Source organism: Mustela erminea, chromosome X (assembly GCF_009829155.1).
Source record: "Mustela erminea isolate mMusErm1 chromosome X, mMusErm1.Pri, whole genome shotgun sequence".
NCBI classification, from domain to species: Eukaryota; Metazoa; Chordata; class Mammalia; order Carnivora; family Mustelidae; genus Mustela; species Mustela erminea.
The window spans coordinates 1,018,308-1,090,396 of NC_045635.1; the positions used below are offsets into that span (position 1 = coordinate 1,018,308).

The following is a 72,089-nucleotide window of genomic DNA, read 5'->3' on the forward strand; positions in this document are numbered from 1 at the left end:
ATGTTGCTACAAAAGTTGGGTATTCGTCCTTTCTGATGGAGGCATCATACTCCATAGTGTATATGGACCACATCTTCCTTATCCATTCGTCCGTTGAAGGGCATCGTGGTTCTTTCCACAGTTTGGTGACTGTGGACATTGCTGCTATGAACATTGGGGTGCAGATGGCCCTTCTTTTCACGACATCTGTATTGATCCTCCTTCCTTAATGGAGCAATGCCCACAAGGCAGACTTTACACTACACATTGTCACCTTGAATGCACATTGCCAGCAGGATCTAAGCAATGTTCGGGTCAGTGCTTCCACGCAGGGTCGTCTTACGGGGGTTCAGACACTTGTGGGGGCCAAAGGGGCTTTGACCTAATGTGTCCCAGATAACGGGAAAGCTTGATAACAGACTCCAGCACGTATGCAAATGAGTCAAAATTATTTATTTACAGCTGGTGGGGTGGTAGACGGGTCGCAGGAATTTCCCGCATGTCTGCACAGCTTTTCCTAAACGTGTTTCTGTTTTCTGTGCCTCGATTCCTTACTGAAAACAGAAATGCAGTGGGGAGGGATTATAACAAAGAGAAAGTCAAATGAGGCCCCCCTCCCCCCCACCAGAACACCTGTTTTCATGAGATAAAGACTCTCTTCTTGTTCTGGAAACCTCCTAGTTGGCAGGATCCTCGTTTAAATAAAAACAGCCAGCTAGGCAGCTCATTCTCATTGAAATTCTTGAGATCTTCATTCTTTCTGGGTATTTGGTTGAAAACAAAGTTTATCTCCTGCTATTCTCCGGGGATGGGCCAGGATTAAGTGCCTAGATCTGTAGCGTGCATACATGATGAGAGCCCTTCGGTCCTGGTGGGACTGTCTGTCAGTGTGACTTGATGTCATTATTGCCTCCACCTGCAACGCAGAAGCTTGGTTCCTCCCAGGGGGAGCAGGAGCTGCAGGTCTCTCTCAGCTTGGAAACTCGGCAAACACTTGGACGCACCCAGCCGTCCTCCTGTAAAGCTTGTTTTGTCTTCAAGTTGCCCAGAGTGCCACTCTTTAAAAAATAAATAAATAAATAAAACAAAACACTGTTGCTCCAGTCCTGTTGCAAAGACAAGGGAGACCTCATTTTATAAAGCTGGGTGCTTGGTGCATAGTCTTCATAGAGGTAGTGAACTGAATGTGGTATATGCCTGCCGTTAGGCTCTCCTGCCACTGAGAGGCGACCTGTGTCCTTTAGGGTTTGCTTGCTGGCAACAGATTTAGGACTGGGAACTGAGCACGGTTTTTGTAATGGCAGCTTTCTGGAAACTGCTAAGATACCGCACGTGCTCTTCTTAAATGGGATGCACAGTTAACGCCAAAATAGCATCTGGAATGATCCACGGAAAGCCCCCTGTGTATGGTAAACCCTGTCCTTGTGCTCAGCGGCTCTCGGGTACACTGAGTCCAGGGGCCAGAGTTTTGCTTATTTTTAAGTTTTAGTAAAATATGCATCACACAAAATGTAGCATCAGTGATACTTGGAACATTCACACTGCTGTGCAACCATCCCCACTAGCTAGTTCCAAAACATTCTCATCAGATGGAAACCTCATCTCCATGAGAGGATCCTTTCCAATTTTCTGCTCTCACAGCCCCTGGCAGTCGTAGTCTGCTCTCTGTCTCTACAACTTTTTGTGTTTTGGAGACTTTTATGTAAACGCAGTCCCACAATATGTGAGCTTTTCTGATTGTCTAATTGTCCTCTCTTACTGGGCACAATGAATTTCTTGGGTGTTCAGTGCCTCGTTCCTTTTTACGGTCGAGGCGTGTTCCACTGTATGGACGAACCACCTTCTCTGTGGTCCATTCATGCAAAATGTCAGGAGTGACCACTCCCAGGAGGATGTGTCCATATGATGCATAGTCCAAGAGTCCATATGCGTAGTCCATAGTATAATGTAAAGTCCAAGGGGCCACCATGCCTTTGCTAAGCATTGTTTCTGTAGAACTGGGGAAGTTTGGGTGCAGAGGGTTTGGAGACCTCCCCAAATCACACCTGGTGCTTTCCCCTGAGCTCACCTACACATTAAGGCAGATCCCTCGTGCTGACCGGACTCCCGGCAGGAAGGTGTAGAAGTCTGGACCTATGTTTTGAGTCCGTTTGATGGAGTACAGAGTCTGGGTACAGCATGATGATACATAAGGCAGAGCGTGGTCTATGGGACCCTCGGGAGACTTGGGGGCAGAGCTCAGATCCAGGGGCTGGGAAGTAGACCCAGCCTGACATGGGACTGAGGAGGGCTTCTGCACCCCAGAGCATCAACAGCCTCAAGTTCCCAGGCTGCAAGGACTTGTGTGCCTTTGTCATCTCTAGAGTGACTTTGGGGCAAAAATTACTTGCATTGGAAGCAGGTGCATGAGGCTCTGGGGCTTTGAAGCCATCGCCAGGCCTGGGCAGCGATTTGCTTCATTGCTGACCAGGGCTGTCCCAGCTGTGTAAGTGAATTGGTGGGCACCTGCTCCCCAGTCTGCTGCTCTTTATGGAGGGTCTAAACCTCCTTGGCCCGACCTGAGGCTGGGGCTCCCTCCCCCGGCATCCGCATTGCTCAGACACATGCTGGCCGTGGTCTGTAATCCAGGACGTGTTGTTGAAACACAGTTTCTGGGTGTCTTCTGCCTTCAGGGGTAAGTACAGCTTTTCTTCCCATGTGTGTTCTAAGGTTAATGTGAGCTCTGACCGAGGGATGTGTGTGTGTGCATGTGTGTGTGTGTTTGCGTAGAGAGAGAGATGATAGAGATAGAGACATGAATTAGATTACGTAGATGATCGATAATAGGTAGGAAGATAGATTAGATGGATGGAGGATAGATATCATCTCTTTATATCTACCATCCATCCATCCATCCATCCGTCCGTCCATCCATCTATCCATGCATCCGTCCATCCATCCATCCCCTATATCTGTCTATATATCTACATATCTGTCCATCCATCCATCCATCCAACCATCCATCCATCCATCCATCCATCCATCCATCCATCCAACCATCCATCTATCCATGCATCCGTCCATCCATCCATCCCCTATATCTGTCTATATATCTACATATCTGTCCATCCATCCATCCATCCATCTATCCGTCCATCCATCCATCCATCCATCCATCCCCTATATCTGTCTATATATCTACATATCTGTCCATCCATCCATCCGTCCGTCCGTCCATCCACCTATCCATCCATCCATCCCCTATATCTGTCTATATATCTAAATATCTGTCCATCCATCCATCCATCCATCCATCCATCTGTCCATCTCTCCATCCATCCAACCATCCATCCAACCATCCATTCATCCGTCCATCCATCCATCCCAATATCTATGTATCTAACTATCCAACCATCCATCACCTATCTACCTATGTACCTACCTACCTACTTCTCATATGTATCATCTATCGATCTATCCATCTGTCTGTCCATCCATTCATCCATTCATCATCTATCAATATATCATCTATTGAACTATCACTTAGTGGATACAGCTCTCTCTGTTTATAGGCGGTATAGGCAGATAAGCATGTGTGTGTGTTGTGTTCAGCATTTTAAATATATATGACATAAATACACAGTAGTTCAGAATTATAAATATATATAATATAAATATATGGGTTCAGAATGTTTAATATGAATATACCTCAATATATGTACAGGTTCAGAATTTTAAGTGGAATGGATGTGAAGGTTTGTTGGAAATTCCAAGGGAATCTTCCCTGGGGCCAGTTTCAGAACTTGAAAGCAATTTCAGAAGAGCTGGGACCTCACACAGCAGATCAAACAGCCCGCAGAAGGGCTTGTGCATGCACGGCCCCAGCAGCTGGCCCAGCACGGTGCAGGTGTAATGGTGACTTGGGCACAAAATATCTATAACCATTTCATTGAGACCTTTTCATGGTCTTAAACACCTGACTTATTCATAAGGGGGCATAATTTCCGTTATTTTCCATTTATGAAGGTTTTCGCTTGAAGCCGCTGATATGTCTCTCTCTCTCCTGTTATCATGCAAAGCCAGTTTTCAAAACCCTTTCATCCGCAGATTACCAGAGACACTTACTTTCCTTCCCCTTGTGTGATTCCAACGGTGCTCAGAAGACTCGTGGGTACATGTTGATCCTTTTAATCATCGTTTAAGGGTGAATCATCAAGTCCCCCGCTTCCTTTGGGTTTTCAACCCCTTGGGACTCTGTCTGCTGACCTTTATGGTAGCTCTCTATCATTCTGCAAAGCCAGGCAGAGTTCGGGGAGACCCGCTCCTTCCGTGTCTACGTCCAGCTCCTCCTTCTAAACTCCAGCCAGCTAAACTCCCAGGAACGTGGGCTTGTCAAAAATGTTCAATTCGACCTCTGGGGTTCTACTGTTTCTCAAGCCGGGTTTATGGGAAGACGGTAAACTGTCATTTTTTAAGCATATATTTGTGTGGATTTTGGTAATAAATGTATCGGGCTATGTGGCCGCCATGATGGAAAGACAGACTATTTCTTCTTTAATTTTCTCTGCTAATTGTGTTGCCTGCACAAATAGGAATGAGAGTGTGGGCCTCCTTGCCCAACTCCTGACCCTATAAGGGAAGAGTCCAGTTTTCCCTGCTCCTCCCATAAATACACTAGCTGCCAGTTTTTACAGACACTCTCTGTAAGGTGATGGAAGATTTCTCTATTCTAGTTCTAGAAAACCATTCATTTATGTATATAAACATAAATGAATGGTGATACTTCTCAGACATCTTTTTTTTTTGCATCTATTGAGAATCTATGCTTTATAAAAAAATCTTTATTTAAATTCACTTGAGTCAACATATAGTGTATTATTAGTTTCAGAGGCAGAATTTAGTGACTCATTAGTGGCATAATTTACCCAAGGCCCATTCCATTACATGCCCTCCTCAATGTCCATCACCCAGATTCTATGCTCCTGAATTTTTTTGTTCTGTCCTGGTGTGTTACTTTGATTGACTTCAAAAACTCAACCTACACCCCATTTCTGGAGGATAATACTTCCTCCTTATGCTCCTGGTTATGAATATGATTCCGTTGGTGCTGATGGCTTTGTTTGCCCGCCATATTAGGAAGCCATACCCAGATTTAAGAAACACCCTGAGACATACCTGGAAATGGAAAACTCTTGGCAGAAGTTACTGATCCTCAAATATGCCAAAATTCTTTGCACAAAGAATTGAGAATGCTTCCTCCACTTCTGAGTTGTCAAAGTGTTCGCCATATATATAGGGTAGAATTTGCCTGTGAAGTCCTTTGAGTTGGTCGTTTTCTTTGCCTAAAGCATTTAGCTACAAATTCAATTATGCTAATCAATATCTGACAATTACATTTACTTATTTCTTCTCGAGTGAACTTTGGCAATTTGTGTCTTTTGAAGAATTTGGCCCTATAACCTAAATAGTCATGTTAGTTGGCATGAACGCATTTATAATATCCCCTTGTTAATCTTTCAACACAATCAATAGGGGCTGAGCGATGTCTCGCCTTCTTCATTCCCAATACGGTTAAATTATTTATTCTTTTATTTTGTTCATTACTTTGGGGTAGAGGTTTGTAAATTTTATGGAGAAGTCAGAGAACGAACTTTCAGCTTGATTGATTATCTATGGCTTCTGTGTTTTCAATTACACTGATTTACGCTCTTCCATAGTTCTCCTTCTGCCTGCTGTTGAGTACGCTCTCCTTCATGTAGTTTCTTAAGAAGGCGAGAGCATAAAATACCGATTCAAAGCCCTTCTTCTTTCCTTGTAAGGACTGGCGGCAGCTTGGAAGTCCTTTAACCACTGCTTATGGTGCTTCCACAAATTCTGTCGTGTTGTATTTCCATATTCATCTAGTTCATAACATTTCCCGATTTGCTTTGTCATTTCTCCTCGTCCACAGATTATTTTCAAGTGTGCCGTTGAACTGACCAATATCGGGCTTTTTAGATAACTTCCGGTGATTGATTTCCACTTTGGTCCTGCCTTGGTCTGAGAACATACCTTGCAAAATTCCAGTTCTTGAAGATTCATTGGATTTTTGCTTCATGGCTCAGAATGGGGCCGACTTCGGTGAACTGAAGTTTCAGGGGGCACTTGGAAAGAATGTTAGTCTGTGCTTGTTGGGCGCCATGATTTGTATGCATCAGTTGGGTCAAGTTGGTTACTGTGGTTGTCACAGAAGTTGGGGAGTCATCACAGCCATAGCAACATGGTAGGTCTAAGAATGAGGGGCTTAGTGAATGGGGAAAGAAAGAGAAACAGATTGAGATGAAGGACATAATCCCCTTCCAGAGCCCTAAAACCCATTCCTGAACCCTAAAACCCATATGCCTATTAACCAGCACAGTTCAGTTTCAAAGGATAAAAAAAATGCCTCGTGGACCCATTCCAATGGCAACCCATTGGGGAAGGGTGGAAAATCGGCTCAGATAGGGAGATTAGCTTGAAAGCATGAAGCAAGAAGGTGGCCTTCCGCAAATCAGGGATGCCGGTGTGTTCCACTGACGTACACGCTCAGCTTGATCTAACTGAAATTCCCACACATGCGTGATGACATCTCTCATGTGTGGAATTCATGGGGCGAGTCTTGGGAGGTTGATACAGAACACGGGTCTCCCCAGACACTTTTGTCTTCGGAAATTCCTCTTCCCCTTCTTTAACCGTCAGTAGGACGCAGATGTCATTCAGTAAGTGCCAATGGGAACACCCGGCAGGTATGGGAAGGCAAAGTTCTTTCAGTCCATGGGACCCTCACGAGAACCTGTCATATCTGATTGGAGATACAGAGAAATGAACCACCCATGGTCCAGGGGGGACCAATGTTGGTGGCATCTGGGTGGTTAAGCATGAGGCTGTGTTGTGTGGCCATCTGTGTTCTTGTTGAGCATTTTGTCCTTGTGCTGGTAAAGTAAGATGGCGGACGTTCGTCACCATTTCAAGACTAGATGACACTTTTTTTTTTTTTTTTGGACTAAACTACTTATTTCATCAGATTGACATTTCCTACTTCCCCAAAAATGACATGTCCACAGATTTTCATCCCAAGAGCCTATGGTGTGTGCTACGCACGGAGGTCCCTCCTACCTCCAAATTCATAATCTCAATCCTTCGTGCAACTGTATGGGGAGAGAGGACTTTTAGGTAGTAATTGGATTTCCATGACGTCATAAGGCTGAGGCCCTCTTCCCATAGGACAGGTGTCCTTAAAAGAAGAAGAAAAAGCAGAAAGAGGAGGAGAAGAAAAAGGAGGAGGAGGAGGAGGAGGAGGAGGAGGGGAAAGAGAAGAGATTCCCCTTCTCCCTCTGCACAGGAAAATCCATGTAAGGAATGCAAGTCAGGAAGGCAGTTTTCATGCCTGGATCCCAGACCTCCAGCCCCCAGGACTGTGAAGAAAAGTGTCTGTTGTTTAAGCCGCCCCTACAGCCCGTGGCATTTCATTATGGACACCCCCAGCTGGCGAAGAAGCTGTCTGAAGGAGGCATGTAGGGGGAGAATGTGCTTATCCCGATTCGGAGGGAAATGTTTCTGCGATTTTGTCAAAAACTAGTTGGGGACGGCATGTCCCTGTTCGAAACCCTGAACCCCAAGGGACCCCAAGATGGAGCCCCAGCCAGAGATGCTGGCTCAGGGTCACCAGAACCTTAAGAACAGTCTTCAAAGTGACGACGCACCCCTTGCCCTCTGTGTGAACAGTGGGACATTTCTACATTTTCATTTCCCCGTTCTGTGTGTTTATAACCATGAGCCAGAAGGATGCCTACAAATTCCGGGGGAAGCGCAGGATCCAGAAGTTTAAGGCGAGAGAGGGAAGCTTTTGCTTTCCCTTGTCCTCTTGGAAGATAAAGGCATTTTCCACGGTCTTTCCATCAAACGTATCTTCCCCGATACATATTGCCGCAGTGGTTTTCCAGGGCCTGTGCTCATGACTCAGATGCTTTGCCCAGTACCTAACACTTGGTTAATATTTTCAAGTGCCTCGTGTGCTGTGAGCCAGCTGCGCGGCACAACCCTTTGTGCAGGTGTCCGGACCCACGTGAAATGCATCGCCCTCGTTTGGGGACTCTTTGAGGTTTCTGGGACATGTTTCCAGCGTTCGGAGAGCCTTCTCATTTCTGACCAGCCCCAAAGCCTGAAACGTGGTGCTTCACTGGGCAAAGAAATCCATTTCTGCTGCTCAGATTTTGTCTTTTTTTTTTTTTTTTTTTTGAGAGATAGCAATCGTGAGGCTTTTCTTGGTGAAGCTCCTAGAGAAAGGAGCATAGTTTTGGAGCTGGTCTTGGGTTGTCCCTCCCAGGGATTGTTGATTCCCCGCGGGATGAGGGGAATCTGAATGGGGAGGGAAAACGTGACATGCGTGTCGGGCATCAGAGTCTTGCGCCTCCAGACTCACGTTCCTCGCCTACTTAGGTGTGTGTCAGGTAATGGGGGCAAGTCTGATGCCAGGAGCTAAGTCCAGACTTCGTAGGGTTGCCCGCACTTTTGCACCACGTTGTGAAGGTGCTATCGTTTTAGAGCCTGGGGACCTTCTGATATATCTACTAAGTCTTTTGTTCTCCACAGTTCACATATCCACCTCCAGCACCTTCCCACCCTGGCTTATCCCTACCAAAGAGGTGGGGATGATCCAAATAGGGGCCAATGAAATCCCTGATAAAAAAAGAGTGGTCCAGGCCACTAGTTCTCCATCTGGGGCAGTTCTGCACCCCAGAGGACCCCTGGGCGTGTGTGGTTGTCACAACTCAGGGTGGAAAGTGGTACTAGCATCGACCAGCTTGGGACCAGGGACGATCCTCAATGCCTTATAGTGCACCAGATAGCCCCGTAGGGCATAGAATGAGAATATCAGTTGTGCCGAGGATGAGAAAATGGAGACGCTATGGACTGATTACTCAGGCTGGCCAGTAGACCTGCTTAGAATTCCTCTTTCGGGAATTTCTATCAGTCTGGGTTCTATCAGAGACACAGACCTATACATACATATACGGCTGTATATAGAGTTATACATATAATTATGTGGTTATATATGTGGTTACATATATGTTATATGTAGTTATATACATGGTTGTGTATGGTTACCTATAGTTATATAAGTATATACTTATAGCTATATATAGTTACATATATGATATATTGTTACATACATGCTTATATATGGTTATATATATTATCATTTAATAGTTATAGCTATGTAGTTATATAGTTACAATTACATAGTTATATAGTTATATATGGCTGTGTAGTTATATATATTGTTACATATATGTGATACATAGTTATATATAGTAATACACATGGTTATATATGGCTATATCTAATCATATGTTTAAAGTTATATATAGTTACATGGTTATGGTTTTATCGTGATGTAGTTATGTATATAGTTATGTAGTTATATATCGTTACATGTATGTTAGATACATGGTTTTAATAGTTATGGTTATATATATAGTTACATATGTAGCTACTGAAGATAGTTATTATGGTTATATATAGTGATATGTAATACAGTTATATATAACATTGTATATATTATAAAATACATCATGTATTCATATATATTTTATGTGTAACTATATATACAGTGATTTATGTATTTTTAATTGAAATATAAGTAGCATAATGAGAACGTGCTTGTGTCAATTAAATGATGTACTGTGTGCATTTAAGATGAACCACATATGGGTGTGAGCCATTGCTATACTGTGAGAGGATTGCCATTGCAGCAATAACGCCTCTGTCACGTGGCAGGATTAGCCTTTCTTTTTTGCGGTGGGGATAATGAAGATCTAGTCTCTTAGCAAGCTGGAGGATTATAATACAATATTGCTGTCTGTGTTCACTCGACTGTGCATTACGTCTGCAGAATTTGTCTATGAGTTGCAGTAAGAGATGTCTGAATACATTAATTTACCTTACACAGTTGCAGGGCCTGGCAAATCTGAAAGCTTCAGGGCAGGTGGGAAGGCTGGAAGCTCAAACAGTGGTCGGTGCTGCAGAAGGGATGCAAACTCCTTTGGCCCCGAGGGAAAACCTCAGGGAAATCTTTGCTTTGAGCATCTTCAACTGATTAGATGAGGCCCACCCCCACCACGGAGGCTGATCTCCTTTACTTGAAGTCAGCTGCTTGTGGATATCAGTCACATTTACAAAATACCTCACAGCAACACCTAGACCTGTGTTTGATGAATCTCCTGGGGACCAAGGTCAAGATAAGTAAAGACACGGCGAGACCGGAACTTTTCTCCCTGGTGGCAGAACATGAAACATGAGCCTGCAGCTGAGGGTGAGGCAACTGTATGCCCTTGATGGATAGGATGCAATTGCTTCAGTGGATGACCGAATCTGTAGGAAGTTCATCCTACTACAAGCTTGTAGGAAGAAGCACAAATGAGGGAAACACAAATTAGCCACCGTAAGAACCCTCCCTTCTCTGCCCTGTAGCCAATACATGACTTTCTGCCATCACAACCTCGGATGGGGTCTTATTTGGAAAAGGGGATCTTGCAGATGTGATGAAGTGCAGGATCTGAGATGAACTCGTCCTGGGTCACGGTGGTCCTAAATTCAATGACGGGTGTCCTTATAAGGCACAGAAAAGGAGAGACACAGGCCCAGAGAAGAAGTCATGTGAAGACACAGGCGGAGATGGGACGGATGTAGACATGAGTCCAGGAATGCTTGGAGCCCCAGAAGCTGGAAGAGGCAGGAAGAACCCTCCCCTGGAGCCTCCAAAGGGAACATAGCCCCTCCCCACCTGGATCTCAGTGGTCCTGCCCCACCTGGATCTCAGCAGCCCTGCCCCGCCTGGATCTCAGACTGCTGGTCTCCAGAGCTGGGGGGGATAATCTCTGTGGCTATAAACCATCAAGTCAGAGTAGTTGCTATGGCAGGTCCAGGAAACTCATAAAAGTTTCAAGTCCTCCCCTGAGTAGAATCCACAGTGACAATGAGTTCCAGAGTCAGGCCCCTGCTGGAACGGGTGGGAGGCAGTCCTGGGCACCATCTTCTGAGGTCACCAGCAATCTTCCTCGTCCTAATGACCGCAGGTGAGAATAAACTTTTATGTTGTATTTGCCATTTCCTGAAGCTTGAGGAGGAACTTCTTATCCCTCAGGCCACACTCTACGTTGCTGTTTGAATTGGTGTATTGCTCTGTAATTTGCAATTATCCGCTTGTCCTCTCAGGGGTCACAATTTAATTCTGAGTTTTCAGGGTCATGCTCCATATCATGACCCTGGTGGACCATTTCTTACCAACCTAGAGATTGCAATTTTGGGCCATACATTTCCATAGCCCGCCCAGAGTCTGAGGATGAAAATCTTGGAGCTAATTTTGGGAGTTGGTTGAGCTGTTTTAAATGGAAAAATTTTATGTATTGGGGTGTCTCAGCCTCTGCACTGTGGGCATTCTGGGCTGGACGACTTTCAGACATGGGGCATCCTTTGATGTCCAAAATAATTTCTGGAGGCCACCAGCATCTTTCAGAACCAACTTCCAACCCCTGCTATGGAGTTGGTCTGACGCAAAAGCCATCAACTGTCCAAAGGCACTTTGTTAAGTCTTCACTCAGGAGGTCTTATAAGGACTAAAATTCCCCAAAGTCCTTGCCTCATGGTACCCTTTCTGATGGATTATGTTTTCACGGCTCCTAGAGCCCAAGGGAAACACTTCACATTTCTGTCGACATGGCTGATGAGGCATCTTTACATGAAGGCAGAATTGTTTCCATCTGAAAACTCAGAATTCTGCCCCAAGATTGTGGAGCAGTTCTTCTGGCCAAGAAGGCCATCTGGGTATGCAGCTGGGGAGGTTTCCAGGACAAGAGGGACCCCAAGCTTTCCTACATGCACTGATGTGTGTTGTTTGCCACTAGGAAAATAAAATAGTGCAGTAAAAATGACAAAGGAGTAGATTCCAGAGTCTACGCAAGACAGCATTTTGCATACAAACTGTCTACCTTTTCCCCACCTGGTCCAGACATTACTAATCAACCACAGAGCTGTCTTCCTCTGGCGCGCAGAGGACACTTCTGAATCTTTTCCACTTACTAATGCGGGTGGAATTTGTCTTGGGCAAAACACTGATCCTGGCCACTCTCTCCTAGATCCTGATATGTCAGATTTTGAAGGTCCATACTCAGGGCCTCTGGGGAGAGCTTCCTGGATGGGACAACCTCACCAACAGCAATGGGACTGTCCAGGATCTCGTCCTCTTACTTGCTGGGTTTGGAGATTGACCATTTCACATGGAAACTCCGGCTGCCGCCACCTCCCCATGACTGCCTGTTTGCAACAAGCAGGGGGACAGATGGATAGCGTCACTATGGGGCAGCACTTGGAGCCCCTCATGCAGCTTAGAGCTGCACAGACAAGGGGGAGACAGAGCCTTCTTACAACACGGGTGAATTCCTGAGGTTCCTGAGCCTCATATTTGTGGTCAGGCTCATCTGCATTTTTTCAATTATGGGGAAACCCATCAGGGGAACCCGAAGGGATTTAAATAATTAACAAACCAAGACACAGGCAGAGCCAGGCCTGGCAGGAATCATAATGCTTGGATGAACTGTGCAATTAATACATTTCTCATCAGGCTGCGGTGTGCCAGGGAAACACAATGTCACTTGTCTGTCATGGGCTTGGCTGAAATGGGTTATTTGCATATCAGATGGTATTGTAGGGAAATTAAATTGAGGGAAGTTTGCCCTGACTTTGGATTATTAAACAGCACTTGTGGATGGCCGCACACTGATGAAAACAGGTATTTTAAAAAAAGGTAAGATGGAAATAATTGAAAGTAGGGACTTGAACAGATAATTGCACAGCCGTGTTCACAGCAGACAAGAGGTGGAAGAAACCCAAGTGTCTGTAGATGGATGGACAGATGAACGAGTGGATGGACGGATGGATGGATGATCAGATGGTTGGGTGGCTGGTTGGCTGGCTGACTGGTTGGATAGATAGGTGAGTGGATGGATGGGTGGATTAACAATGGCTGGACAGGTAGGTGGGTGGACAGGTCGATGGGTAGATGGGTGGTTGGATAGACGGGCTCAAGGATGGACAGATGCATGGATAGATGGGTGGATAGACAGAGCATGATCCATATGCACGGTAGAATGTCACTCAGCCTTAAGAAGGAAGGATGTTCTGCACATGCTATGACATGGATGAACCTTGAGAACATAAGCCAGACACAGAAGGACAAATCCCATGTGAGTCCATGTATATGGGTCCCTAGAAGACTCCCATTGATAGAGACAGAGCGTCGATTGTGGGGTCAAGTCTAGGGATGGAGATGGGGAGCTAGTGTTTCATGGGGACAGAGCTTCAGTTTGGGATGATGGAAGTTCTAGAGATGGTGGTGGAGATGCCTGCAAAGTAACACAGATGTTCCCCTGGGAAGATATAACTCGTCATCTGAATAAAACTTCTATGGGCCAGCAGGCATAAGCAGGCACCATGACCCTTCCCTATGATTAAGAGGTTATTCAGCTATGGGACCTTAGCTACAAGAGCAGAATAGGGACAACTTGAGGTTCGAGGTAATGGAGACCTCTGGATATTTCCAGGTGTCAGGAAGTATGTGATATTGGGTCTTAATTTTGTGTCCCCTTCCAACATCATAGATGGGGAGGATGAGTTTCAGGGAGGCAGTGGGTCATGTGAACTGTGGGAGGGTGTCCTTGTGGGAGACCTCTTGAGCACCAGATACATGCGATTTGATGAGCCGTGGGTGCCGTGGATGGTGCAGGAAGTAGAAACCCTATGAGCGATGAGAGGCCTATCACTCGTAGCCTGGGGCAGAGAGAGACCCGAGTGCATCATCTGTTAGTGGTGAGAGATGCATGCCAGGAACAATGTCCCCGTGCATAATAGAGCAGGGCACAGCACGGTGGAAGGGAGGATTCTCCAAGGCATAAGGAGGTTGACATGATGTACAGAAGCAGATTATTTGGTGACACTGCTGGTGTTGGGTTGGCACTACAGGCAGGTGCATCAAACTGGATTCATTCTCAATTGAATGGCCTTCAGATGTGAGGGCTGGACCCAGCTGGTCGGCTGGCAGCTGGCACATTTGCCGAGACCCATTGTCCCTGATTCATGAGACAAGGTTTCAGTCTGCCCTGGTGGCTCCTTGTCACATGGCACAGAATAATCCACATTTTTCCAGATTTGTGCAAACTGTCTGTGCTCACCTAGAAAGCTAATCGTTTGGAAAATGGGAGAGAGAAAGGGCAGGGAAGGTGATGGGGTGGGGGGGAATCTGTCCAGGAGCTTTCATTTTTGGGTTGGAAGACTCTCAGATATTTATGGGACATGGGACCTGGAAATCCATAGGGCAGCCCATTGGGACACTGGATTGAAGAGTAGTTGGTAAACGGAGGGTAGTGTGCGAGGTGGGCAATAGGACGTCCCCCAAGCCATGTACAAAGTGAGAAACCTTTTAATGGGAAAAACAAATCCTTAAAATGGAAAACAAAATAAACAGTGATTGGGCCAAGGGGGAGGAAGACAAAGTTTAATATTTTTGGTATTGTCTATGTGCAGGGTCATTTCTGGATCCTCTGTGCATCCTCACGTCATCCCCCCCGAGCAGAAGGAGGTTCAGTGTTGACCCCCACCCCAAGTCTGTCAGTTTGGGGCAGTCCTGGTAGATCTGTGTCCGAGTTGTGTGGCTGGCTTTGCGCCAGGAGAAAACAGGACGAAGCCCTCAAAGCAGGTAAAATTGGGGGATGTGTGCAGAAAGATGTTGACCCACTACTAGTACCTTTCTCAGGGGCACAGGGAATACACTAGTGCATCCACTTTGCTACCTGCTCTGGCCAAAAGTCCCCAGATCATCAGGAATCCATTTTTTTTTTCTCACATATGTACCCTAAAGCACCAGCCAATTATTTGCCTATTTTATGCAGAATCCGAGCATGTCTCCCCACGTCTCGCAGCAACCCTGCCTGGAGTTTGTGGCAGTGACCACTGGCTTCCACACATGTGGCTGGTATCAGTCAGGGTAGGAAAAGCCATGCCACAGTGACAAGCAGCACCAACATCTTGGTGCCTCAGGCCATAGCGGTTTGTAGTGTTTTGTTTCAAGCTGGGGGCTCCATTCCGTGTCATTGCCATGATCCCAGACACACGCGGGGTGAACAGCAGTCAGCTGGAACCACAGGAAAGGAAAAAGGGTGTCCTAAGTGTCTCCACGTGGCATTTAAATGCTGTAGCTCAAAAGAAATGCACAGCATTTCCACTCACAACCTGCTATTGAAAATGTGTGTATGACTCCACCCAACGAGACTTGGGTGGTGATGGACAGTCCTTCCACATGCGCCATGACTGCACCCAACCAGACCTGGTGGTAACAGACAGTCCTTCCGTGTGCCCAGATGAAGGGACAATAGTTGTGTTTTCTCCAAGCGCCATTATACCAATAACATGAGGTGACAACTTTATCTGTGCTAGCCATACAGAAACTATTTATAGTAGCTACAATCAATGCTGCTGTGATTCTTCTTTTTTTATTTTTTTTTTGAGCTGGTCATCGATGATGATTACCCAAAATCATTAAAAATTATAGTAAGCCATAAGTGTTAGATATTTGAGAGAGATTTCTGCCCAAAAGCCCTGGGGTTACAAATACATAATTAGGTTTTCATGATCTCTGAAAGAGTTATGTCACAAGATTGAAGTGCTAGTACATTTTACTCTGAAGTTGTGGGTCGGTAAACAACCCTATGATACCCTAAGCATCAATCAATATAATCGAAATTATACTGAAATTATATGTCATATCACAGCAGAGACAGGGATGACTCTTGGAAGAACAGATGCACGCCACGCACAAAGCCACCCACAGCTGATCCCAATTCCTCGGTGCAGGAATAAATCGCACCAAGACTTCTGAGTCTGGTGCATTAGGGTTCTGGGGTGATCATATCAAAGTCCCACAGACCTCATGTGCTCAAGTCCTAATCCCGGGAACATGGGGGGATTTTTCTGCAACGGTGGGTACCATCACTCTCAATGCTCTGCAAACGACCTAGGCAGGTTGGACCCCACGACACAGAGAATGTGCCTGACACCCGGACTGCAGATGGGATGGTGAGCTGAAGACCAGGAGGTCAGGAGGGTAGTGCCTCAGTCCATGTGTGCCATGACTCCACCCAACCAGACCTGGTGGCGATGGACAGTCCATTCACATGCACCATGACTGCACCCAACCAGACCTGGTGGTTACAGACAGTCCTTCCTCGTGCTCATAACTAGCTTCTCATTAGCTTCCGTATGAATGTGACTTAAGGGATTTGCTGCAGTGTAAATATGTGTGAAATTCTCGTGTTTTGCCCCCTAAACATTATCCATGTACTACCTTAGAGGAACCCATGCACAGAAACCCATGTAGTTTCTTCTCCCTCACACATGCACACACACACACGCGTTTCCTCATAGGCATCTGCTCTTCTCATGCCTTCACGGATACGTTAGTGATGCTCTTTTCATGACTTAACTCAGCTGCTTAAAATAACCTTGGATATAGAGTTGCTTACTGTCTCATGCTGAGAGCCCTTAAAATAGCTTTAAAACCCTCATTACCCAGAACGGTTATAACATCAGCGCGTCCCGGGGTCAGCTCCTTGTTGGATTGGAGCAATCATCTGTGGTTATTAAATGGACTGGTTGGAAAAAAAAAAAAAAAAAGAACTTTCAAAATACCTTCACCCCAGTGGGTGGCTGCTTCATATCTTTGCTGTTCTGGGATAGCTTGTGCCGTGTGGTGTGTGGGCCGACACACGTTGACACGTTTAATTCACACGTTGACTTAATCAGGTGCTGTTGTATATAAGAGACAGAAGCCCTTGTCTGACCTTATTGGTTTATCTCTAAGAGGAGGGGACAAGGACCCAGATATGCACAGAAGGGCGAACTTGTGGGGACACAGGGAGAAGATAGTGTCTACACGCCAAGCAGAGAGGACTCAGGAGGAACCAGCCTTGGCCCCACTTGGATCTCAGACACCCAGCCTCAGCCCTGCCTGGATCTTGGACTCCCAGCCTCAGCCCCGCCTGGATCTTGGACTCCCAGCCTCAAACACCAGGAGGCAATAAAAGTCTGTTATTTAAACCACCCACTCTGGGGTATTTTCTGTGACTGCCTCAATACAGGGAGCTCTGGGGAGTCGTCGACTTTGCGACTTTTCTCTCCCCTCCTGTTTAGGGTCTGTTTTCTCTTCGAGCATTCCCCACCCTGCCTGCTTACGACAGGCTCCCTATAAAATCCTCACGCATGAACCCGGCAGGTCTGAGGGAGTCGTGGGGCTCCCGTTTCCAGCCCTGAACATATTTCGAACCTGGATAAAAGTCTAATTAAAGTAGCCAAAGACCGTGCAGCAGCGGCCCCAGTGCTGGGGGAAATCCAATGATATTTAGATGTTGTGGTGCATTGAATGCATTCTACATATTCATTCACCTGGACGAATTGGCTGGACCTTACCAGTGAGTTCATACGACCATCATGCTTCAGTTGGCCACGCACAGTCGGCAGGCGGGAGCAACCTCCTACATGGAAATGCCTGTCCCAGACGTGAGTCCATGCACAGGGTCATCTCTGGATTCTCTGGGACTGCTGGCAAATCTCAGAAGAAATGGGCCACATTCTCACTGTGTGGGGGTCTGATCATTCCTTCTAAAATGGATCTGGGTCCTTCCCAGAAATCTCCATTGCTTCTCCTTCTTCTACTTCTACTTCTTCTTCTTCTCCTTCTTCTACTTCTACTTCTTCTTCTACTTCTACTTCTACTTCTTCTTCTTCTTCTACTTCTACTACTTCTTCTTCTTCTTCTTCTACTTCTACTTCTTCTTCTTCTCCTTCTTCTACTTCTACTTCTTCTTCTACTTCTACTTCTACTACTTCTTCTTCTTCTTCTTCTACTTCTACTTCTTCTTCTATTTCTACTTCTTCTCCTTCTTCTACTTCTACTTCTTCTTCTTCTCCTTCTTCTACTTCTACTTCTTCTTCTACTTCTACTTCTACTACTTCTTCTTCTTCTTCTTCTACTTCTTCTTCTTCTTCTATTTCTACTTCTTCTCCTTCTTCTACTTCTACTTCTTCTTCTTCTTCTATTTCTACTTCTTCTCCTTCTTCTACTTCTACTTCTTCTTCTTCTCCTTCTTCTACTTCTACTTCTTCTTCTTCTCCTTCTTCTACTTCTACTTCTTCTTCTACTTCTACTTCTTCTTCTTCTACTTCTACTTCTTCTTCTTCTACTTCTACTACTTCTTCTTCTCCTTCTCCTCCTCCTCCTCCTCCTCCTCCTCCTCCTTCTTCTTCTTCTTCTCCTTCGATTTTATTTATTTATTTGACAGAGAGAGAGAGAGAGCACAAGCACGGGGAGCAGCAAGCGGAGGGAGAGGGAGAAGCAGGCTCCCCGCTGAGCAGGGAGCCCGATGCGGCGCTCGATCTCAGGACCAGACTGTAAATTGGAGGCAAGCGGGAATGGGTTGACAGCACATGCCCCAGACAGGGCTGGAATAGCCACTCCAGGAACTGTAAATGGAGCAGCACCATGGACGATGCTTCCTTCCCTTCTAGTGACCTCTGAAAATGGAGTCACCCCTCAGGAACCTCCCAACTTTCTGGTCATCAGCTCACTGTCCCATCTGCAGACTGGCTGTTGGACATGTTCTCTGTGTGGTGGGGTCCAACCTGCCTGAGTCGTTTGCAAAGCATTGAGAGTGATGGTACCTGGCTTTGCAGAAAAATCCCTGCACGTTCCCGGGAATTAGGACTTGAGCACACAAGATCTGTGGGACTTTGATATGGTCACCCCAGAACCCTAATGCACCAGACTCAGAAGTCTTGGTGCGATTTATTTCTGCACCGAGGAATTGGGATCAGCTGTGGGTGGCTTTGTGCGTGGCGTGCAGCTGTTCTCCCGAGACTCATCCCCCTTTCTGCCGTGGATGTGACATCTGTCTGCCTTGTGCATTCCTCTGGGGAAGCTCGTCATGATTTCATAGCCGTGCTTTCCAAAACTGAATTATAAGAGGATCCTCGAGGAAAAGGAAACAAGGGAAGTCGGAGCTTGGAGGACACTGAAACGGTCTGGATTTATCAGGTGTGCACACAGTACTATTCCTTCCCTGTCTGCTGGGAATGTCTGGTGGGTTCAGTTAGGACCCTATGGAAAACACTGCCATTTCGATAGCCTGCGTGTCTCCAGGACAGAAGGGAGGTCAGCGAGAGAATGATCAGTGCATTTGGAGCCAGAAATGATGTGCTCTACTGCAGAGATGACTTTTCATCCTCCGTAGGCATTTGCATTGTGCATTTGCATCTGTGTACAGATGCATTTGCATTTGCATTGGGAGGTAGGGAGGAAAAAATATCCCGGTCACTTACATCTACCTGGCTTTGCAGAGCCGTGTGCAGGGATCTGTCCATGGCCACGTCAAGCTTTTACGTTGAGACGCGAACTGTCGAGAAACTCGGCGCCATCTCCCGCACATTCTCTGTGTATTGAAATGTGAAGTCACAGTGGAAATAAAGAACGTGCCAGACTGTGATCCAACCACAGATGATCCTTGGCAGAAGGCACGGGGGAAGGGTGTTCATTTCAACGCTCCGTAATAGCAGCTTGATTAACCAGAAAACGTGTTTCCTGAGAGCGATCTTTTGGGTGGTGCACAGTGGGAGTCTCTTCTTCTGAAAGAAGCTGTAGGTCATCACCTTGAAATCCTACATACGTCATGAAACCACGTGCTTCCACATCACAGAACACCCAGGGGTGGGTCACCCTGGAGTGCAGCTCAAGCGTTGCATGGGTGCTGGAGACGAGCTCTGTTTGCTCACGCACCTACACAAACAACAGCAAGACTTGGTCATTGGAAATGCCTCTGCATCTTTCTTCTCGTGCAAATGCATATGTGGACCTTATTTGGAAGGAATAAGACCTTATGTGCCAAAACGATGGTTTTGCAGATGTAGCTGCTGATGCCGTAGGAAGAATACTCTCTTAACTAACTAGCCCTCTGATGTGCATCCTACTGAGATGCCTGAGTGGGAGCCGGCTGGGTCCCGGAGTGGACAGCATGGTGTGGAATGGAGACCTCAAGGGAAGGAACCTATTGTTGGTCCATTAGCAGTCCCCAGCTCACGACAAACTTTTTTGCCATGGTGAATGTCCAAGGGCTGATAAGACCGTGTTGGGACAGGTACCGTGTTCAAAGTCAGCTTGGCAGGAATCCATAAAGGAGAGGAAGAGTGATACCTGGGACCCAGGTGGAGATGGAGCAAGGAACCATGTGTTGGGTCACGTAATGACCTCTTGAGGTTGGCACTGGCAGGAGAGACTCTATGTGACCCCACGTGTTTGCCTACGGGCCGCGAAGGGGCACAGAGGAGTTTTGGGACAGAGACGTTGAGATGCAATTGGGTGGCTCACGTCTGCAGACATCACAACGTAAGGATGGACGGTGGCAGTCCTTGTTTCTGAGATGTTTTTCTTAGACTTGTCCCCTGCTGTGGTCACAAAGCCTGCCTGCAAATGGACAGTAAGCCAGTGCCCAAGGCGCTCTCCAGGCCAGGAAAGGCATTTAAGCTCTGGACGCTTTTCAGCAGTCTTGGCGATACTGTAATTGCTGCCCGCCCCGGGCTGTCATAGGCTGGCATGAGTTTTGGGAGGCAGCATTCAAGAACTTTATTGAACTGTGCCATCTGGAGATGTAAAGCTCAGTCAGGCACATCATTGTCCCGAGGCTATGGATCCTGGAGGTATTGGAGCTTGTGTCCCCCAGCTTAATTTCAGTGTCACTGGGGGCTTGTCAGCATCTCTTCCCCCGAAGCCTTCAAGGAATGGGAGAGAAGCCATCTGTGTGCATCACTTAGGTGCTAATGAGGCAATGCAATCCGTCTTCCACCTTGCAAAGTAGGTGGGAATGTGCTGCTTTTCTCATGTGGCACAAGTAGAGGCTAAGGACAAATTCACCAAATGATGGACTTTTTCAAGCTTTTTGGTAAGGTTTCAAACTCAGCTATGAAGTGTCTTTACATACGGATTTTTTTTTTTTTCAGTTACAACCGTTTCTATGGGACGCTACACAGACAGATAAAACCTCAGAAATGTCGTGACAATAAACCTTAGTGTATGGAGATCATAAGGGAAGGCATCTACACACACTTTGCATGCTCCTAGCAGGCTCTATTTTATTTATTTGATGATAAGACCACCGCACAGATGTGCATTTTTAATTCCTCCACGCTCCACTGATCACGATTATATGAGTAAGTGTGAAAACATGTCAGCGTAGATATGGGTTATTGGAACAAGGATAGTCAACGGGATTAAAAAGCACAAGGGAGGAAGCACGTCAGAAAAATGGTAATTTAACCAGGATCTGATGACTTGGTAAGAAAATGGGGCAGTCGACCTTGTACGCGTTAGCAAAGAGAAAATGGAAGGAGGCATCAAGCTTCCTGTTTTCTGTCCCCTTCCCGCCTTCCCCAAAACCAGCACCCACCAAATAGAGAAGGTTGTTACAAGAAAGAAATACCCTTTCCCCCCATCTCCTACCTCCTTCCAGTGTCTTCTGACGTTTGAACTCACCAGGAAGCCCAGGACTGAATGAGGCAGACCATGTCCATCAGCCTCTTGGGGCACAGGGTAGGGAAGGAAATGATGAGTGTTGAGTCTGAAGGGGGATTTGGAAGACAAGTCCACTCCCACAGGCCTTGAGGTTAAGAGGTGTGGTTGGCCGCATTAATTGCTCACAATGTCTTTCTTTCCATGACTTGGTGCTGGCTAATCCTTCGTGCAAAGAACATGCATCCCTGGTCCATTGACTTTGGACGTTGCATCTGGCTCGTTTTGTGTTTCAAATGCCAGAAGAAAAGCTTGAAGTAGACTTGTACTTGTGTGGTTTGGCTTGTCCTCTGAACACCCACTCCCCATCATTACAGGAAGATTCCCGCATTCCAAAATAATGAAACCAAATGCAGCAGACCATGAATCTATACTGACACATTGGGTTCAACTTAGCCTGGAGGAACCCAACCTAGATCAAGCCCAAAACATCCAGACACACACAGGTGGGGCAAATAAGTAGGCATCATGGCTGAGAATTGAGATGGAGGTTTTGTTATGCAGCATCATCAACGTAGAGCTGACTAATGCAGGAAACAATCATCTTCTCATATGAGGGGAAGGTTCAGGGCACAACCTGTATTTTTGAAGAAAATGTCCAAAACCTTGTGTAGATCTTTCATATTTTCCAAAGGATGTGTGTGAATGTGTGAAAAAAATCACAGAACTGGTTCCAATCTTTTAATTTCCTTTGTAAATTTGCAAGTGATGATGTGTTCCTTCACCCTGAAGTCTCAGATCTACTGTATCATGGTGCCTACAGGACAATCAAATTTAAGATTCTGTTACAACAGATATTTTGATGAATGGGATAGGAATGGGGGTGTGTGTGTGTGTAGTTAGAGCCCCAAATTACCCTTGACTCCTCTTGTCACCACACATCGCTACTACTGGGAAGCTGGGGTGTACCCTTCACATCCATGTGTTGACTCTTTATATATGTACATACCAATAAACATATAATCTAAAATATATTTCACAGAGAATCCAACCAAAATGGCAATCCACTCTTGGATCGGTTGACTTGACGTCACAAATACTAACTCAAAATTTCTTTGCCTTCCCTGAAACTGTCGTCATGATTCCCACACTTTCTGAATGACTAGTTGATAAATTACATTTTTATCTGCTGAAAGGAAAGTAGGCTAAATTTACCATAACATCCATTTTCACGTGGCGCATTTGAGGCATCTATTTCTCCTCAACTGATGACAATTTTCCAACCCTAGAACTAAGTTCTTTTCCAAAATGATGTTTTTCCTACTGAAGCCAAACTTCCACTAATTAAAACCAAACAAGCGGCTTGATTTAGACGCTGTGTTGACATAGTCAAAACCGTGCCTACAGCTTTGCTTGTTTATTTTCGACCGGCTGGATATCAGGATGGTGGAAAGAAATGAGGAGCTTCAAGTGTAAATCCTGTTGCATACACTTGTAATTAAGCTCTGAAGAAATGCTTTTGTAAATCAGATTGATACCTAAATGCCTTGAAAGAATCCAATTAGATGGGCATTTGGAAACAGTTTAGTGAACGCCGATGACGTCTCTGTTTCAGGAAGGCTCGGGAAGGAGGAAGAAGCTTCACCACGGAACATTATGGCATTACCCTTTTTTTTTTTTTTTTTTTTTCATGTGGGAAGAAGTATGATGAAGCCCTGTGTCTCCGTAGAGGGGGCATTGTTGCTCGTCTTTGGAACCCACCCCGGTCTTAACAGATGGGCTGCTAGAAGGTCTCATGCTTCCAATCTTTGACTTCCTCTTCCATCCTCCATAAGTGGAAAGCTGTGATATGCAGAGGTCATGTGCTTGCATGGGCATGGCCTGGATACACTGGAGGTGATCTCCCTAGTGGAAGTCAGTAAGCAGGAGTCTTAATTACACCTGCAGAGTACCTGTGCCGTGTAATGTAACATGTTCAGAGGTGTGAGTCTGGGGAGCTGGAGTGATGTTCCAGAGAGCCCAAGTTCTGTAGACCACATAAGGAGATGAACACATGATGGAGAAAGTGGGCAGCAGGGCCTTGAGGACAGTGGAGAAGGAAAGATGGGGAGATGGATGGATGGATGGTTGGATGGTTGGATGGATGGACGGATGGATGTGTGGATGGATGTATGTATGTATGGATGGATGTATGTATGTATGGATGGATGGATGGATGGACGGATGGATGTGTGGATGGATGTATGTACGGATGGTTGGATGGATGGATGGTGGGATGGATGGATGGGTGGATGGATGTATGTAGGGATGGTTGGATGGATGGATGGTGGGATGGATGGATGGATGGATGGATGGTTGGATGGATGGACGGATGGATGTGTGGATGGATGTATGTATGGATGGTTGGATGGATGGATGGTGGGATGGATGGATGGGTGGAGGTTTTGTGTGGGTGTTGGTGTGGGTGTCCCTTCTGGCTTAACCAACTATGTGAATGCACACCAGGAATCTAAGCCGAGAGCAGCCAACAAGGCCCAGAAGCAGAAGTGCACATCCTATTGGGAGAGGAAGCATAGGATGGCAGGTCTGTGAGAACCAGCTGGCTTTGAGAGCCTAAAGTGAGTTACTACTCCCAAAGCACATCCAGTGGTGTCTGGTGTAGCGTATGCAAGCGTCCACGCACTGTCAGCCACTGTTGCTGTGTTGCTGTGTGTCATGATAGTACGGTGACCATGATATTGTAATAATAGGGGTACTGTGTCTGGAGAGGGAGCAGTGGGAGAACAATGCTGCTACCATGTGAGTAACACTACTACCATGATACTCGTCATGCTGCCTCCACAATCGTGATGGTGATAGGTTGGTACTGCCCCATGCTAGTAAGAATAATGATACGGCTACCATAGGAGGAGGAGGGGAAGAGTAATAATACTGCTCCCATGTGAGGTAAGTAATTGTGCCACCACGATACTAGTAAGGCTGCCTCCATGATCGTGATGGTACTGCCCCATGCCAGTAGTAGTAGTAGTAGTAGTAATACTACCGCCATGAGAGTAAAGTAATACTGTTACCCTGCTAGTAATAATAACAATACAGCCTCCATGACGATGATGGTATCGCTACCATGATGACCATAGTAGCAATCATAATAATAGTTTTACTGCCATGATGATGAAGAGAATCATAATGATAATACACTAGTACCACAATGATAACAGGTAGCATTTAATTTTAAGTATTAATCATTATGTAATTTTATTTAATTATTTAATTTTAGATTAGTATATGTTACATACTATTTCTCAGGTAATGATAAATAGAAATGGTCTATTTACATTGAATAAATACGATTCGTTTACAACAAGCAAATAAAATACAATTTTATCAACTGCGTGTATTAATGCTATTGCTAATGTAATTATTAAGAATGTAATAATAAATAATTGTATATAAGTGCTACTTATTAATAATCATATATAATAAATTAATTAATAAGTAATGATTATTACTAATTACATTATATGAATGAGACATCTCTCCAGAGCAGAAAATGGAACCATTCAGAGATGGGGGTGACAAGAAGGGAAGCTGGTAATTTTAAGGTTGGGGGTGGCCGTGCGTGTGAGCCTGTGTATGTGTGTGTCACGTAAGAGTGGGTGTGGCTGCACACATGTGTGGGAATGGTATGTGTCATGCATGTGTGCACGTGTGACACGTGCGTGTGGGATTGGGGTAGGGGTTGGTGACTGATGTAGCTCCAGGTCCTACATCCAGTGCCTCTTCCATGTCCATCCTGTCCACCACGATGAGGAGGAGTCATCCATCCTTCAGCTCAAGTTCTAAGCGCTCACACTTCTGGGTGATGTGACTTCCTCACCGCCATGATCCATGGAGGCGTGACTCGTGCAGGTCCCAAGTGTTTTCTCTGTGGCATGGATTGATCTCCTTGTCCTTCTCGAGCATGGGAAGGGCAAATGTGCTCATGCTGGACACCCAACTCCTGCTCCTGAAAGCTGGCATCAACAGGTGTCTCAGGTGAGTCTGAGGGGAGATGGAGTTCTGCTCTCAGGACATGGACATAGGCCTTGACTATGGAGAAGGCAGTTTACAACAAGCAAATAAAATACAATTTTATCAACTGCGTGTATTAATGCTATTGCTAATGTAATTATTAAGAATGTAATAATAAATAATTGTATATAAGTGATACTTATATACAATGCAGTGGAGCCATGAGTGTGTCTGGCATCTTCCCGAACCCAGGACCTTGGTACAAGGTAAGAGAGCTCCTATGTCCAGCCCCAAGCTGCACTGTGCCTGTCTACACTGGAGTGCACACTACCCAGCTCAGATACGCACTTGCTGTTCACTGTTGGCCATCCTGAGATGTCTGTCCATGGGCTGGTGACTGGGTGACTATATCTGTGCTACCTGGGGTCACGCAGGCTGCGACCTGAGGGTGGCTTAAGTCCCATCCAGACTTCCCTGTGTGCTCCACCTGCCTCGGTCCCCCGCCCAGGCTGGAGGCAAGGCTGCAGTGTGCATCTCCTGAGAATCCACAAGGCTCTGTATCAGCGTGCTGTGCCGGAATCACTCAGCAGCCTGCTGGGATAACAGATGGTATACACGGGCTTGGGGACATGTCGCCACTGTAGCTCAACATACAAACATGGCACCTTATTTGGAAATAGTCGTGGCAGATGTAATTTGTTAAGATCAGGTTGTGCTAGAGTAGGACTTGCCCCCGATCCAGTGACTTGGTGTCCTTACAGGAAGAGGAGAACTGGGACCCAGACCCACATTTCTTTTCTCTGTTCTTTCCTGGAATCCACCCAAACAGGTGGGACTTGGGAACTAGGCAGATTCTGATGTTTTCCCGTCTTTCACCAGCTCTGGCTCAGCCCCAAGGCCAACTGCATTACAGATCTTGCAGAAAGTGATACGATAGGAAGAAAATAATAACTAAAACCATATGTCTATCAGTTAAACAGTTTACATAAAATAGAGCAATTCCTCACATCCAGCAAAATCCAAGGAAGAGGAAATAGATCACTTGAATTGTCTTATATTGATTAAATAAGTCTGTTAGTTAGAAATATATATATTTTTAAAAGAAAACTAAGCACAGGGTGTTATAAACAATGAATGAATCTTTGAACACCACATCAAAAACTGATAATGTGCTATATGCTGGCTAACTGAACACAATAAATAAAAATAAATAAAGCAAAAAAGAGGATTCCAGGTCCAGACAGTTTTACTGACAAATTTTCTCACACGTTTACTGATAATACATCACCGATTGTACACAAATATCAAGAATGGACTTACAAGTCATTTTATGAGACCAGACTTATCTTGATGCAAACACAAAGACAGGACAAGAAAGGAAAACCACAGATAGATCTCCTTTTGGGGGCAGAGATGCAAAAGCCCTCAACAAAACGCTAGCAAATCACATTTAGAAATGTATTTTTAAAGATTTATTTATTTATTCATCAGAAAGAAAGACAGCACAAGTGGGGAGGAGAGGGAGAAGTGGCGTCTCCACTGAGCAGGGAGCCTGAGGCCGGACTCGATTCTAGGACCCCAGGATCATGACCTGAGCCGAAGGCAGATGTCTAACTGACTGAGCCAGCCAAGAGCCCCATCGCATGTAGAAGAAGCATGACATATCCTGACCAAGCATGGCTTACGATGGGCAATATTCCGGGTTCCTTCATAACAAGGAATCCAAGTACTTCACCCTTTTAACAGGCGGGAGAAAGAAAACCCCAAAGGGTCATCTGGATTTGGCAGAGGAAGGCTTTGACAAGCCCATCTGGCATTGAGGACCTTCAGCAAGCCGGGAATTGAAGGGGGTTTCCTCTATCCTGGAGGGAGCAAATGCTTTCCCAGCCACGTGTGTGGACGACGGAAAGACGTCTGATCTCACCACTGCAACTGTGCATCATAGAGGGAGTCCTAACCTGGATCGTGTGATGGTGAGAGAGATACACGAGGCACTCCGGTTGAAAGAGGAGGAATAAACAGGGTACGGGGTCACCTGGGTGGCTCAGTTGGATACACATACAACTCTTGGTTTTAGTTCGGGTCGTGATCTCAAGTTTGTGAGATTGAGCCCCCCTCCAACTTCATGTTCAACATGGAGTCTGCTTGAGGAGTCTCTCTCCCTCTGCCCCTCCCCCTGCTTTCTCTCTCTCAAATAAGAAAAGAAATCCTTTTTTTTTTTTTTAAAGAAATAAACATTGTACAGAGCTCTAGAAGCAGGTGGCACCATCAGAAATGCAAGGTGGCACCAGCCAATTAAAAATTGTGTGTGTGTGCATGCATTGGGGGCGGGGGTCAGGCACCTGCCTATCTCTCCTCTGGACCAGCTCAATGCCTTCCACTGACCTTCAAGCTCTTGGCACCAACACAGGGAACCCCACATTAAAGGACCTACAGATAATTTTCCCACCCGTGATTGTATGACTTGAAATAATAGGTCTTTGAATCAAGGACCAGTAGCTATACAGCAGAAGGCAACTGTGAGAAGAGCAGATATCATGTTTGATGTTAAAATCGGGTCGATAATCAGCGGCGGTGGGACATCCGTGCCAAGCTTTCTTCCCGGCCTGACTTCATTTATTTTTCTCCTAAATGGGAGCCCATCTGGGATCAAACGACTCTTAAGATTTTTGGCGCGGGAACTACTAGGAGTGCTTCTAAACACAAACTGAATTTTGACAGTGAGGAGCTGGTTTTCTATATGTCTTCTTAAATGCCAGTCATTAAAAAAAAAAGAGTAAGAAAGCTTCAGACATTAGTCCCAAATTTCAGTTTGATGTCTTATTACCACCTCGAGGAGCAGCCATAGGTGGAGAGATTAGGAAGAATTCAGTGTCTTCGAAATCTACAGCTACATGAGACATTCCCAATTCAACTGTGCTCATATTAATTTAAAGAAATAATGAAATTCCTTTTAGGATGGAAGGTTCTCTCTTTTTTTTGCGTTTGGAGAGGGTGGCAGTTTTAGAGGTGGAGGGGACCCTTTGGAGGGAAGGAAGGTGGCATAGTTGGGAAGAGCCAAAGTCCAAAGGATCCATCCCATTCTCAGCAACACGAAGAGGTTGGTCGTCCTCCTAAGAGGGAATACATTACTGGTGAGGCACCCAGACCAGCATGGCTTGTCTGTGTTTCGCCCAAAGCAAAGCCAGCCTTCACTATGGCATTGCCGTGGACAGATCCTGGGAACAGAGGAGCAGGCATTGCTAAGCACCATACAGAGAAATATCCACAAGGGTGAAATCAGGGATTTCAAAAAGTCCTGTATATTGCCCACTGTCTGGTATCTACCGCCAGGTCACGGGCCATTTGAACCCCTTATACTATCCCTACACATCTTGATTGGTTCAAGTTGGTCACAAGAATGGCCAGTTCATTGGTTGGCTGTGCACAACCCAGTCAAGACAAAATGTGGGCTGCATGATGGATTTTCCCCATGGGTTTTCCCAATGGGTTTCCCAATGGTTTTCCCAATGAGTTTCCCAATGAGTTTCCCAATGGTTTTCCAAACGGGTTTTCCTAATGGGTTTTCCCAATGGGCTTTCCAATGGGTTTTCCCAATGGGTTTACCTGATGGTTTTCCTCAGACTCCTCTTCCAGAACATGTGGTGCACAGAAGAGTCCTTGTTTCACTGTAAACATTATTATTGAAGAGTCTCCAGAAATCTGTCCCGCAGTCTGCACCAGGGAAATGGGTGGCCCTCAGTTCATAAGGGAGTAAATAGGTTCTTCAGTCCCTGCCCTGAGCGAGTAATTTGAAAACGATGACTCTTCGTTTAGCACACTCTGTATCCAGTTTGGTCTGAATGGTTTCTGTCAGACATGGAGCTTTGCGCTCATTGTACGCCATGGAACACCCTCGTCTATTGTAATTGAAAACTATTGATCAGGGGCATGAACCTTCTCTTTTACGATGAGCCCAGGGATGCAATTAATAGATTTTATGAACGTAACATAAAGTCATGAGTGCATTTGGTGGATTCTTGGGGACGTTCAAAAGGCTTGCAAAAGCAGACCGAATGCCTCAAGAAGCCATAAAAAAGAAAGAGTAATGGCTTTTTTTTTTTTTAAATATCCGTATCTGTAATATTTTACTGAGGATGGTCAGCATGGCGATAGACATCACTCTCTGTTTACAGCAATAAAAATCAGATTACGTGGAGCGTTCACTCCCAAATACACACCCATGGAAATTTGTGAATGGTGGGAACAGCCAAAGAAGATTTAGGATCTCAGGACAAATTACCTTAACCCTTCCCTGTGTTCCCCTCGGACCCGGGGATCTTCTAGCTTCCCTTCAAAGTGGTTTCATGTACATTCTTGCTTTCTGTCATCTTAATCTCCCTGCAAGATAAAAACAAAGCAAAACAAGAGAGATTTAAAAAAAAAAATTTCCCTAGACAACTTGGTCAAGCTTTTTTGTTTTTTGTTTTAAATAAAGCATTTTTGTTTTTTTCTTGGAAGTATGTGTTTGATTGAGGACATGCCCCTAGTATATACACACAGCTCTTAGGACTGCATAATAAAACAACAAATCATCCCATTTTTTTTTTAAAGTGGGCAAAAGATAGGAAGAGATAGTGCCCCCAAACCAAGCTCCAAATGGCCAATAAGAACATGGAAAGATGCTCCACAGTAGTGCTCAATGAGGGAAATTGAATTAAAACCCTTTTTGGCAAGAGGCTGATGGGCTTGGACACGTCTGCATGCATCCAAACCCTCAAGGGTCTTCTGCCTGATTGGAAATCCCACAAGCTTTCCTTCTGCTCCCAGAAGCCCAGACAGCCTGTGGCTGCTTGAGGGGAAATCAGAACCACCCACCGCCAAGGAATGGTCTCCAAACAATTAAGATATCTCAGAGCTGGCTTGCGCCTTTGTATTCAATTCTGCTCTTTCAATGCAGTACATGATATGTTGATAAATCTAAATTAAATTAAAAAAAATATTAAGAAAAGTAACAAAATGCATGCAGAGGCTTTTCTGCACAATGATGCTGGGACCTTGAAATATGAGAAGCTAGAGCCCCACAGTTTTTGCTGGGATGCAGGATCTACTTTGAAGTCTCTGGGCTCCCAGTGTAAATTTTTTTTTTTTAATTTTACTTATTTGTTTGACACAGAGACAGATCACAAGTAGACAGAGAGGCAGGCAGAGAGACGGGGGAAGCAGACTGCCCTGCTGAGCAGAGAGACGGATGCGGGGCTCAATCCCAAGGCCCTGAGATCATGACCTGAGCTGAAGGCAGAGGCTTAGCCCACTGAACCACCCAAATGCCCCTGGGCTCCAAGTGTAATCAGTTGGAGAGAAGGCCACGGGGAGGCAGAGATAGAGATGCAGGTATGTGTCCATCAGCCAGGGGACACCGCGGATGGCCGGCAGCCCCTACTGCCTGCCACAGATTTGCCCTTGGAGTCTTTAGGAAGAACCACCTCTGCCCACACCATGGTTTTGGACATCCAGGCTCTGGCGCTGGGAGAGAACAGACTTCCATTGTGCTGAACCACGGAGCTTGGGGGTCATTTGTCAGGGCTGCCCCAGGGCACGAAAGAAGCATGTGCAAGACCCTCAGCAGCTATTGGCACATGGCACAGTGTGGCCATGTCCATGTTCACAGCAGCCAGATTTCCATGGAAGGGCATCCAAGGACGGATGCTATGCAGTTGCCTGGTGTCCTCCGAGACAGTGAGCTTTGTTAGGTTTATTGCCTTCACTGAGCCTTATCTGCATTCTGGGACCTCTCCAGCTGGACACCAGCAAGAGGAATCACCGAATGTCTTTATATCCACATAGACATCTGGTGCACAGGATGTGTAACCAGCTCCCACGCTGGCCCCAAGGAGGTGTGCATGGACTATGGTGCCAGAATTGTGCACTCAGAGTTTTTGCATTTTTCCCATCGCCTGTGTGGGTTGACAAAAGTCTCTGAGCCGTGCTCTCCATTTGTGCCAGAAGGACTTGAAGGACCCATTATCCCTGCATGCACACCATGCCGAAGACACAGACTCGATCTTGCAAATGACTAGAGCTGACTGTTGATGTGGGCATCACGTGACACACCAGCCATGATGGTCATTCCCAACCTTGGGGGTTGCCTCTGGTGTGCTGAGTCTCCAGAAGACCATACATGACTGTCAGTACGCACATCCTGAGCACCGTCCCCCGCCTGACCGGAGAGAGGAATCAGAGGATGACAACACACGGACATCACTTTAAACCACATGGTTAGGCAAGCTTCATCGTCATCAGTGGGATGCGGTGCCAAGAACGTGGTAGGGTTCAGAGGCACAGCTGGAATTTCCATGCCCCTTCCTGCATGGGCCACATTGCATACCACTCAGCCTCTTGGAGGAAAAGGAGGCATCCGCCCTCTGTAGTTCAAATAGGGTCACCTTGGGAAAAACAAAGAGGCATGAAGACCCCAATGGCAGTGACAACTAATTCTTGCTTACGTTGCATATTGTGTGGGGCTGGACAGGACACAGAAAGCGAAGACCCTTGACCCACCCCACCCCATCCTTTCCTCCACTTCTGGGCAGCTGTTAGCCATGCACTTGGTTACAAAGCTTGGGAAGAAATGGGTTGGATTCCCAGTTGATTGCACAGTCGGCCAAGAAATTTGGGGACTTCATGCTCAGGTACCATCTGGATATGAAGATTCGCTGTGTTATTGCTGGAATCATACGTGTGCCGACATCTCGATTTGAGGGGAATCCACGATCTGTTTTTAGCTCGGTCGCTTGGTCACTCCTGCGGTTTTGGAAAGAGAGTAATTTTAAGAAAATGAATAGGTAGTTGGTGGGTATTGAGAAAGGCTCTTGTGGTGAACACGGTGTTACACATGGAAGTGATGAATTGCTAGGCTCTACACCTGAAACCAACGTTACCATATCTTAACTAACTAGCATTTAAATGAAAACTTGGAAAAAATGTATATTCCTAGTAGAGTAGCTGGAATTCATCCTCTCTTTGTGCACACCCCGTAGTTTATGTCTGTGTGTTACACACTTCCCAACTAATGGGTCTCATCTGCCCTTCCTGCCTTCCTCATTGGAAAACCATTCTGGCTCACTGTCTAGTCAACAAAGGTGGAAGAAAGGTACTGCCTTCCCCCTCCATGACTTAAATTCTTGAGCAGAACCCCCCCACCCCCCGCCCATTGGCTGGGTGGCCCAGTGAATAGATAGCAGGTGATTGCCCGTGATTGTTCATGGGTCTGTGATTGGTGCATTCCATGTGAAGAAGTCTCTCTTTACTGTGTCTCTGTGACTCATCTCTTGTGAGTTCCCTGAAGGCAGGTTTATGCCCCATCACTTCCCCAATGGCGGTGCATAGTGATGGCTGATAGGGAGGTACATTCACTAGCAGGGGTATGAGTGATGTTTCCAGATGTTGAACATTGCATATATGTGTCCTCACATGCAGGAAGCATCAGCCTGTCCACCCAGGGCTCCCAGAGAGAAAGAAGGTACCCTGCCGGCGAGCACCCCCAGCCCGCCCGCCATGTTGTTTTTCGCTTGTTTCTTTGTTTGTTTTAGTTTCTTGCATCAGTTCTGACCTGGAGAGCCTCCATTTGATTCCTGGCTTCTCCTCTTGCCATTTCGTCCCCTGAATCAGCCCTTTGTTTCTTAGGTCAGCGCCATTCTTCCCTCATCACCCTGGTCTCACGTTTCCCTAGTTTTCTGTTTGGATTTGTGTTGCATTCGGTGAGAGTCTCAAGGTCTAGATTGACTGCCCCTCCTTTCTGTTCAGGCCACATCTATCCTCAATGTCCTTTTTATTGGCAGGCACATGGCCTTGCCAAGAGAGAAGAGTGTGTTGTGTTGAGATACAACGTGATATCAACATTTCCCTTGTACACAAAATCATGTACACAAAATCATGATGCCTACCGTTCATGATTCTCCCCAGTGTGGTATGCTGAATCACCCCACTTTGTCCAATTAGGAATCAAAACAGCATCTATTCCTGCCTGGTGTGTTAACAAATGTCATAGTGGACTTTTCATGTTAGGAAGGGCACATGATGCACAGTTAATGGGATATGGGTTAAGCGAGCTGAAATATGGCCCATGAGACTTTATTATGATCGACCACATTTTACATTTTGTTTTATAACGCATGGAACTGGCAAGAAGAAAATAGGAAGAAAGAAATCGTCAAAAACCATCATGCAGAGCTCATTGCTTGCATATTAAACCCCTGTTCTGCGTCAGGCTAGCTCTGCAGGGAGGCATAACCACCTCATTTCTGGGGTTGCCCTGTCCCTTGGCATCAGTGATGCTGACAGAGGTCTGAGCGGAAGTATTACCCTGGACTTTTCACCTCCATGGACAAGGTTGCCTTTTTTTCTTGCTGGATTACAAAGTAGCTGTGGATGATGGTGTGTTTCTTGTATTTCTCTTGCCACCATGTTGGATCTCAGTGGTCCAACTGGAGAGCTCCCACTCCCAAGCAAGATGTATTAAACAACCCACATGATTTCGTTCTGCAATTTTGAGCCCATGAAAGGGACTGAGAAGTCTCATGAATCATTCGGAAACTGCGTGCAAACTTTGTCCCTGTGAGTGCATATGCATCATATTAAATTTTCAGAAGGGTTGGGGTGGGAGGCATAGGGACGTTTGGGACATTGGAAAACAGTGAGTGGTTTTCAGAGGCTGATCCTTGAATCGTGGGCTGGTAGAGCAGCCCTACCTCCATTTCCTACAAGTAAATAATGCCGGCGCCTCAGACATTGGTTCCCATTCAGGAATAAAGGCCGTTTACCACTAATATGTTATGAAAATACAGTATACCAAACCCAAATGAGCATATTCCAGGAGTTTTACTAAAGATTCTGATTCATCTGTTTCCTTACAACTTGGGTGGCAAAGCGGTACTAGGTGATGTTCCTGACTTTTAGCCATGCCCTCAGACTTGTCAGTCACTGCAATCTCCACAATCTGGGGAAGGTGGCTTTGTAACCAGTGTGTCATGGGTATTGTATACAGTCGGTTATAAATGTGATTGTGGTTCCTCTCACCTTTGGCTTATAGCTCAAAGCTGGCTTATCTTCACCATTACCCACTCACTTTGCTGTGTGATTTTTGGTTAGCAATACTGAAAGCGGTGAATATTTGTATTGACATTTTGGGGCCAAAGGATATAAATGCATTTCAACTCAGATACATATCACAGAAATGTGACCTTCCCTTAGGATTGCTTGCAGGGGTTGGGGTATATTTGTGCAAAGGTATTATACTGTAACTCGTGATGCATTCAACTTTATATCACAGAATTCCATTTCTCAAACTTAAGTATCATTTTTATATATATTGGCCACAAATGGAAATTTACTGGTATATTCCACAAATTGCTATAGGGGCCCTGCAGGCAAACCGATTGCTGTAACTTATGAAATGGTTTCCTTGTAAAACCATGAGGTACTAGTTGGCGTGGGCCGTCATAATAAACCACCATAAGCTAAATGGTTGAATCAATAGACATTTAGTGTTTTCTGGTCCTGGAGGCTGGGAGTCTGAGATCCAGGCGGGGCTGGAGGTCTGAGATCCAGGCGGGGCTAAGGCTGGTTCCTCCTGAGGCCTCTCTCCATGGCATGTAGAACCCATGTTCTCCTTGTGTTCTCACTTGGTCACCCCTCTGTGTGTAACTGTGTCTTCATCTCTTATAGGGTCACCAGTCCTACAGGATCAGGGTCCAACCTAGTGACTTTAATTACTTCTTTAAAGACTCCATGTCCAAAGATAGTGACAGTCTGAGGTCCCATAGACTTGGCATCAGGGATAATGACCGAGGTGTGATCAGAAATAATACTCTGGTGGTCCATATATGCAATGGAGTATTACACTCCATCAGAAAGGACGAATCCCCAACTTTTGTAGCAACATGGACGGGACTGGAGGAGATGATGCTGAGTGAAATAAGTCAAGCAGAGAGAGTCAATTATCATATGGTTTCATTTCGTTGTGGAGCATAAGGAATAACATGGAGGACATGGGGAGATGGAGAGGAGAAGGGAGTTGGGGGAAATCGGAGGGGGAGGTGAACAGTGAGAGACTGTGGACTCTGAAAAACAATCTGAGGGTTTTGGAGAGTGGGAGGGGGGGATTAGGTGAGCCCGGTGGTGGGTATTGTCTAGGGCACAGATTGCATGGAGCACTGGGTGTGGGGCACAAACAATGAATCTGGGAACTCTGAAAAAATTAAATAAAAAAAAAGGAAATATTATTCTGGGCTTTTTACCTCTGTGGATATTTGTGTACAGGTGATATAGATAGGTGGTTTGTATATATAAATAATTTTTATATATATCCAAAGCATATGTGTGTGTGTGTATAATATTAGTGTACATATGATTTACTTAGATCCTGTACATGTATATAGAAATAATTCATTTTATTTTATTTTTTAAAGATTTTATTTACTTGTCAGAGAGAGAGTGTACACAAGCAGAGGGAGAAGCAGGCTCCACACAGAGCTGGGAACCTGATGCAGGACCCTGGGATCAAGACCTGAGCTGAAGGCAGACCTTAACGGACGGAGCCATCCAGGCATCCCAATAATTTAAAATATCTATATCTATATTTAAATATATCTATAGCCAAAGATTATAAATTTATTTCTCTTTGTGTATGTGGGATATGTATATATGTATCACATGCACTCAAAAACTTATTTACACAATATGTATTTGTATGTAAAATCATTGATACAGACTCGTGATGATAGATAGTGCTTTCATGTGGTTTATACATCAACTGTCTTACTGAATGACTGTGTGTGGCTTTTTCACCCTATAAAATATTGGTCAATAATATAAAATAAAATGAGCGTGTTGATACACATCGCTGTGTTCCGTTTTACTATTCTGCCATGTTTTACACATTTCTGATTTAGGAAGCGGCATGCATCCGAGTGTGAATGTGTTACATCACTTTGCTGAAGTTTACTTTTATTTTTGGTGTTGAATTGCTTTCTGTCTTAATTGTGTCTTGAATTAATGGTGCTTCATCAGCAGGATTTAGATGACTCCTTGCTGGTTATTTTTATACGTTTAGCCTTTCATTTTTTTAACCATTTTGTGTAATTTGGTTTATTTTTTTAATAAGTACTTCACATTTTATTTTATTTTTAAAGATTTTATTTATTTATTTGACAGAGAGACACAGCGAAAGAGGGAACGCAAGCCGGGGGGTGGGAGAGGGAGAGGCAGGCTTCCCAGTGTGGGGCTTGATCCCAGGACCCTGAGATCATGACCTGAGTGGAAGGCAGATGCTTAACGACTGAGCCACCCAGGTGCCCTGTAATTTGGTTTATTATGTACACAGACTAGAATCAGATTAAAACATACATCTATGTAGTCAGAATCATATTTAATATGAAATTTTTGCTTAATTAATTGTTTTAACTGAATTTCTATTAGATCTGATATCCTGGCACTGGTAATTTTTTTTTCTTTTGTTGTATTATTTCCATGTATTTGAATCTTACTTTTAATTCTGTTAGATCCTTTGAGGTCTTTGTTCTGCTTTTCTCCTATCTTGGCTTGAAGTCTGTACAACTGCTTGACATAAGCACTTTTCTTCCCAACATGGAAGTCATCCAAGAACATTAAAGGGTTCGTTCACTTGTTGGAGTGATACTTAGCCTGTCCCCAGAGAGAGCCTCTGTAGCCTTTCCTTATGTAACGGGATTGGATTAAAAACTTCCAGTGCCTTGGGTCCCATGCCAGAAGGTGCCGTACCACATGAGTTGGCGGACAGGCAGGTGCCAAGCGGGGAGCAGGGTCTGCCACTCTGTTGACTGCCCTGCACCATCTTGAATCAGACGGTGTTATATGTTTCAGACTTGCTAAGAGAGTAGACTTAGATGTCCCCAACCCAAAACAGAAATGGTAATTGGGTGAGGGGCGGAGGTGTTAATAACCTGATCACACTGGTTATTCCAAGCATGTATGTGTATCAAGTCATGTTGTAACATGACAGAGAACATGGCGGACAATGTTATGGGTCATGACATCACTGTCTGATGATTCACCCCCTATGTGTATGTCTTTGCATAATTGACATACAACACTGCATAATTACTTAAGCTTACCCGATGCTGTGTGCCAATTATATGTCAATAAAGCTGGAAAAAATTAAATTCTCATATTTCCAACAAACAAACACAAAATGAAATGGAAGATCACGTCTGCTGTGAAGCTCTGGTCGGGAGCAGAAGAGGTGATCTCCTTTTCCTACATTTCAGGAGACACTGGGCCATCCCCGCACTCTAGAAAAACCAAATCACGGGGCTCTGAGGAGTGACGATCACAGCCTGAGGGCCACGTCTTGGCTGGGCACCGCGTGAGCAAACATCCTGGAGGTAGGCAGTCATCTGGGTTTTATTTTCTCTGTACACGTGATTTATGTTCAGTGGAGTGGCGTTCTGTCTGAATCTGTGTTACAGAGGATAAATTGTATTTTCTCCTCTTTGATACTGTGGTCACGGATCTGGGTTTTCTTAAGAAAATCAGCTTTCTGTGAAAGCCTTGTTCTATTCTTTCATGGGCCTGATGGGAATCATGAGAGTTTACACAAAGCCTCAGTGGGAAATTAATGAGTTAGGATATGGATAACGTCAAAAGGGTTGGGTGTAGGTCCCATCTCTGCCCCTTACTGGGCAGAATCAGGGTCTTAAAAGGCACCCATGTCCTAATCCCTAGTCCTCAGGACCCGTGAATATGTTACCTTATGCGGCCAAAGGGAATTAAGTTTGCAAGGGAATGAGGGTTGGCAATGAGTTGATCTTAAGATGGAGGTGATCCCTGATGATGCAGGAAGGATGGATGTGATCCCAAGGGTCCTTCTAAGCGGAGGAGGGGGGGAGGAGGAAGGTCAGGGTGATGTCATCTGTGAAAAACTGGACCACCCATTGCTGGCCTTGTAGGTGGAGAAAGGGGCCACCAGCCGAGGAAGGTGGGTGGTCTCTGGAGGCTAAGAAAGGCAGGGGATGGATTGTCCCCTGGAGCCTCCAGGAAGAACAAGCCTTGCCCACACCTGGATCTTAGCCCCAGCAGATTCCTACCCCCCAGGAGTGGAAGATACTAAATACACATGCTTGAAGCTTTAAGCGTGTGCTAATTTGCAGCCATAGCCGTGGAAAGCAAATCTTCCTTATACCTGGTTCCTTAAATCTTAACTCAGAGGAGCTCTGTTGTTCTGAAACCCCCTGGGGTGGCCACCCCATGCAGAGAAAGAGCCATATAAAAGGCACATTATGCTTTTAACCACAGCTGACCCTGTGGAGGAATGCACACACACACACACACATGCATGTTCTTTTCTAAAGATCTGATGGTTGGTGACAATAGGTGGTGGATTGTCACCACACACAGAATGCCGAGTCCGAGTCCGTAGGCACTCACAAGGGGAAACAAAGCCAGGGTCTGGGAACTGCCCGCCAGCACAGACTTGGATGTCTCTGTGTCTTCTTTTCGGTTACTGGTCATTCGCATCCGTCCTTCATGGCTGTGTCGCTTCTGTTCCTGACGGACGTGGAAGAAATCACGCCAGCTCCCAGTGTTAGCAGAGCAAGGGAATGCCTACGATGCAGGTTTGAAATATAGTAAAACCTACAAACCATAAACGTGCCATTTTTTTGAAACATAAAATGAAACATTTAATTTGAAATGAGATTTTATCCAAAACATAAAAAATGTACACCTGGACTCATTTTGAAGTGTTGAATGGCATGAAGTACCTTCACTTTGCTGTCCATCCATCTCGACCATCCACGCGCAGAGCTCTTTAAAACCTGCACCACGGGACGTCTGGGTGGCTCAGTGGGTTAAGTCTCTGCCTTTGGTTCAGGTCATGATCTCAGGGTCCTGGGATTGAGCCCCACATCGGGCTCTCTGCTCAATGGGGAGCCTGCTTCCTCCTCTCTCTCTGCCTGCCTCTGCCTACTTGTGATCTCTCTCTGTCAAATAAATAAATAAAATAAAAAAAAAAACCTGCATCACTGACACCCTATCGCCATGAAACACTAAGTCCTCATCCTCTTTCCCCAGCCTCTGGCATCCACCATGTTCCTTTCTGACCCTATGCATTCGCCCAATCTGGATATTCCATATAAATGGGGTTATATAATATAGGGTCTTTTGTGCCTGGCTTCTTTGACTCAGCATCATGTCCTCAAGGTTGATTCATGTTGAAGCAGGTGTCAGAATTCCCTCCCCTTTTTATGGATGAATAACATTTCATTGTATGGAAACCCCACATGCTGCATATCCTTCTATCTGTCCATCTATCCATCCAATTATCCATCCATCCATCCATCCATCCAACATCCATCCATCCATCCATACATCCATCCAACATCCATCCATCCAACCATCCATCCATCCATCCATCCATCCATCCATCCATCCAACATCCATCCATCCATCCATCCAACATCCATCCATCCATCCATCCAACCATCCATCCATCCATCCATCCATCCATCCATCCATCCAACATCCATCCATCCATCCATCCAACATCCATCCATCCATCCATCCAACCATCCATCCATCCATTCATCCATCCATCCATCCATCCATCCAACATCCATCCATCCATCCATCCATCCATCCAACATCCATCCATCCATCCATCCAACATCCATCCAACCATCCATCCAACCATCCATCCATCCATCCATCCAACCATCCATCCAGCCACTCACTCACCCATCCACCCACCATCCATCCATCTACACATCCATCCATCGATCCATCCATCTATCCAATCTCCATCCATCTGTAGACACCTGTGTTGCTTCCACCGCTTGACCACCATGAATATTGTGGATAATACTCTGCAAACAGAGCTGTGCAACTATCTCTTCAAGATGTTGCTTTCAATCCCTTTGGGTAAATACCCAGACTTGCAATGTGAGATCCAGGGGCAGCTCCTTCTTGCATGAAACTTTATACCGCTGTCTACCGTGGCTGTACCCATTTACCCACAACCCACGCACGGGTTTGTCATTTCTCCAAGTCCTCCCCAACACTTGCACTCTCTGGTTTCATGTTTGATTTTATTGTCTAGACATCATCATGAGGGTGAAGTGCTGTCTCATTCTGGTTTTGATGTCCATTTCCTAAATGGTTAGTGATGGTGAGCATCTTTTCATGTGCTTATTTGACCCTTTGTGTATGTTCTTTGGAGAAATTTCTATTCATCTTGGATTGAAAAAAATCAGATTGTTTATTTTGTTGTTATTGTTTCTAAGAAACAATTTTTTTTTTTTTGCAGGCCCCAGGCGAGATATAAGAATGTGTGAGCTTCTCAAATTCTGTGAAACCCCCAACCACATTTGGAAGTCTGTTGCTTCCAGCCCTGCCTCTGCGGGGGGGTCACCTCAGTCCCGTAAATGTGCCTTCCAACCTCCCTGGAAGTCTGTGCTTTTGGGGGGACTGAGCTGGGGGTTCCCTGGAGGATCTTGCCTGTGCGGCGGGGGAAAGTTAAAAGGAAAAGGTCTGTTTCCTGCCAGCATCATGAAAATATGGTCATGTCTACACTTGTCAAGCTGAAAACATACAACTTCAGGAAAGGACAGATCTGAGTGTCTGGAGGCCATGCAGTCGTGATGGGGTCTGGGGTTCCCCATATGGGGAATGAATGGGGCTTGTTTCTAGGGGGATCAAGATTCTGGGCTAGGAGAGACTGGCCCCCAACAGGATACTAGCCTTGTGTCTCAGCGTGTGTGCTGCTAGCCCCAAGCTCCACGGGAAAAGAGAAATACTTGCAAACATATTCCCACTGGGGCTGTTTTCTCGGTGCAAATGTCTGAGAGTGTATTTGCAAGCCTTCGAGACGTGAAGCCTTGCCTGAACCTGACCAGGATGGTGGTTCGGACCGTGGTTACTGAGATAAGCAACCTGACGTGCACCGACCCATCTTTCTTGGGCAGTGGAGACGCTTAGGATTTGCAGGACGAGACACAAGATCGAGACAGAGCCATGCTTTTGCAGAAAGTGCCCACAGAACAGCGGAAGTCACGGGAGCTGTCGGAGCGGCTTTGCATTGCCAAGGAATCAATCCATTCTGGGAAGACTGCTCAATGTAGATCTAGATAACCAGATGCATGTTGGTCCGGCTGCATTGTGAGCCAATTAAGAGACAGATGGATACAAAAGTCAGGAGATGGGGAGGACCCTACCCGGGCTTTGCTGGGGTCCTCGGGTTTCAACAGCTCTTGGGAGGTGTGGCGGAGGCACAGCAAGCAGACATGATCCGAATCTGCCTGCCGTACCTGGCGCTCAGGGTGCGTGTTCAGCCAGGGATCTGCCCATAAATGTCACAGCACGTTGGTATGCCTTCCTCCCAGTGTGGCTCCTCAAAAGGACACCCACCCGCCATCACACACCTTGAAACATGGGCTCGAAGGATGTCAGCATCCCTTAAAATTGTAGCTCCCAGAAAGCTTCGAATGCAGCACAACCCAATGCACAGAGCTATCAAAGCAGTCCGGTTCTAAAAGCGAAAACCCAAAGCATAAGATGGTCGGATGTGTGCCCAAGTCTGGGAAATGTCCCCGTCCCTCACAAACCCTCATTTGTCTGAGTCAAGAGTGTGCACGCCTCGCGAATTCACGACAGGTCCTCCATCAAAGAATAGTGCACTTTGGAAAACACCGTCTGCCTTTTATTGGAGACTTTTGTATAAAGGTTTCCGCCTGGCTCTGGGTTCTGATGTCGATGTTCTGGGCATGCACAGTTTGGTTTTCTTCCCTGAGGTCCTGCTGTGTGGATGCTCGCTGGACCCAAGGGTCCCCAGGGGCCCAGAGTCGACACTGAGGATGGATGGAGACCAGAGTCCACAGGCTGCCTGCAGAGAGACAGCAGATGAGTGTCTGGTGGGCACAGGGCTCCGTGGTGGGAAACCACTGACCACGGGTGGTGTGGGCATGTGGCGGGTGTAAAAAGGAACCACAGCTCGTGAGAGAGACGATGTTGTTCTCTGCAGGAGAATAAGCCCCATGGCACGTGTCGTGTAAACGGAAGCATTTTGCAACGGCGAAGTGTTCATTTTCCCGGTCGTTGAATGGATGGGGGGCAGTGCCCAGAGACATCATGCTCACAACAGGAGCTCCTGGGTATCAGGGGACACATTAAGAGCCTGGTCGACCCCCCAGTCCCCAGCAAGAGCCTTGAGAGGGTGAAGACAAATGATCACCTCTTTGTAGGTGACCCAGTCCGACGATCAAATAAATACACCAGCCATCCAGTTTCCTTCTCCACCCCGTCCAAGCTCTCTCTGCCCTGCCCATGCAGAGGAAGGAGGGTTAGCAAGGGTCGAGGACATCACCCAGACTCGGGGACACATCCTGGCCTATGATGCTTTGGGTTTTCGCCACAAGACCTGGACTGTTTTTACGCTTCCGTGGGTCTGGCTGTGTTGGATTTGAACCGTTCTGGGAGCTATCGTTTTAAGGGACCCCTCGGTGATGGGGGTTTAATTCCATCCCATTTACCAGGAAGTTTTTCATGGCCGGATGTGGCAGATGCCTTCAGAGGAATCTCCACGAAGACCCCAATTCTCAAGCCCCCAGCGGTGCTGCAGGGGCTGCCGAGATGGGCTTGTGTGCAAGGAAATGGGAGTTAAACTCCAGCGGGGATCTCCGAAACTCCTGTGGGAGGCTGGACCCTATTCGGCACACATGCTAATTGCAATGCATGGTTTTGCTGTCCCGTGCGCAAAGACACGTCTAACAGCGTGTTTCAAGCCTGTGCAATGTGTTGGCTCCACTGCACACAGGCACTGTGGAACTGCAGGGTCTGGGGCCATTTTGGTCAGGAGAGGCTCAGGCAGCAGATCCCGATGTTGCTTTGGTCCCCGCTGGCCGTGCAGACTTTCGAAGACACTGGGCTGTGCAAGGGTTGTATTACCTAGATAACGTAGCCCCTTCCACGAAGTCAACCCTCATTGTCAGCTGTCGAAGGGGCTCAGACGCTCCTCTGCTTCCGATTTTGCCCAGAAGGTTGGTTCTTGCACTTGCCTCCATCTGCCGCGGGGACGTCGCCAACGCTTGCAATGTGCAGACACTAGACGGACAGCACCAGGGGGCATCTTCACGGTCCCTGGACCTTATCACGTGTGATGGGAGCTGCCAAGCAAAACCGGACGGGGAAACACCGTTTTGTTTTCAAGTGGCCATCACCCATCACACATCGCCTCTAAGCAAAGGTTGCGATGATCCGTTTCAAGGCGTGGCCGTGAAAAAACAGGAAAGACACTTAGACGCCAGCTTTTGTGATGGCGTTTGCATCTGACGAGGAAAACGAACCTAGACGGAAAGCCATTAAAGCCGTATCAGAAGGTGCGTATTCTAACGTCGGTGTTTTGCGACAGGGTCCACTGGTCGAAGGAGGCTGGTCCAACATCTACGTTTTGGGCACGCCCCTCCTTGGCATCTTTATTTTATTATTTTAGGTTTTATTTATGCATTTTAGAGATAGAGGAAGAAAGACAGCACGTGTTGGAGGAGGAGTAGAAGAGAGAATCCCAAGCAGACTGCCCTGCTGAGCGCGGAGCCCATCAACGGGGTTCATCTCACAACCCTGAGACTCTGACCTGAGCTGAAATCAAGGCTCAGAAACTTAACAGACTGATCACCCAGGCTCCTCAACTTCTTAGCATCATTAAAGCAAGGGGAACACAGTGTAGGGAAGCTGGGCTGGGGTTCAGGTTCCCTGCTATTGAGGTTTCAGTTCTCCTGGACGCTTTGACTAATTTGGGCAAGTCCCTTTGATTCCCTGAGCCTCAATGACCTTCTTTGTGTCATGATGACAATGGGACAAAGTTAGAGGCCCCTGCGTGACTCCCTGGTGAAGCGTCTGCCTTCGGCTTGGGTCCTGACCCCAGGGTCCTGGGATCGAGTCCCACGTCGGGCTCCCCGCTGGGAAGAAAGCCTGCTTCTCCCTCTCCCTCTGCTGCTCCCTCTTGATGGTGCTCTTGCTATCTCAAATATATAAATAAAATCTTTTAAAAAAGTCAAATAGAAGAATTGTAGCTATGTGGTTATCATGAAGGTTCCACATCTAAGAAACCACATATGTGCGTGGGTCATGTGTGTGCATGTGATCTTACACTCTCCATGTGTCCCGATGGAAGGTCCATTGGGATGACTTTGTTGCCGCCATGCCTCAATTTCATGGCTAACTTGGGTCCCCGTGAATCATGATTTCTCTCATGTCCCCTACATTGGCTATGGGTACCATCCCCAGACTCAGGAAGGTGGGGGGCCCTGGTGTTTTGATCAGAGAAGCTGCAGGAGAGGGAACTGGAGAGCCAGGCAGCTTGGCCATGGACACCTCTTTCCAGTGGGCTTTGGACACTTGGGATTTGGTGACCACAGTGGAGTTCAGGGCCCCTGACACATGGTTCAGATGCCAGCGACCGTGGAATATTATCATGGGTAATTGTGCAAAGTGTGTGAACACACACATACACGGGGATGTCCACGTGATAAAGGACCTTTCCCCATGCAAGGCGACAGTTGTCCATTGGCTGCTGTGTCTCCAGAGTCCCTGAGCCTGCCATGCCCCAGAATGATCTCCAAGGGCCATTACCCTCTCACAGAGCTTTCCTGGTGCTGCTGAAACATCCTGTCATCTGAGAAGCATCCCCTCCACTGTTTGTAGATGTTGGACTCCCACCATCTTCCCGCCTGAGAGTTGGCAAGGTTTTCTCCATTTCCAGAACTACCTGAAGGGAGATGAATGCTGGCATTCGCCCATTTGCTTTAAAGCTAACGCCTGGGCTCTGTGAGGTTTCTGGTGAATCCTTGGTGAACGGATGAGGGGGCACTGGGATTCCCAGATGGGCCCCCACGGACCCAGAGCGACAAGCATGCATCTCGCAGACCCACTGCAATGAGCCCCACCCTGGACATGGCTTTGGGGGCTGGGTCTTCATCAAGCCTTCATCCTCCTTGACTTGGAGCTGGGAAAATCCATGCAAGTGGTAATCAAGGGAGGGAGCTGCGGACAAAGAGCAGGACCAAGTAAGTCCCTACGAAGCCTTTCATGCAAGTTTGGAGATGCTCATGGGCCAACCCCAAACCCCCAACGTGTTCCCAACAAGAAGGCATGACTGGAGCTTCTGATGGAGCCAACCCAGAACATCAAAACCCATAGACGCCCAACCTGGAGCCAGCCTGCTCCACATACGTCCCTACACGGCTGCCATCCCCCAATTCCCCAACACCAACACCTGCCATCAGAGATCAACCTCCAGGGAAGCTACTGCCACTGCCTCCAGAGATGGTGTCATGGCCCAATCATCATGAGGAACCCAAGACCTACAGATGAGGGACACGCTCCTGTGAGCAGAAGGGAAATGTATAGATCCTGCAGGCATCCTGACTGCATGAAGCCCATGTAGCTTTTTTTTTTTTTTTTCGTAAAGAATAAGCTTAAAAAAATTTTTTTTAGAGTAGTCAGGCTTAGCAGGAAATTAGCGTTAGGATGATCCCACACTCATTTCCCCTTCCCGTTAACATCTGACACGACTTTGATGCCTTTGTTACTATTAATGGATGGACACGGATACATCAGTAGTAACTCAAGCCCACACGTTCTTCACATTTTCTTGGTTCCCCTCCCCCAAGTATGTGTGTTGTGTCTTAGGACTCCATCCAGAATCCCACAAGACATTGGGTTGTCCTGGGTTCTTGGGGTCTTTGGGCTGGGATGATCTCTCTGGCCACTGTTGTATTTGATGACCTTGACAGTTCTGAGTGCTGGTCAGGGGGTTTGTAGGGGGGGTCCCTCCACTGGGGTGTGTGTGATATTTTCCTCTTGCCTTCACTGGGATTATACATTCTTGGGTAGGAAATCACTGAGATGAAGTGTCCTTCACATCAGCTCGTGTCTGGGGACATACCATCAACCTGACCCATTGCCATTGGCGTTGATCACCTGGTTGAGGGGGTGTTGATCAAGTTTCTCTGCCATAATGTTATTCTTTGGAAGGAAGTCACTTCACCTAGCCCACAAGGAAGGCACAGGGAGATTTGCTCTATCACCCCGAGTCTCTACTATTTAGACGAACTATTGTGAATTCATCTCCCCTGTGTGTTATTCATTCAACCAACAGCCTATATCGATACGGACTCACGGTTATCCACGTGAGTCTTTAGGTGATAATCTGGTAGTGTATCATTTCTTTTGTGCTCAAAATCAAGAGTTTTCGAAGATAGAACCGGATGCCTCCTCCCAAGGCTTGGGGGAGACCAGTCGGCCAGAGCACAGCGTGGCATGAGCCCAGCATCTTGGCACGCTGTGTGTTCCATCTGTTCCCAGGGATGGATAAAGTCATCAGTCCCACGGGGACAGCTCTGTGTCCCCGCGGAAAACCTCATCAACCACGTGGTTGTTTCTCACGGCACCAGGCAGGGACAGATAGTCCCGACCTTCCGCAGAGGAGCGGGTGGGTTGAGCGCCATCCTGGCTGCATTTTGCAGTGGTTTGGGATGACATTCGGCGGCCTGTGGTGCCAGACGAAGAGTGGGGTTTTCATTGTCTCTAAGGGACGTCAGCTCTCTGGAGTTCTCATGACTTGACACAGCATGCAAGGGCCACGTCTTCAGTGCCATTAGACAGCTGTGTTACCTTACAGAATCCAAATGGGGTCATGTGGCTGGGTCTATTTGTTCCCTTGTCCCAAGCCCCATCCATTGGTCACGTCACTCGGTTGTCCCGTCCGGGCTGTTATGAGGGTGGGGAAGACTGGGTGGGCTGGCACTGGACATCACTGAAGGATGTCCCAGCTGGGCACCCACCCAGAGGGGAGGAGCAGCCTTGCAGCTGTGTTTCCAAGTGCACACCTGAACTCTTTCTGTCTTTTGTTCCGTCAAAGGACCCTGGGTAGAATATGCAAGGGAGGGGACACATGAAGAAAGACACAGGGGTGCCCTTAAAACCCACCTCTCATGTGCACTGAAACTGTCCCAAGAAAGGCAATCAGTACTCACAAGGGATGCCAGACCCCACGTACTGTCTCCAAAGAAAGTGCTCCTTCAAAGAAAATCCACCACGAGACTAACTGAATATAATATATATATTTGGGCATGTATATAAGAAATAGAGATACAGACACACATACACATAGCAAAATTATGACTTACTGTGGTCACAAAACAGCACAGACAGGCTGGCTCAAACAACAGACATACATTATTATCTCAGTCCTGGAGGTTGGGAGTCTGAGATCCAGGCGGGGCTGAGGCTGGTTATCTGAGATCCAGGCGGGCCGAGGTTGGTTCCTCCTCACGGGTCTCTCCTGGGCATGTAGTTGCTGTATTGTCCCCATGTCCTCATGTGGTCATCGCTCTGGGCATGTCTGTGTCCTCATTCCCTCTTCTTATAAGGATCCCAGTCCTATGGGATCAGAGACTACCCTTGTGATTCCATTTTACCAAAAATCCCCTCGTTAAAGACCTCACCTCCAAATACAGCCACACAGAATACCACATTGTGCGGTCCTGGGGAATGGTGCTTCAACACATGAATTTTGCAGAGACACAATGCAGCCGACGGTACTCCCATCTTCAAGACAAAAATAATATCTGTGTTTCCTAGGAAATGCATGACTTGTGCAAGGGCATGTGGTGGTGGGTGGCCGTTGGACTCGGAAGCACGGCTGACCACCTCCAAGGTCAGAGCAGCTGACGCACTCCACGGTCAATGGTTTTTCCTCTTGAGCTGGAAAGGCTCCCGGCTGAGCTGCCTCTTCCGTGACCACAGAGATCTGAAGGACGGATGTGGACATTCCTTTCCTGTGGCAGCATCTCCAGAAGGATATAGATGTTGGGCGGGGATTAAAACCAAACCAAACCCAACCCCATTGCCTGGGCTCATCATGAATTCAGTCTTGGCTGCCTCGAGATTCACACAGCACTACGCTGGCAAGCCTTCGCTCTCTCTTCAGTAATTATTTATCGAGAGCCTGCCCGGGTAGATGAAGGAGAGCCAGAGGTGACCAGAAGAGGCAGTTCAGGAAGCGTGCACTCAGGGTGAGGGGAGGGAACTTCTCCACACTTCTCCCCAGAGTGTGTCATCTGCAGAAGAGAGAGGAAACCACATCTCCATGGACATGCACACCTCAGTTAGACTTAAACATCTGCTTTATGGGAAGAAAGGAGGCTCGGATCCAATCAAATTAATCATAACTGATAAACAGGCAGCTTGTGATGTCCCAGGAAATACGGCCATAACGCACCCCAGTCCGTGTGCTGCTGGTGATGGGACGTGAACACGAGAGAGGCACGGATTGCCGTGTGCTGTGACGTGTCAGCCTTCCTCCAGAAGGCTTTCATGGAGCACCTGACCAGGCCAGGTGGGGCAGGGGAGCCCAGGAACAGGTGAGCTGGTCGACTTCAGTCCGGCCTTCATGGACCTGAGAGTCCTACGCGGGTTCACGCCCAACAGTCAACCACATCAGAACGTGAAAAGCGAGATGTCTCCCCCACAGCTTCTACTGCCTCTAATCTCTCCTGTTCATCAAACCTCCACGCGTGCTCAAGTACCAGCCGCTACCCCGGCACCCGCCGTCCTCAATACCCTCGGGCTCTCTATGAATTTCCAACGGCAGCTCTCACAAGGCACCAGAAACCTACTGGCTTCCTAGGACACAAATTTACCACCCAGCCTGGAAGCGTCCGTCCGCGAGCCCGGCGTGAAACCAAAGTCGCCGACTGCCTAATCGTGCATTTCTAGCCTCCGGGACAGCGAGACATAAATTCCCACTGTTGAAGCTCCCAGCCTGCGGTGTCATGTTACCGCGGCCCACGCCAACTGATATGCATGTCTCCGTGTCCCGTGGGCTGTCGCCGAGCCGGAGGTGCTCAGAGAGGAAGGGGAACCGCTGATTGATGACCGAGCGGGCAGCTGACTTAGTAGTGAGATTACACTGAGAGTGGCGTCTCGCGAGTTGTATAAATTTTCTTACAAGCGGAGGGTGCATTCGGTTCGACAGAGTGCCCGCCACCAAGCCCCGTGATTATTCTTTTTCTCTACCTTGTGCGCACACACATATACACACATGCACAAATATACGTGTGCACGTACAAGCACACAATGCATTAACATGAATACACAAGCACATGTGTAGATACAAACATATGCACACACATGCACAAACACATACATGGGCACACAGATCCACAAACACACATGTATACACAGAAATGTACACATACACATGCACACAAGACACACATACATGAACAGATGTGCACACATGCACAGATATACACACGCCACAAATATACACATACATGCACACACATATACACATGTGTGCACACATGCATTCATATGCACACAAAACATGCACACGTGCAGACACACATATACACATGCACACGTATAGAGACATGCATACACATATACACATGTACACACAAATATATACATGTGCACACAAACACACATACATGCACACACGCATGCACATTCAGAAACACACAATACACCTATACACAGGCACACACACGCACGGACATCTGTCACACTCTCATAAGTCTGTTTGCAAAAGCAATTGCACTACGCCTTCTGGAATTTTCAGCAGCATCTTCTGAAATCCGTTCCCCCAGTCCCGTTTTGTTGGTACTGAAGTCAACGCTTGCTCTGTGCAAGACTAATTTAAATGTCTGGCATGAAAAATCCAGATGTCTGTCTTTGGTAAATGCTGACCCATTCTGCTCACAGCACGGTTGGAAACCAGCTCACGGCCGGCTCTTTGTACTTTTCCAAGATGCATGTCCTGGCCCGTTGGCACGTCCACGGCAGAGTCATCCCATGTATTTCCCAGGTATCTCTGCAGAAGAAACATCCCATGGAGGAGGGTCTCAGGTATCCGGGGTCAGCCCTGCCTTTTTCTCAGAGCTCCCATGATTTATTTTGGTCCCCACACAGCTTGCTGAACAGTTTACCGGCAATCAAGATCCCCCTCCCTCAGACACGAGCTGTCATCAAGCCCCAAACCTCGCTGCCTGTGACCACTGGAATTTCGTCGTGTCAGGGAAACACCCTAAGCCATTGACTCCCTTCCGAGCATCAGCCGTGCAACGTGCAAGGACCACGCAGTGGCAGGAGGGCAAGGCTGAGATGCGATAATGCCTCGTTGGGCTCTGAGTGGACCACTCCATTGCCAGGTGGGGTCTGATGTGGGCGGACATCCTCTTCCCCAGGGACCTTTGCAGGATTATGATCTGAAAGTGTTTATAACTCAAGTAGCGGTGACAGTCACGGGATGGCATACGATGGGGGTAAAGGATACCACAAGTCAAAGATCTCTTTCCTTCACCGGACTGGCCCAAACCAGAGCTGGAAAATGTGCATTTTAGAGCAATGGTGGATTTTTAAATGCATTTAATAGCTTTCTCGGATACCCCTCATGATGTTGCAGCTCTTTCCAAACAGATGCTTATCCCCACTGTTTTCATTCAGGTCTGTCCTTGAAGGTCACTGCTTTTATCTCCTCCAACGAGGAGTAAAAGCAAATCAGATTATGGAAATAGCTGAGCTGCAGGATGGAGGGGTTAATGTGTGTGCAGGGACGGGGGCTTGAGGGGGTAGTTTGCAGAGTATGTGGAGCTTGAATGCTACATCACGGTTAGGATGGGCAGACACAGAAACCCTAAAACAACAGTGCTTAAGAAAGACAGAAGTTTGAGTCTTTCTCAAGTAAAGGTGACCCTGTGGTACCCGGTCCAGAGTTGGTGTGCTGGCTGTGTGTTAGACTCCTCTGAAACTAGGCTTTTTGTACTTTCTTGCTTCTCCAGCTGTAGTCATGGCCCCTGTTCTCATGGATGATGGTCCCGACAGTCCAGGGACCAAGTGGGAGGAAGGGAAGTAGGGTAGGAAAGAAAGAGCCAGCTGTGTATGTCTTTGAAGGAAGGTTTCCAGCACATTGTAGCGCCAGTAGGCAGAGAGGGAAAAAGCTTTTGTATTGGGAGGTCCTGGGCATGAACGATGGTGCCTTTCATTATTAATTCTGTGACACTGGGCAAGGCTGGATTTCTGCGAAGCTTCATTTTGTCTCTTGTAACATGGCGGTGATGGCGGCGAAGATGGTGATGACAATGACGGTGATGGTCATCTCAGTGGTGATGTTACCAGTGGTGCTGATGATGGTGGGGACAGTGGGGATGACGGTGGTTGTGGTGATGTTGGGGTTGGTGGTGATCGTGGTGGTGGTGATGATGATGGTGGTGATGGTGATCGTGGTGATGGTGGTCATGATAGTGATGTTGTTGATGATGGTGGTGATGGTGATGGTGATGGTGATGGTGATGGTGATGGTGGTGATGATGGTGCTGATGATGGTGATGTTGTTGATGATGGTGGTGGTGGCAATGGTGGGGATGATGGTGATGGTGATGGTAGTGATGATGGTGGTGATGGTGATCGTGGTGATGGTGGTGATGATAGTGATGTTGTTGATGATGGTGGTGATGGTGATGGTGATGGTGATGGTGATGGTGATGGTGGTGATGATGGTGCTGATGATGGTGATGTTGTTGATGATGGTGGTGGTGGCAATGGTGGGGATGATGGTGATGGTGATGGTAGTGATGATGGTGGGGATGGTGATTGTGGTGACGATGGTGGTCATGAAGGTGACGGTGGTGATAGTGGGAACCAGGATGGTGATTGCGATGGTGATGGGGATGAAGACAATGGTGATGAAGGCGACAGTGACGACGGATGGTGGTGAAGACGACGATGGTGGTGTTGGCGATGTGACCTGCCTCCCAGGACTGTCATAAGAGACAAAGGAACTGTAGTCCGCCATTCCTTGAATGCTAGAATGCATCACACAAGTCACGCTTCTTTTATTCCCGACCCACTTCGGAAGAAAACCACAGTTTTCTTGAAGGCTCATACGACAAAACCACCAGCTCCAACGAATAAAAAGGCAATTATGTACCACATTTGTGTTTGTTTCTCTATTTATGCATCAGAAGAGAAATAAGGGAATGCACACTGGGTGAATTTTTAAAGAAAGATGCATTTACAAACACCACTCAGGAAACACAAACAAAAGTTCTCTTCCTAATGTGTCCTCACATCAGACAGACGTGGTGTGACTCCGTACTGTGTCCTGATTATGTGTTCCTCCGTCGATCGCGCCTTGGGTGAGACGCAGTAATTGCTGTCTCCCTGGTACCTGGCTCAGTGTTCAGCACCTCCAACACGCTCCACCAAAGCCTTGACATGAATTACTTTCCGCAAGAATGTTAATGAGCCAGATCGAAGGGAGAGGTGTGAGAAAGATCTAGACACAGCAAGGTGAAGGAGGGAGCCATGGGATTTTGAGCAATTAAGAAGGGATAATGAAGACACAAAGGTCAGAGGACCAGACTTATCAAGGAAAAGAACAGCCTGGACAAGCCTATCAGTTCTCTTGGCTGATTCACATAGTTTCTCAGTGAGTCCCTGATGTGCGTGCTTCTCATCACGCCACCTGTGATCAGCGTGGTCCAACCTGCCCTCTCTCCCTGGACACTAGCCTCTACCTGCACCTACGTCTCTCAACATCCGTTCCTGCATCATAACCTCAGCCCAGAAATCAGATGGATGACTTTGGTCTCTACGTCAGGGTTCCCGATGGGGCTTCTCCAAGAAGCAACCTGGGGTTGAGGATTGAATGCGGTGGGAGGGGAGGCGGGGGCTCTGGTAGGGGGTGAGGAGGTGATACAAGAAAGGAAAGTAGCTCATGAAACGGGACTTCTCAAGCCAGCCACACAGAGGTGATTGGAGCTTATCCCATGGTGATGCTCTGGCAGATAGCATAGACACCCACCCGGGGACTGTCCTGTCTGAAAAGTGAGGGACACCATATTTATACACTATACCCAACAGCACTGGGGGCGGGGGGCAGTAATGTGACTTTCTCAGACTTCCAGCGCGCTACTCGAATGGGCATCATGGGATCCAGCAATGAACGTAGTTCTCCAACAGAAGGGCAGGGCTTGCGTTGGAAGGCAGGTCACTGTTCCCAGAAATGGCAAGGAATTCCCAGGGGTTTGAGAGGAACACCCCCATGAGGATAAGGTCCATCAGAGGAAAAACCTCCACCGGCCTCTCATTTCAGTGTGAATGAAACCCAAAGTCCACGTAAGACAGCAAGATCTGCCCCATCCCTGTGGTCTCCAAACTTATACCCCAACCCTCTTCCCCTCCCCACACAGCCACGTGAGCTGCGTCCAGTCAGGCTGGCCCATAGCCATGCCACCATCCACACTGTCTGCTCCCGGCTGTCTGGGCAAACGTCACCCCCAACCGTGGCCACAATGGTGCAAGGACGCCTCTTCTGCCTGGTCTCCTCTGGAGCACAATGCCTCATGAGAACGGGTGAGGAGGTGGCTGGGTATCATGAATGGATTTGTGTACCTGGACTTTAAAAGTGGGCAGGATGCTATTGACTCAAGGAGTGTCTGTGTGCTGGCGGGCTTGCTCATTGCCCCGTCATGCTGCGGCGTGAGAGCATCTTAATAGGGGTGGATGTTTGGGTTGAAGCCTTGAGAATGCATACATGCGGCCAAAATGTTATCTCATGTGGTTGATGAGCCATGCTTCCTGCCTGACTGCACAGAACTGACACACAGAAGACTCCCTGGGTGGCCACCTCCTCCAACACACCTGACCTCCAGGTTGTGGGCAACGCCTTGATACTTGAGGGCTCACAGAAACTCAGCTCCGGAGAGTCCAGAGACACTAAAAGTCAAGACACTGACTCATGCCTGATTCTGTGTCGTCCTGGATTTCGGAGGGTAAAGGTCTATGCACCAATGCCCAGATCCGCATCGACTTCACCTGGGGGCTTGTTACCCACGCTGAGATCTCAGCTAGCCCTTCCCTTGCTAGCTCAGAATCGGCACTTTTGCAAGATTCCCGGGAAATGTGTGTCCACAAACATCTGAGAAGCCATGACGTGCATGGAGGGGAAAAAAAAAAAAATTCTTCATCACAAAATGCAGAAAGGCATCATTGTACTTTTCAGACTTTCTGTGCAAGGCTGTCGATGCATACAGGGGGACAGAGAACAGGTAGTGATGTTCGTACCTTCGTGCTGCTATAATATGCCACATCCATGAGGTAGGGACATGTGGGAGTTTGACCGACTCACATATTTTGCGTGACACGTCAATATTTGATGAATGGGGCTCAGCCCCTGCTGCTATGGAAAATTGTTGTTTGAGATGTCATGGAGCCTATCACTGCCTCCTGGTCCTGGCCAGGTCTCTGGTCATTTGGTCACAACTATCTTCCTGAATGGCGAGCAGATCTGTGATGGTCCATGTTATGTGTCAATGTGGCCAAGTCGCCAAGAGGTGGTCAAATATTATTCTGGATGTTTCCCTTTAAAGGTGTTTCATTTGTATGCATTTTTAAAGCATGAGATCAACATTTCGAGCAGCAGACTCTGAAAGGACCGGATTACCAGGTTCGATGCAGATGGGCCTCGTCTAATCAGTTGAAGGCGTTAAGCGCCTCCGCTGTGAGCTCCCCTGAGCAAGAAGGAATTCTGCCAGCACAGGGCCTGTGCCACTCAGCTCAAACACCAGCTCTTTCCTGCACCAATTCCTTCAAACCAAACCAAACCAAAACAAAACTCCATATATGTTCTCCCTATATCGGTTCTGTTTCTCTGGAGAATTCTGATGCATGCATGATCTGACCCTGCTTAGGGCTGACCTCAGCACCACGGGGAGGGTGATAGGTATCCCAGCTCCTACACAAGCACAGAGTAAATGCACCCACGATTCACGAGCCCTTGTAGGAAAGGGGAAAAAAAAGCATAGAAACATAGGAAAGCATCCCAGATGGCTGTGGGCAGGCGTCCAGGGTAAAGGAAGAGAAACGGCGGAAGATACATTGTAAATGCTTCAGGAGACAAGAACCTAGCTGTTTGGGGGGACTTGCAACCATGTAGGATTCTTTCAGTTACAAATAAGTAACGAATCACTTGCAATCCTCATAATCGTAATAATAATACTAATAAAAAGGAAGTTCCCGTTGTCGCTGTGTCAGAACAAAGGATGACAAACAAACTTCCGGATCTCGTCGATATTGCAAAACACAGTGTGGCGAATGGTTTGGATTTAGTTTGTAAAATACGTGGGGGTGTGTGTGTCTGTGTAGGGATGAGCTAGTAAGTGGGCGGTGAGTGTGTATGCCTGTGGGCTGAGGACACTGATATACGTATGCACGGGCATGTGTCTTAGACCCACGGAGGAGTCTCAGTGCGAACACGCAGGTCCTCCACGTACCTCCCAGGTCCGACCACCTGTCATCCTGGCGGGAAAGCGGAGATGAGATTTAAGTCACCGGCAGTCTGCCACGGGAAGGAGCAAACTCCCCGAGGACCGGGCCTCCCGGAAAACACAGAGCAAGGCATCGCGGAGCCTGACTTCGAGAGGTGACAAGGCACGCCAGGCCGAGTTACTGCCAAACGCCGGGCGCGGGATGCGGCTGCTGGGAGGTAATGGACTGGGCTGCCCGCTCACATCCCTTGTCTTCCTGGTGCAAAGTGGTCTGGAATCAGCTCCTGAGAGGAGCTGACGTGGGGAACAGCCCCGTCCTGGCCGCCGCTGACACGCGTCCCAGAGGCAGAACTCTCCCGGGCTCCCTCACCGCGGCTGCCGTGGGTGTGCTCACGGGACCCCACCAGGTGTGAGGAAAAGAAACTCAGAGGTGCACTGAGATCCCATCTGGACAAGAGTGTGCGCCAAATGAGCCTTCTCTTGGTCCCTTTGCCTCTGGAGAGAGCCAGAGGCACCAGGTGGGGCGGGAAAACCCCATCTTTTTAACCATTTCCTTGGAGGCTCTTTAAAAGACTGGATTCAAAGGTCTCTTTGATGGCAAATGAAAACTCTGCACAGTTGTCCTACAGCACACATTACGCATAATCGTGAAGGCGCATTTTCTTTGAGGTTCTTTCTTGCACTAATTCCCCCCAGACATGGACGGACCTCACGTTCAAGCATCAAGCTTGGAGAGACCTTTGAGAACAAGGAGCGTGTCTCCTCTATGGGGCGGAATTGCCCTTTAATTCCTTGTAGCTCCTACGCCTGGAAATGCATGGAGGATTTGGAGACTCCAACGTGAGCCTGCCACGTCCCCGGCCACTGTGTGAGGCTCGGCTCAGGGGAGCCTTGCAGGATGTGGGCGCGGAGACCTGTATGTTGCCAGCACAGCCAGCCCTTGCTGAAGCTTGGTTTCTGCAGCTGAGGCTACCAAACCCTGGGCCCCGACTTCTTGGAGGAACATCCAAGAGTCACACACCAGTGACAGCTGCGGCCACCACACAGGCTCCTGTGACCTCATCTCTGGGCGTTTCTGAGCAGAAGCCAGAATGTTTCTGGGCAAAGCCCCAGCACGCAGCTCATTTCTTCTCCCTGCCCATGATGCTCTGTGAATGGGTACCAGGGCTCTTCCTCATGGGCTGTGTGAGTGTGCAAGGAGGGAGGAGGTTGACTTGAATGCCGTGTCTCCATATTCTTATTTTTTCTCAAGTGGCCAGAAGAGCGTCTTCCTCCTGGGATCCTCTTGTCAAAAATGGCATTGTTCTAGACATCTTATCTACCATTCGTTGATGGTGCACATCCAGTAGACCCACCTGAGCTGTCTCAATACTTTTGAGGGGGGCAGCTCAGGGGGCTGCCTGAGCTGTCTTCAGCCCAGCTGTGGCTCTGAACCAATCGGGCTGCAGGTGGCCCAGGAGCATGGCACCCTCTCTCCTGGGTCCAACTGCCGGCGCCCCAAGGAGAGCACGCCGGGAGAAAGGGCTGACTTCAATCTCCGTCTTCAATCTCTGACAAAAATCGTTTGATGTAGGGGATAAAGATGCCACTGTAGGATTCCTTCATGCAAAGTCCACCCCAGGCTGTGGTTAATAGGGTTAGCATGGTAGGGATGCCCCAAGGTCAACACCTGGGATCCAATTTTGAACCAAACAGCTTACACAAAACACACACCACTCACTCCCAAAGAAGCATGCATACTCACCAGATCTCTGGCTCTCCTTGACCTGGATGGCACAGGTGCTGGTCTCTGCGGGACTGGTTCACGCCAACGCCATGTCCTACGTGTTCACCAGGATCCTTGGTAAAGTAAGACGAGCATCCCGAGCTTCCGAAATGATAAAGCATAACCATATCAGCACAGTCACGGACGCCCGGTTCTTAAAATACCCCACTTTGTCCTCCCCAAGTAGATTTTTTTTTTTTTGGTAGCATATGACATTTGAAGGGATTTCAGAAAATATGTAAATTCTTGAAAAGGTTTTCAATCTTAAATTTTAATGTGGGAAGACTTCCCCTCTCTTTGAGTGACACTGGGCTACAGAGGGAAGTATTGATCCCATGAAAATCAGCCAATTCTGGTTTGGTCCCTCAGAGAAGAAAATGCAAATATATTTGCTCATAGTCAGAAAATCCTATTAAGGGTTATGATTTTTTTTTTCCCTGTCCCAGGGCTTCAGAGATGTGAAGGCATTGATGCGTTCTCTGCACCCTGGTTTTGCAAGACGTTTGCAAATCATCATATGTTTTGCCTACGGTTTTTTTATTTTTATTTTTTGAAGTGTGGATTAAGATTGAAACCCTCTTTCCGTGTTCCAAGGGCTTCAGAAGCAATAATCAACTGTGACAAAAACTGTTTGATTTAGGGGATGACTATTTCACTGTAGGATTCCTTAACGCGGATCCTGTACCCAACAGGGCTTTGTGACACCCTGCACAATCATTGCGTGACATGCCACGGATTGCACAAACTGTATATGAAATTATTGTAATGGTATTTGGAGGAGAAATGGCTCGTTCCCCAAAAGTCTCCCTGTGGAATCCTTAATAATGATATATATATTTTTTGCCCCCTATCAATGTCAAATAATCCAACCCCACTGTGTCATTTCTGATGTCTGAGATGAAATGAAGCCAGACCAGTTTGACTCTTGTGTTCTGTTTAGTCCCCTGTAGACTCTTGGAGAGCTTTCTTTATTTCATCTGGTCTGAGAAATTCGCCAGAATATGTCTAGAATTGGTTCCATTTTTTGTTTTCAGTGAGATCTCCGATGTCATCGCTTTTATGATGATGTCCTTGGTCGACAGCATTTGTCTCCTGTCATTTCTATAATTATTGCTTCTGATGTATCTGTTGGAGGCAGGAAGGACTGAGTGGGCCCAAGACCTGAGGGAAGTCTGATATGCCTGACATGGGGAGGGCGGGTGGCAGGTTGGGAGACATGGGGAGGCTGAGGCATGAGATCATCGGGTCTTGGAGGGTGCGATGGGGTGATGTCCAGCGGCATTCAAGGGGGTCCTTGCCGATGGAGTCATGGCATCTCTGTCTGCATCAGTGCTTGGAGAATGATGAGAAAGGACGAGTGAGCCCATCAAGTAGACGTGATGGTGGTCCAGGTTGGTGGTGGCGGCTGCGTCTGGGCTGGTAGCCACCATGATGGAGACTATGGGGCAGACTCTAGTCATATGCCTTGGAGAGAACTGACACGGCCTGAAAATGTACCAAATGTGGGGGATGAAGGGAAGGACAATGCTCCTTATCACAATGGGAGAGGCTGGGTGCATGGAGAGAATCGTGTCTCCCACCCCACCCCAGAGTTCACATGTATAAGCCCTACTCCCCCAGTGGGATGGCTTTAGGAGGTGGCACCTTTAGAAAGGCATTAGGGTCAGATGAGGTTGTGGGTCCACAATCGGTTTACTCTCCTTATGAGAAGAGAAAAGCTCAGTCGGTCACATGAAGATACACAATATGGTGGTCATGTACAAGCCAGGAAGAGCATCCTCCCCGAAATCCGACCTTGCTGGCATCTGATCTCACATCTCCAGCCTCCAGAACGGCACAGAAATAAATTTGTGCTGTTAAGCCCCCCAGTCTATGGTATGTTGTCATGGCTGCCTGAGCTAAGACACCAAGTGAGGTGGACTTTGGTTGTTTTTGGCTTTCTTGTAAGGACTTACTCCTTCTCTCTGTAGAAGCTTCCTGCATCCTTAATAACGTTGGTCGTGTAGGACTTTCAGGTGGTTACTCAAGCATTCTGACCACGTTTTGTCCCCATTAAGTCTGTCCAAATCTATTGAAATAGTTGAACTGATGTGCTAGCCACTAGAAAATATTTGGTGCCTGATGCTTCTCCTCTTGTAAGCAGACACAGGTGAGGACAAGACATGGGAGGTAGACGTGAATCAGAAGGACAATGATTTGTCACCAGCAGACCCCAACTGGAGGGGACGCGGGAGATTTGTTGAAGATGTCTCATTGCCATCAGGATTCACCTTCTGAATCACCTTCAGATGACTGGTCATATTTGAATGTCAAAGAGTCAACATCTAGGATCTCCTTGGCTGGTCATCATGCATTAGCTCACTAAAAAGCTGCACGTGCTCTGTGGACAGGAGGTCTTGGGAAATTTTCTCAATATTCCTCTACTGTGAAATACTCTTGCCCCAAGACAGAGACAGAGAATCTCAGTAGGGCTGGACTCGGAATCATTTTCTCCAATCCCGTGAGATTTATGCTTGGGGAGGGGTGGTTAATATAATTATCTGGGGGCACTAACCTGTCCTCTTTCCATATTGGCTAGATACACTGGTACGTGCAGCACGATTTGGACCGATTTGCACACAAATATTTTGGATGTTTCACCTACTGGCTATTTGGTTGAAATTCCCTCGAGCAGAGATCATGTTTGATCTCCAAATCCTTTGTTCAGATATGCACTGGTTCCCGGGGCCGCCATGACAAAATGCCAAATGGGGTGTCTTTGAACAACAGAAATGTATTCTCTCAGTTCTAGGAACTTGAAATCTGAGGGCAAGCTGTCAGTGGGGTTGGTTCCATGTGAATTCTCTGATGGAGAGTCTGTTTCAGGACTCAGTGGTTTTTCCAGGAATCTTTGGCACCGCTTGGTTTGTGGATGAATCCCTCCAATCTGCTCATTGTCTCTGGTTTTCTGTGGTATTCTTAGAAGGACAGTAGTCATATTGGACCCAACCGTACGATTTCATCCTATCATGCTAACTGATCACATCTGCCTGAGCAGAGGGTTCGCCATATTCTCTTCTGTGCTCCGAGCTCCTGCCAAGGTGATGTGTTCTCAATCCAAGGAGCTCCTGTGAGTCAGAAGTGATGTCTCTCATGGGGCCATGGACATGGAAGGTTCTGCTCTGGTTGGTTCTGATTACTTTCTACCCTATAGTCCCTGGGAAATGAGCATTTTAAGAGTACAGACCCCAGGTGTGAAATTCCCAGCCATCCCATTCTTCATAGCAACCCCATGAAATGTTCTCTGGTCATCCCCTAAGTTCCCCTCCAGCTCAGCTCTTCCAATCCTCAGCTACCATATTAGCTGTTGCTGTGTAACAAATGTTAGCAGCTTGAAATTTAGCAGATTGAAACAGCACAGATACATTATATTTTCGTGGCAGTAGGTCAGGATTCCAGACATGAGTCACCTGGGTCCACTGTTAGGGTTTCCAAAAAAAAAAAAAAAAAGTGCAACAAGGATTTGGGTGGGGCTGTGTTCTCATCTGAAGGTTGGCTTTCTCTTCTGGTTCATTCTTGCTGTTGGCAGAATTCAGCTTCTCTTGAAGGGATCCTCTGATTCCGTCAGGCCCACCTAGGATAATCTCCCTCCAATGAAGTCACAGTTACTGGACTAGTAACATCATCAGGGAGTGACATCCATCATGCTCATGGGTCCTGCTCATCCTCTAGGGGAGGGGATTGTAGAGTGTGTGCACTATGGCACAGATATCTTGAGGCCACCTCGGAATCCTGCTTACCATACCTCCTTCTCACCCAATCTGCCTCTGAGGTCCAGTGTGTTTCCCAATGAGCTCACCTGATTTATCTGGCAGGTGCCTTGCCAAATTCCTCAGGTATCCAGATCTACCAATAGGGGAGCCCTCCCTGCTCTATATAGGGATTTGATGGACCCAAGGTTTAAGCAAGATTGCAGAAATTAATTGCATTTTCATGAAACTGGGTCTCTCTACTTTTTATAAGGTGCATGTAAGCCTTGTTTACAAGAGGAAGTGTTCTCAAAATAGCCATCAAAACATTATACAAATATTGCAAATGACATATCAGATAAAGGGCTAGTGTCCAAAATCTATAAAGAACTTAGCAAACTCAACACCCAAAGAACAAATAATCCAATCAAGAAATGGGCAGAGGACATGAACAGACATTTCTGCAAAGAAGACATCCAGATGGCCAACAGACACATGAGAAAGTGCTCCACATCACTCGGCATCAGGGAACTATAAATCAAAACCACAGTGAGATCCCACCTCACACCAGTCAGAATGGCTAAAATTAACAAGTCAGGCAATGACAGATGCTGGCGAGGATGCGGAGAAAGGGGAACCCTCCTACACTGTTGGTGGGAATGCAAGCTGGTGCAACCACTCTGGAAAATAGCATGGAGGTTTCTCAAAAAGTTGAAAATAGAGCCACCCTATGACCCAGCAATCGCACTACTGTGTATTTACCCTAAAGATACAAACGTAGTGATCCAAAGGGGCACGTGCACCCGAATGTTTATAGCAGCAATGTCCACAATAGCCAAACTATGGAAAGAACCTAGATGTCCATCAACAGATGAATGGATAAAGAAGATGTGGTATATATACACAATGGAATACTAGGCAGCCATCAAAAGAAATGAAATCTTGCCATTTGCGACGACATGGATGGAACTAGAGGGTATCGTGCTTAGTGAAATAAGTCAATCAGAGAAAGACAACTATCATATGATCTCCCTGATATGAGGAAGTGGTGATGCAACATGCGGGCTTAAGTGGGTAGGAGAAGAATAAATGAAACAAGATGGGATTGGGAGGGAGACAAACCATAAGTGACTCTTAATCTCACAAAACAAACTGAGGGTTCCTGGGGGGAGGGGGGTCGGAAGAGGGGGTTGGGGTTATGGACATTGGGGAGGATAAAAAAAAAATTACACAAATACACATGAGGCTTAAGGAAGGACATGCCTTCCTCTACCCAGTCTGAGACTTCTCAGACATTTCCTGCACTCTCTGTCCATGACCATCTGCCCATCTGGCCCTTTTGCCCAGAACATTCTCATTGAGGCCACTTATCCTCAATTCTCTAAGCTAAAAGGGCGACAATCAATTCACACATCACGAGCCCCAAGTTAGCCACCATGGTTTCATACACTGTATGTGCGTGAGTGTCTGGTGGCCATGTGACCTTGTCTCCAGCCCCTTGGCCAGACTCACAGGGGCTGGGACAGAACACGGGGTTGACTCAGGGCAGCATTCTCTATGGAGGGATTGGGCTGCTACCTTCCAAGGACTATGTGGTAAGTGAAAAATGGCCTTATACAATTGTACTGGGCCTCTCTGATTCCTTGTAAATGAATTAAGACATTTTTAGCATAAAATTGTCCATTTTAGTCACGAGGTGATATGCTGTTAGTGGCATGAAGAACACTCAGTGTTGGGCAACCGTCCCCACCATCACATCCAGAACCTTCCATCTTCCCAAACTGAAGGTCTGTCCCTATCAAACACTAACTCCCCATCCTTGTCCCCCATCCACTCTCTGTCTCTACGGATGGGACATCTCTAGGGACCTTGCATATCTGAATCACACAAGATTTGTCCTTCTGTGTCTGTCTTATCTCACTGAGCACCAGGTTCTTGAGGTCCATCCAGGTCATAGCCGGGGCAGAACATCCTTCCCTGTCAAGGCTGCATCATAGTCTACCGTGTGCATGGACCTTGCTTTGCTCATTCACTCATCTGTTGATGGACACTTGGGTCACTTCCACATAATGCTGCTACAAACATGGGTGTGCAAATGCCTCTCCAGGACCCTGCCTTCAGTTCTTTACAGAACTGGAATTGCTCAATCATGGGGTAGTTCAATTTTTAATTCTTTGAGGCACCAGCATACTGTTTTCCACAGCAGCCGTGCCATTTGATATTACCACCAACGATGCACAAAGGTTCCAATCTCTCTACATCTCTGACAACACTTGCTATTTCCTGTTCACTGTTGATTGCTGTGGCAGCAGCCTTCCTTACGGGGATGCCTAATTCTGGCCATCGTCCGGGCCACCTGGAATCCACACCCATCAAGAATCTCCACTGATACCTTCCTTGGTATCTTCACATCTACTTGACTTCCACCATTGCATTTTGTACAGCTGTTGGTCTAAAATTCCCATAGAACATCTGGATGTCTCCTGGGATGAGGGCAGAATCCGTATTTATGAACATTTGTTTTGGTGTTTGGCTGCAGTTAGGGGATCTGAGTGTTTTGGGCAGAGACTGGTACCCATTGATGACTCCGTCAGCTCCCCACATTTCCCAGCATGCTTTGCAGGGAAATGCCACGTGAGCCTTGGTCCTGCCTGTTGTGTGTGAGAACACACAAGGTTTGTGGCCCACACGTGACTCCCCGGTGTCTTTCTCCACTCATGTTAACGAACAAGGGTGGTGTTTTAGGTAGGGAAGTCGCCATGTGAGTTTGGATCTCTACGTCACCATGTAGAACAGGTATGTCCTGGGGACACGTACACCTTGTTGTACTAAGATCCAGGGGTTAGGGTTATGTTTTGACCCCTCCAAGGACCGGCAAATGGTGTGTTAACCTAATCGCAACTCAGCGATGGGAGAACAATGCTCGCGGGTTCACACTGAAAGTCTCCCAAAGTGAACACAGCCCACGTGATCTCTGTCTGCTGATCAAGAGTCGAAAGACCCACTGCCTGGTTTTTCAGATGAGAGTCATTATGTTTGTGTTCTTCATAAAGCAGAATAAATTAGTGAATTTTGAGAATAGATGCTTCCTGGAATTGTCCACTTGTGTGGATGTGCAGGACGTCCATTTTATGCTTGTGTTTTGCTCATTATTTGTGCTCCCCTATTTTTCCCCCTAATTCTCCCCAAAAGAGAATACACCATTGGCATTGAAATTAGGTTGGGGCTGGCTCACTGGAGAATAGTTACAGACCCAGGACGAGATCACGAGAAATGAGAAAACCCACCCACTCCTTGCACTGGGTCCTTCCACGACCCAGGGCGGTATAAGAACTCGGAATGACAAAGATATTTTGAACGAACTTGCATTCAAGGATTCTCACAGGAACACACAGTTCACGGCACATCTCAAGCTTTTATATGGAGTGACAAAACCCGCTGGAGAAGTATGAAACATCTCACAAAATTAATTCGGTTCACGTCAAAATGAAATCTTTAATATGATGCGCCTGCTTCTCATGGTGGGAACTGGTTCTTTCGTGTGCTTTGCTTGTATCTTAAAAATGTGAAAATGGACTTATTTTTGTATACATTTCCCTACTTATCATTGGTCCTGTTTTGAGGTCCAAAAGGAGGCAAAAAAAAATGATTGGTTTGAGAAGGGGATGACCACAGGAACATGTCTGGCCTGACATCCGTCTCTCTCATCAAAAGGAGGAAGCATCGCTACCCTGATTTTTCCACTTGAAGATCAGAAATTGTCCTGTTTCTCAGCAAACTGGAACAGAGGAGCTTGGCTCCATTGGTCAAGACCATAAAAAGTCAAAGCCTTTGTGAAAGCCTGAACACAGAGTCATCCTTCTGGACATGCCTCTTGTGAGTTCAATGTCCAGTTACAAATCTTCAAGCTCAATTTTTTTTTTCTTAGAAGAGTAGCCTTCTCATTCTCCACCAATATACTCCGAATTGCACATTCACAGACTTGGAAAGAAATGCCAGGGGAGTTTGATTAATGTTAGTCACCAAAATGGAGCCGCCCCACTCTGTATAGGAGTTCTGCACACACATTCAATCACCTGGACATAAGCTCAATCCCCATTGTCTGTCCGTGGTGCCTGGTTGGGCATGTCGGAAGAAGAGGGAGCCTTCGTCTTCCCATGGAATGAGCAGGATGGACGTTGGTGTGGATGGCTCTCCGGTTTTGTCCTGGGTGTGTGCCAAGCGAGGTCTGTTGGAAAAGTGATCTTGGAGTCTTCGCCCTCATTTATGGAGGAAACGATGCACGGGATCCCCTGCTGGATGACGTCTGAGCGTGAGTCTGGTGCAGGAACATACACGTGCTTGGAGAATCTTCAAGGATGTCCGATGAAAACAAAAGAACCATTGACAGCCCACAGATGGTTCTCAGAAACACGGAATCTGATTGGCAAGGCTCGGGGAGCCCCTTGGAGAGGCCCCTCAAGAGTGTGGAGCATTATGTGGCCAACAAAAGGTGTGTGCACTTACCCATCACCGTGCACAAATGTGAAGGGTCCTCCAGAGAGTCAATGACATGCCACCAGCCACCTGCAAAATCGAGCAACCAGAAAGTCTTTTTTTTAAATCCCTCAAGGAGACTAGAAACCACATAAAAATACAACAAGAGTAACCCCAAGTGAGTCCGTTTGCCATCCATTGGACAAATTGCTGGAGTTTGAAAGATCAACCACAATGAAGAACTCTTACCATAAAGTAAAGACTCACAATCTATTTTTGGGTAGCGGCTGTATTTTTTTTTTTTTTTATGGTGGTCTACCATTCCCCCAAATACAAAGTCTGGGGATCAGCAACGTGATTCCCAAATAGTTCCTCCTGTTTTACACCAGCCTTCCCGCTGGTGATCATTCCCTTGGCTGTGCAACGTTTTCCCTGGAGGCCACCGTCCTTGTCTGTTTTCGCTTCTGCTGCCCGTGGTTTTGGCCGCCCACCGGAGACACCGTTCCCGAGACGAGCACCAAAAAGCCCTTCCCCTGAGTGTTCCTCCGTGAGTTTGAAGGTTGCGGATCTTACCGTTGTGTCTTTAATGCATTTAGAGTTAACCTTTGTGTATGTGTGGGTGAGACAAGGGCCCAGCTTCATTATTTTGCACGTGAACCTCCAGTTTTCCCCAACGGGACGTGTTGAAAGGACCACGTACTCACCATTGTGCATCTGTGGCTCCCTATTTGAAGACCAGAGGACTGCATACACGTGGGATCGAAGACAGAGTGATTTCCAGATCCTTCTCAGGCGTCCCAAACCCATCCAGGCAAGGGAACGCCTGATGTTTCCGCTCGGTCCTTAAACATACATCCAGAACGGGGAGTCAGTAAGGTCTGTCTCCACACCCTCTTCCCTACCTTCCCGGGTCTGGCTCTGGGGAATTCCAGGCTGATGGCTGACTTGGAGTTCACGCTCTGCCCTTCCGAAACCCACACTGACTCCTTCCCAGAGTCCTGGTTCTATCCCCTTAACACCAGCCCTTCTCTCCAGCGACCTGTACGCTTCACAGTGTAGGCTTCTGAGACCTGACAAGGGATCTCACACCTGACCCCCTTTCTTCAGGACGGCCGGAGGGTTCTGTCCACAGCACGCACCACCCCAACCCAAGAGAGACCCCTGTCCTTGGATAAAACAAAACAAAACAAAACAAAACAAAACAAAAAAAACCACACAAAACAAAAACACATTTTTTGAGCAATAAAACAATATTTTAAGGCAAGAAAACAAAACAATATATTTTTAAAAGCAATGAAAGAAAAACAAAAAAATGGGTCAAATTTCCTGAGTGAGGGACACTCACTTGGTTCATTACACAGACCATTCGACTCTCGGTCTCAGGGTTGTGGGTTCAAGCCCCATGTTGGGTGTGAAGATTAATTGAAAAATAACATTTTTTTTTTTTTAAAGGCGTCCTCCCCAAAAGAAAACCTTTCTACTGAATTCGGCTTCTAAAGTTGTTTGCACGGAGCACTGGGTGTAGTGTGTAAACAATGACTCTGGGAACAGTGAAAAAAAAATTAGATTAAAAGAAGGAAAGAAATCTGAATAAAATAGAATAAAATTGTTTGCACGACAATTTCCTTCACTCCATGGGGACGGGCAAAAGAATCTGCTTTTAAAGTGTGTGTCAAGAGGGACATTTTCTGTTCAAGTCTTCGTGGAACGCGACGGGACGTCTCAATACAGAGATTCGGGACAGACTGAGTGCTCATCTCAGGAGGTCGGACCCCAAAGTCCGGACCCTGAGTGCCCGCACGTCCCTGCTAATTAAAGACAAAGGACTCAGGAATGCAGGGCTGCAAACGCTGGACGGCCAGATGGCAGAGGCGCCCGAGCCCAGAGCGGGACTGAGCCCAGCGGGGCTCGCATCTCCCGGACATCCGTGGGCAGACTCAGAGGCTCAGAACGGAGGGAGCCGTTCTCCGCCATCCCCCGAAATCCACAGCCTCCTTTCCCTCTTCAGCGTTGACGTGGCCTGAAATACACCCCAGCCTCTCTGGGCGGGCTCCTCCTCCTCCTTCAAAGCCAGGCACGGATCTGTGTGTCAGGGGACGATTATCCCCTTGGAAATGCCAGCCTCCGGGTCCCTTCCCACAAGGTTCCAAAGGTCTTTCTATTTTGGATGGCCATGCTCACGGGCAAAGATAAACCCCCGGGGGCCGGCTGCTCCGGCAGCAGGGACCCGAAATGGAGACGGAACCCAGCCGCTCTGTGGGGCAATCCAGAGCCCGGATTTGGGCTCACCACGGTCAGTGGGTTCTGCACAGGAGCTCATGACTCTTGACCAAGCATGGAAGCTTAGCATGACGGGCTGTGTGCATGTGGCTGTAGGATGAGAGCTTTGCACGTGGAAAGGGCAGAAGGGATGGGGGTTGTGCCTTTCAACCCCCGGGGCTGCAGGACTGAACTCAGCCCGTGCTCTGATCACACACCGGCCTGACGGTTCTAACGAGGAGAGCCTGGTTCTGGTGGCCGGAAGCCACAAGACCGTCAGCAGAGGCCGAGGTCTGCTCATTGTGGAGAAAGATGAAGTAGTGACTTCTGGGAGTGCCTTGAAGGGTGGGAACGGGACCTTCTGGAGTTCTGGGCAGAAGGACGGGACGTGTGAAGGACAACAGGTGTTTCCAAGGCTGGAGGTCCCAGAGCAATACTCCACCATGCCTTGGCAGCTGCAGAATTTAATAAAACTCAGAATATTTGTTCTTTGGGTGTTGAGTTTGCTAAGTTCTTTATAGATTCTGGACACTAGTCCTTTATCTGATATGTTGTTTGCAAATATCTTCTCCCATTCTGTCAGTTGTCTTTTGATTTTGTTAACTGTTTCCTTTGCTGTGCAAAAGCTTTTGATCTTGATGAAATCCCAATAGTTCATTTTTGCCCTTGCTTCCCTTCCTTTGGCGTTGTTCCTAGGAAGATGTTGCTGCGGCTGAGGTCGAAGAGGTTGCTGCCTGTGTTCTCCTCAAGGATTTGGATGGATTCCTTTCGCACATTGAGGTCCTTCATCCATTTTGAGTCTATTTTCGTGTGTGGTGTAAGGAAATGGTCCAAGTTCATTTTTCTGCATGTGGCTGTCCAGTTTTCCCAACATTTATTGAAGAGGCTGTCTTTTTACCATTGGACATTCTTTCCTGCTTTGTCGAAGATTAGTTGACCATAAAGTTGAGGGTCTATTTCTGGGCTCTCTATTCTGTTCCATTGATCTGTGTGTCTGTTTTTGTGCTGGTACCATGCTGTCTTGATGACGACAGCTTTGTAATAGAGCTTGAAGTCCAGAATTGTGATGCCACCAACGTTGGCTTTATTTTTCAATATTCCTTTGGCTATTCGAGGTCATTTCTGGTTCCATATAAATTTTAGAATTATTTGTTCCATTTCTTTAAAAAAGATGGATGGTACTTTGATAGGAATTGCATTAAATGTGTAGATTGCTTTAGGTAGCATAGACATTTTCACATAACAAATAGCATGGAGGACATGGGGACTTAGAGTGGAGAAGGGAGTTGGGGGAAATTGGAAGCGGAGGTGAACCATGAGAGACTATGGACTCTGAAAAACAATCTGAGGGTTTTGAAGGGACGGGGGGTGGGTGGTTGGGGTACCAGGTGGTGGGTATTATAGAGGGCACGGATTGCATGGAGCACGGGGTGTGGTGCAAAAATAATGAATACTGTTATGCTGGAAAAAAAAAAAAAACTCAGAATAAAGAGCACCCAGGCCACTCTGGGAGTTCCACGGATAGGAAATGACATGTGTGTGACCGTACCCATGAGACACAGCGAGGATGGTGCACGGAGAAGACATGGCCGTGCCCCCAATGCAAAATGTGCACAAAGAGGATTTGGATTTTTTTCTTCTTTTTTTCTTTTTCTTTTTCTTTTTTTTTACTTTCAGCACAACAGTATTCATTATTTTTTCACCACACCCAGTGCTCCATGCAATCCGTGCCCTCTCTAATACCCACCACCTGGTACCCCGACCTCCCACACCCGCCACTTCAAACCCCTCAGATTGTTTTTCAGAGTCCATAGTCTCTCATGGTTCACCTCCCCGTCCAATTTCCCTCAAATCCCTTCTCCTCTCCATCTCCCCATGTCCTCCATGCTATTTGTTATGCTCCACAAATAAGTGAAACCATGTGATAATGGACTCTCTCTGCTTGACTGATTTCACTCAGCATAATCTCTTCCAGTCCCGTCCATGTTGCTACAAAAGTTGGGTATTCATCCTTTCTGATGGAGACATCATACTCCATAGTGTATATGGACCACATCTTCCTTATCCATTCGTCCATTGAAGGGCATCTTGGTTCTTTCCACAGTTTGGCGACCGTGGCCATTGCTGCTATGAACATTGGGGTACAGATGGCCCCTCTTTTCACTACATCTGTATCTTTGGGGTAAATACCCAGAAGTGCAATGGCAGGGTCATAGGGAAGTTCTATTTTTAATTTCTTGAGGAATCTCCACACTGCTCTCCAAAGAGGCTGCACCAACTTGCATTCCACCAACAGTGGAAGAGGGTTCCCCTTTCTCCACATCCCCTCCAACACATGTTCTTTCCTGTCTTGCTAATTTTGGCCATTCTAACTGGTGTGAGGTGGTATCTCAATGTGGTTTTAATTTGAATCTCCCTGATGTCTAGTGATTTTGAGGATTTGGATTTTAAGGAGAGCCGCAGAGGGGAGCTCTGTGATTGGGCGGCTGGGGGCGTGACGCAGAGAAAGGATCCCTGGTCGTACAGGATGGAATTACATCTGGGTGGCCACACTTTGGCACCCCATTGCACGTGATCATTCCCATTTGCCAGAATCTGGGTTCTGGTGCTGGCCCCCAAAATGCTAGGGCATGGAGAGACCAAAGGTGAGGAATTCACAGCCATGATGGTCACTGAAGGCACGTGCTCTGCCCTCCCGAGCTCTGGAGTTCCTCATCTTTCATCTTTGCAAACCCATCGTGAGGAGGCAATGAATACCGTCCCCTCGCCAAGACCCTGGAAGCCGGGGCATATGCCCGGATCTCACGGCTGGGTTCTCTCCCTTCGTTGCCACCATGACTTTCTTAGACCTGCCCAAATCCTGTACCCAAATATTTGGCACACGTTGAAAGAGCATGTGGTTTTCTCCTTGGTCTCAAGAACTCTTTCCTGATTGTTGAAGGCGCCTGCCCAACTTTCCGTTCTTGGCGTCCACTGAACTCATGAAGGAGGTTAAACGTTCTGTGTACATTCCGTGTGCTGAATTTTTATACGCCTTATACACTGGGGCAAATAGGTTTTTCAGGGAGATATTCAGAGGCTATGCAAACATCCTGTTTCTTCTGGCTCATCCTGGCCTTCTTTGGCGGGTCTACGCTGCAACCTGCCTGGAGTTTCTGTTTCTCTGTGTGTGGTGTCTGCTTTTTAGGTGGTGATTTGTTTTCTGGGTATTTGTTTGTTTTTCTGACAAGATGCTTGACGTCCTTCTTGGCGGTGGGCATTCCTCATGCTGGGATGAAACCAGTCCCAGGCTTGCTTGAAGAGGGTCTTCTGTGAGCTGCCTGCACTACTACTGAGATTATGGAATGCTGACGCCCACCTTTGGCTGGTTCTCCAATGCCCTTAGGGCAACATCCAGAGACCATGCTCTTATAACCCTTATGGGGTTTGCCTTCAATCTCTTCCTTGGTTTCCAGCCAGCTCAAGGCTTTTGGGCGATGTCTTTACCTCTCAAGACCCACCCAATGACTGACGACCGCCATTACTGCAGAATGCCACCAGCTAGCCCAGAAGGATCACACATCCACATGAGACACGGGGGTTAGGCCATGAAGGCTGGCATGTTTGCAACAAGACGGATGGATCTGCTTCTTGGTATTTACCCAAACGAGCTAACAACATCTGTCCACACCATAACCTGCACACTAATGTCTAAACCACCTTTACTGGGTTCACCACAGGGCACACACAACACCAACCAACCCATTGTTAGGTAGACTCGCCATGCTGGTGCTAGATGTTTGGATCCAGCATGGATGCTAGACCTTATCATTGAACGCTTGTACCGACAGCTTCCCATTTCCTCCCTGCTCCCCCCAGCCCCTGCCCATAACCATTCTAGCCTCTGGCTCCATGAGTCTGGTTATTTCAGATTCCAAGTGCAAGTG

At 47.1% G+C, this 72,089-nt stretch overlaps 1 long non-coding RNA gene across 1 annotated transcript; it reads right to left on the minus strand.

The window, feature by feature from the left end:
• Positions 1-38,337: 38,337 nt before the first annotated feature.
• LOC116583644 lies at positions 38,338-39,493 on the minus strand. The gene is made up of 2 exons (XR_004282817.1): positions 39,370-39,493; positions 38,338-39,211 (listed from the first exon to the last, which is right to left on the minus strand). It is a non-coding gene; the product is annotated as an uncharacterized LOC116583644 (long non-coding RNA).
• Positions 39,494-72,089: the final 32,596 nt, after the last annotated feature.